Source organism: Alligator mississippiensis, chromosome 1 (assembly GCF_030867095.1).
Source record: "Alligator mississippiensis isolate rAllMis1 chromosome 1, rAllMis1, whole genome shotgun sequence".
In the NCBI taxonomy this organism is placed as follows: domain Eukaryota; kingdom Metazoa; phylum Chordata; order Crocodylia; family Alligatoridae; genus Alligator; species Alligator mississippiensis.
The window spans coordinates 469,963,818-470,035,906 of record NC_081824.1 but is presented as its reverse complement, the minus strand read 5'-3'; the positions used below and the strand labels follow the sequence as shown (position 1 = coordinate 470,035,906).

General features: G+C 45.9%; 1 long non-coding RNA gene across 1 annotated transcript; it reads right to left on the bottom strand.

Moving 5' to 3' along the window:
• Positions 1-14,916: 14,916 nt before the first annotated feature.
• LOC109281112 (uncharacterized) lies at positions 14,917-62,488 on the bottom strand. The gene is made up of 3 exons (XR_002087671.2): positions 62,439-62,488; positions 45,026-45,150; positions 14,917-19,861 (listed from the first exon to the last, which is right to left on the bottom strand). It is a non-coding gene; the product is annotated as an uncharacterized LOC109281112 (long non-coding RNA).
• Between the last annotated feature and the right edge of the window lie 9,601 nt (positions 62,489-72,089).

Sequence of the window (72,089 nt, the reverse complement as noted above, 5' to 3'; positions counted from 1 at the left end):
ATTAAACTGGAATTATGCAGAGCACACTCTGGGGACAGGTTATCATGAGACTTGGACCATAAGACTTCCTCATACTGCTCCACCCATGGGAGACGAATTGCAGCCTGAGACCCAGGAGTAACTTTGGCCGAGTCAGCAATATTACTCATTCAACCTCTCTGGCTGTAGGCAGACCAGCATATTTCTTCCTTGCTCTGGACGTAGCCACCCTGACTCAATTTAATCTCCCCTGGGCTATACTCTTCCCACCCCCTTTTAGGTGTCACAACTAGGCTAGATGGCCCGAGTGGTACTTTACAGGATCGGGCCAGCATCTGAGCAATGGTGCAAGCTCCCTACACTCTCCCATACAAAGGCACTCCTGCCTTTGTAGGTCTGGCTGGAATAAGGCTTTATATGACTAACATCAACTGCAAGGACAAACGCTGCCATTATTATGGAGAGCATGGTACAAACAAAGAGTTATCTTCATGGGTGGATCTAGAATTTAAAAAAAGGGGGTGCAAATGGTGAGATGCATCATCACATATAAAACAACACATTTTGCTCCAGTTTAAAATTAACTAGGAGCTTTACTAAGAAGCTAAGGGCCTAGGGCTGTATTGTTCAGTTTAGCACTGAAGGAAAAACAAATATAACCTCACTGGAATAAGTTAAAAATGATCTGCAAGGACTGTGAAATAGAAGCTTCATTACCAGGGGCGACTAACAGACAGCAGAATTGCAGAACAAAGGATAGCTTGACTGGTGGAACAGCAAGACCATTAAAAAGAATACAGGGTCGTTAATGCCTGTTGAATGAAGAGTTTAGAAAGGATCAAGCAGATGGACCTGATGATCTTCTGAGGTCCCTTCCTGCCTTATAATCTATGAAACTATGATAGCAAGCCATGAATATGATCCTATGAAGTCAGTTGACTCCCTCAGCATTGCCTGACTAGATATGATGCTACCACTTACCACTGCTAAGCAGTTGGTTTTAGACTTTGGGTGGAGCAGGAATCAAAGTGGGATGCAAGTGTACCCTCCTGAATCTGCCCCTGGTTGGCTTAACCAAAAAACAAAGGGAATCTTGGACAAGTTATTAATTATTTGCACTTATAACACCTTTCTTTTAACTTTCTCAAAGCACCGCATTACTGGAGAGCTCTTCATTCTAGACTCTGTAAAAGTGGGAAGCAGCCAAAAAAGGGGTCAAGTGATTATCCCAGGTTCACAGCAACTCAGAGGCAGAGTCGGCAATAGCACCTTGAAGGTGTGACTCCCAATCCTATGATCAGTGATTGTGTTACCAGATAACACTCCAATGGCCTTCATCCTTGGGTCTCTTGTATATATTTTAACAACCCTCATCTAGGAGGGGCATTGACAGCCCTTATACCCCTGCTTTACCTGTGGCCAGTTAGGACGCTATGCCTTGCAATTGTGTGACAGGGCTGACTGTAGTTTTAGAAACAGGTTAGACAAGGACTCATATGGGATGGTTTGCATGGAGATGTTCCTGCTTCAAGTAGGGGTTGGACCAGATAACCTCTGGAAGTCCCCTCCAGCTCTCCTTTTCTCTGAATCTAAGAGTGAAAGGCTGTTGACCAGGCTGAAACCCCAGACAAACAAAAGGAAACATCGAAGAAAGGGTCATGCAATCATAGATTCATAGAGAAGTAGGGTTAGAAGGGACCTCCAAAGATCATCTAGTCCAACCCCTGCCTGAAGCAGGATCATTCTGATCTAAATCATCCCATACAATCCATAACCTAAACTCTACATAAGACGACCATCAACCCTGACACAACGCAGACCTAACACCCTAACTTGCAGGGGAACCATGGCAGCCAATGTCCTGCTTCTATAAAAGGATGTCAATCTATGCTCAAGAGGTCATGTGTAGAAGGCCATACTCCCCATTGCAGAGGAATGATAGTAAACAATGCACTAAAGCACAGCTAAGGACACTTACACGTAAGTGGAGCTCTGTCATGCCAATAGCCAATAAATGAAATGTGGTGCTTGTTGCAGAAATTACATTGCAGACTAACGTCAAATGATCCCATAACAACAACAACAAAAATCCCTTCGAGGGAGTCTGGCTGTGTATCCAATCACATGCTGCACTTAGCTATACAACAGCAACATCACCACCGAGGCAGACAGGAAATCTGAGAATTCTCTAAGGAAGTTATGGGTACGCTTAGGGGAATTATAAATTAAAACCAGACAATAGTGTACAGTCAGTGCAAAAAATAGCTTGTGGTTGTACACATGCAGTATTTAAATAAAAGCCTGTTATGTCACTCAAACTGCTCCCACAGAAAAATATCTGGGAAACAGTTGAAATGGCAATGTTTAGCCCTTTCCATTGGGTTAAAAAAAAACAAAACACCTTCCAAGTCCTAAAATGATCAGCTCAAAGCACATCTACAGCAGGCGGTTCTTATTAGCTCTGATTTCCAAGGACAGTTGTAGGCACAGTTCTCAGATGACAACATCACATATGTTTTGGTCGCAAGCATGTGATCAGAAAGATACTTGCAACCTTTGCTTCTGATCAGAATCAAGTTACAAAACATCCCCAACCTACTTGGAAGGAGGTTACGGAGGAAATCAGCAAATACTAACCTTGGACTTCAGGTCTCGATGAACTAGTTCAATGTAAGGTGAAAATGGGATGCCGTAAAAACATGTGTGGCTGTCACTGCTCTAAAATCTCCACCAGTTCCAATTAATCAGATCCTGGCTCTTCAAACAGCCATTATGCCAACCAGAGCCCAGAATGCCCCTTCACTGGCCGCACTTGAACAGATCCTCTATGCTCTGAATAAAGATGGTATTAGGAGCTGAAAAAATACATTCTTTGCCCCAAAGCACAGGTCTTTGGGGCAAATATATTCTTTGCCCAAAAGTACAAGTCTAGCTGTACTTTTAGCTGTACAAGTCTAGCACTTGCCTATCTTCTGGCTGGGTGACTGGAACTCACATCTCAACCTACATAAATGCCCTGATCAAAGCTACAAGGTAGTGATCTAGTCTCTTTCCTAGAAGGGAGACAACCCATGTTCCAGTTTCCATGCCAATAAGGTCCTTATCCAAGATGGCACAGCTTCAACTGATTGGGAAATATCTTGCCCTTAGACTATCCTATGGTTTGAGGTTAGGGCATGTGCCTAGGGTATGTGGGTTTAAGTTCCCTCAAGCAGAAGTGAGATTTATTAACTTTAGACGTCCACATCCTGGGGGAGTATCCTAATCATGGGGCTATGGAGTCTAAGGCACCAAACAGAAACAGCTCTTCTGTTTTGTGAATAGTTTCCAAGTCCATTGTTTTGCTTTTGTAAAATATTCAAAATGGAAATAAAAGCGTCCTGTTCGGTCCAAAAAGAAGCAGAAAGAAGTGGGCTGTTTAGTGAGGAAAAAATTCATTTTTAGCTCATCTAAATGGAAATGTAGTTGGTTTTTGCCTGCACCAAAACAAGCCAATTGCATAAGCTGTTATAGACCTACCTGTAGCAACTCTTTCCTAGGGCAACAGAATCACCCACCGGAGGGGAAAACCGGCTTTATCAGGTGCTACGTTCCCAGGCATGGGCAGATAGGGTGCAGATGGTGAGGTGAATCATCACATACAAAACACCACACTTCTCCAGTTAAAAATAAAGTAGTAGCTTTACTAACATGCCATGGGGCTAGGGTTGTATTATTCAGTTTAAAATTAAAGCAAAAACAAATATAACTTCATTGGGATGAGTTAAAGACTCTTTGGGGCTAAGAAATAGGAGCTTTGTTACCAGGAGTACCTAGCCAACAGCAGAATTTCAGAACAAAGGATAGCTTGGTTGGTGGACAATCAAAACCATTACAAAGAAGAGAAGGTCATTAAGACCTGCAAAATGAAGAGTTTAGAAGGGATCAGGTTGACTTGGAGTTTTCAACCTTTTTTGGGGTGTGTACCCCTTCTGGTGGGTATCCCCTTCTGGATGTGGGGGGCGGGGGGAAGAATCCCCTGGCGGCCAAACGCAAAGCAGTGCAGCGGTGGCAGCATCACGCCGCATACCCCCCGGGGCCTTCCATACCCCCAGGTGACAACCCTCAAGGTAGATGAAAATGAGCCATGAAGTCAATTGACTCCCTCAGACCTACCTGACTACAAATGCTACTGCTACAGCAGGTTTTTAAAAACTTTTGAGAGGAGTAGAAATCAAAGGGTGATGCAAGTGCACCAGTGCACCCCCCCTGGATCCACCCCAGCTGCCATGTATCCATTGCACCCAAAAGTACATTTGTCGACAAAAAAGGAAAACTGCGGGAGCACTGGTAGATTTGCAAGCAGTCCCCCCCAGGAATCAGAATCAGAGGAGTTTTAGGTTTAAGGAGGAAGCATCTGTGCAGCTAACATTGATCTGCATCTCAAAGACATAGTTAGATGATGGACCTGGGTTATTGAGTTTTAGGCTAAGCTGCCAAAAAGTTCAGAGTTAGGTTTTGGCCCTTAGCTCAAAAAACTCCCCTCCTACAAAAGATGCACTGCCAGGCATTTGCTGTCTCAAACAGAAATTCCTGGAGACCCACTCATCACCCTCCATCGTCTTTCCAGAGAAATGGCTGATTTTTTTTTAATTAGAACTGTTAGGATCAAGCTTGCCTTGCTCAACCAGATATTTCCTTGGATATTTTGTTAATGGACTTCAAATTTATTATTCACTAGAAGTTGGATTCTGATTTCACTTGTACTGTCTTTAACCCAAAGTAGCTGCATCAGTTGCATTACTTGGGCTCAGACAGAGATCTGCAGATCAAGTGTGGCTAGACAATGCTTACATTCACCAGGTTGGACACTTATTCATAGATTCATAGATGTTAGGGTCGGAAGGGACCTCAATAGATCATCGAGTCCGACCCCCTGCATAGGCAGGAAAGAGTGCTGGGTCTAGATGACCCCAGCTAGATACTCGTCTAACCTCCTCTTGAAGACCCCCAGGGTAGGGGAGAGCACCACCTCCCTTGGGAGCCCGTTCCAGACCTTGGCCACTCGAACTGTGAAGAAGTTCTTCCTTATGTCCAGTCTAAATCTGCTCTCTGCTAGCTTGTGGCCATTGTTTCTTGTAACCCCCGGGGGCGCCTTGGTGAATAAATCCTCACCAATTCCCTTCTGTGCCCCCGTGATGAACTTATAGGCAGCCACAAGGTCGCCTCTCAACCTTCTCTTGCGGAGGCTGAAAAGGTCCAGTTTCTCTAGTCTCTCTTCGTAGGGCTTGGTCTGCAGGCCCTTGACCATACGAGTTGCCCTTCTCTGGACCCTCTCCAGGTTATCCGCATCCTTCTTGAAGTGTGGCGCCCAGAATTGCACGCAGTACTCCAACTGCGGTCTGACCAACGCCCTATAGAGGGGAAGTATCACCTCCCTGGACCTATTTGTCATGCATCTGCTGATGCACGATAAAGTGCCATTGGCTTTTCTGATGGCTTCGTCACACTGCCGGCTCATGTTCAACTTGGAGTCCACTAGGACTCCAAGATCCCTTTCCACCTCTGTGCCACCCAGCAGGTCATTCCCTAGGCTGTAGGTGTGCTGGACATTTTTCCTCCCTAGGTGCAGCACTTTGCATTTCTCCTTGTTGAACTGCATCCTGTTGTTTTCTGACCACTTGTCCAGCCTATCCAGGTCTGCCTGCAGCTGTTCCCTGCCCTCCGGCGTGTCCACTTCTCCCCATAGCTTTGTGCCACTTCTCCCCATAGCTTTGTGACACTTATTCACCAGGTTGGACAATCTTTTAAAAGATTGAGAGATAAAGTGTTAAAAGGAATCCAGTGTGAACTGTTGCATTGTTTGAATTGGAAAATGTATAATTTAAGTCTCAGAGTTTCCAGAAAGTCTTGGTAGTGCTCTTAAATCAAGAGAGATTACAAACATGTGTTCAGGGTTTGACTGAAAAGTGGAGAATTTTAAAAGAAAAAGTTCTTGGGAAAATTGGTTTGATTTAAATATTATACTTCCCATTGCAGGAAAATGCTGCCTCCTGTATGACATGATAAGCTGGGAAAGACATCAAAAGGAAAAAAAAACACACAGCTATTATATTAATAAGTTTAATAGAAGCCAAAGTGTTGATACTCTGAGACTGGAAGTTATACATAACACCAATCATGTATAAGTGGACTACAATCGAAGTAATTTCATATGAGTAAAGTGATATGCATATTCCAGAGTGAAGTTATTCATTATAGTCATATATGAATTGCCTAATGAGCAAACCACCATAAGATTATGAGACCCTTTCCTTAGGAGTGTTGATGGCTAATCCCCCTTTTTATGAAGAGCTACCCTTTCCCCCACTTTCCCATTATTTCTTTTCTATCTTCTTACTCACTTTACAACCTGAAATCACTGCTGAGGATACTCCATTCGGTGCTAGCATTGTTAAATGCCTCACTTTTCAGATGAAGTCTGGAGTGGAGAAATGCCTAGATCACACCATATCCTGCGGACATACAACGTAACAACTACAATCTCATATTGACATAATGAAAATGATAACCAAGGGCTCAGAGAAGGCTTCAAAAGAAAAAGCCAAGTTGGAAGCAGTGACTCAGTTGTGCTGTCTCCGCAATAATGAATGAAAACTTTAATCCGGACAGAACAAAATGCCTTTGGAGTCCTGGGAGAATTCACTAACCAATTCTTCGCCTTTGGAAAGAGGCTGACAGCCCTTAGACTCCTGGCTAATGCTGCTCAAGGAGCAAAATTCATGGTCAGGCCCTTCCAAACATGTGCTCTGTCCCCTAATTATATAAATTGTTCTGATAAACTACATTCCCTCATCTCACAAATCTTGTTTGCCTCCCAACCACCACAATTACCACTGCTCTAGGGTGTTTGGCACAAGTGGTTTCTTACTTCCAATCAGAGAGCAATGTCTGCAGAATTACGCTTTCTTGCTCTTATAGGAAGAGGAAGAATGCCTCAAATACTGATAGTAGAAGCCCCAAATCATGGCTGTTGTGCTCTGCCTTTAGGAATTAAAGTTGAGATGTCTCCTGAAAAAGCAGGTGTCTACTAAGATTAATAATGCAAGACGAAACTCCTCCTCCAACACAGAAAGAGCTGTACAAATGCTAATACCCCCATCTAATATGTAATACTAGGTGTATGAGATGACATGGTGGGATGAAAACAAAAGATAAAGCAGACGAAAGAAGCAGACATGGGGAAAGTCCAGCATCTAGCTCTCAACCCCTATTTTTCTTAAACTCCTTTGAACACAGTCTGTAGAGGAAGGTTTCTTCCATTCGGCTCTGCTATTGAAGGCTGATAGCACAGTACTTCAGAGAAGTATGAGATGGAAGGGAATCCCATATCTCCTAGTTCATGCCATTGGGTCTTAACTCCATTTTTCCACTTAAGCTGTGCATCAAAGCACTGTGCACTTGGTGCGGTCCTCACTACGAGGTAATGTGGCTAATCCCACCGCGTGTTCAATCGTCACAGTTCTTTTCCATTGAAAACCAAGTCAGAGATGAAATGTGAACCCATCCTTTTCCGTGCCTCCAGATGTCACCTCGGTGGATATTTTCTCTTCTCATTACAAACGGCAAGTGCTTTAAACTCGGCATCTCGTACACAAGGGTTATGAAAGCGTTATGATATAGTTGGGGGTGACCCTTCTAACCCTAATTTTCTATATAATTCTAAGAAAGCTCAGTTCCCAGGTTATAAATCACAAGTTGATCACCTCATATTGGATTCCCATACTGGACATAACTTGTTTTGGTGACTCCAGCTCTCTGCTTATTTCTTGTATTATTATTATTTTTTCCCGGTCAATGGTCTTTGAAGACACAACAGAAATGATCTTAATCCCACTGTTTATCCCAAGCTTCCTCTTGTCCAGTTTTAAGTCTTGGCGCAACAAGCTGCAGCCTCTATCCAAAAACTTTGAGGAACACGTGGGATCAGAGGTCACTGTCATCCCTGAAGAGGTCCCAGAGCCTTGCATGAAGTTGGCATCTCCAGCAATTCCAACCTGTTCAAATTTTAGTGAAGCCCCTCTGAGCCTCTAATCTTATTCATCGTTAACTCTCCTATTTCTCCTCTTTCTTTTGAGAGAAGGCCAACAAACCAAACACTGTATTTCAGCGCACAATATTTGTTTGGATAGGGGCATTTCTTTTTTCCATCTCATTCCTAGCCTAGCCTTAGGGCTCTACAGCTTATACTCTACTGGATAAGATAAGCGCCTGAGTGATTACAGAATCCATACTGCAAATTACATATGGGAAACAAATGTGAACTAACCAAGACACCACTAAGTCTGCGTGCCAGAGATATGTAATTACAGCTTGGTGATCTGATCTGTTGGAAGACTAAACAAATCTACAGTGGTCCATCAGTCGTTCGCATGACATTGCCAAAAGTTCTGCTGAAATAATAAAAGGATTTTCAATCTTATATTGCAAAAACCAGTGGAGCCTGTTCTAGAGACTGGGGACAGGCAAATCCTAGTTTTGAATCACTCAATCCTTGTGGGTTCAAAATTTGGACCCGGGTGAACCACTACACTAACAAAACTACATGGTTTCCAACTCAAGAGCTAGATAAAGTATTTCTGGATGGCACAGCCTTGTGCTGGGCCAACTCCGGTACACTAGCAAGCAAATATTCAGTTAGCTCCGATATTCCTGCATAGCACAGTATGGATGACCTGCAATATGTGATCCTGCCACAGTGCAGGGGAACAAGCTAGACAACTTCTTGGGGTCCTTTCCAACCCTCGATTTCTATCACTCTACCATTCTTCAGAATGGGAATCAGTCTCTGAATTAGGTGTTTAGGGTCCAAATATGAAGTACACTTGCACAGTTCCTCACAGCTATTTGCAAATGCTGGTTCTAATAGAGCAGCCTTGTATCTCCTAGCTACCAGAGTGGGAAAACCTACAAACCTACGGTACAATGCAAGATGCTTATGATAAACACAGTATCCCCATGGTATCTGCTATTGAGTGATAATCTTCAAGTTTGGAGAGCATGCTCACAGCTTATAGCTCTAAGTACTTTCTGGCTTCCCAAAGGACAGAGGTTTCACCATTTTACTGTCTGAGTCTCCAGAGTCTGAAATAGTCTCCCCCCAGAAGTGGTGCAAGCACCTACTCTGGATACCTTTAAGAAATGCTTGGGTGCTTATCTTGCTGGGGTGATCTGACCCCCACTGACTTCCTGACCCTAGGGCAGGGGGCTGGACCCTAGGGCAGAGGACTGGACCCGATGATCTTGTGAGGTCCCTTCCAGCCCTGATGTCTATGAAATGTATGAGAGTGAGGAGATGAGTGGGCAGAGGGGCTTGAGGATGAGATGAATAATGTGGAACTTAACATTACACATTCTCCAAAGTCTTGCCTGGCTATAAATCATGGCGGGATCCTTAAAGTTTCATTAGGAGCCAAATTCCACTGGGTTTTAGATTAGCTTTTAAAAGGAAAGCTAGTCATAATAATGGTGGGGTGAGCACATACACAAGACCATCCTCAGAAATAAAAGGGCTAAAGCAAATGTGATTGATCAACACAGTAGCTCCCATGTAGGTCTGCTGCTTAAGTCCTGTTGCTGTTTTGGTTACTAGTGAAATGTGGGAGCTGCTGAGTAGAACGGCTGACTAGCCCACAGGTCTGAACCAGAAACAGGAGGGGTGAAACATCAGTCCGACTGATGTTCTGGGGACTTTTGCCATTGGCTTAAAGGAGAGGTCAGTAAAGTCTAAATAATGCCACAAATTGGGAAATGTTATATCCAGATTTAATCTTAGCAGCTGGAACTTGTATCAACAGCTGGCTGAACCAAAACTACAGTTCATGTCTTCAGAGATCCATGTGTTTGTGTTTCACAGGAACTATAAACGTCTTAATGCATATTATGAGTGTGGTTGACAAGACTTTAATAAGTTGGCTTTGGACCATGGAAGTTGTTCCCTTAAGGCCAATTTAACAGGACTAAGGTCCCCGTCTTGCAAACTCTTACACATCCACTTAACTTTTGTCACAAATCAGGCATATCAACATGCCTCCCCACAAAGCCCTGAGTGTCACTGAAGCAGGGCCCAGCCACTCCCACTCAGTGCACATCAAATCCCAGGAACAAAGCAACACAGACACTTTGGAGAAGGGGTGTCAAGCTTGTCCCTGACCCCTGGCTGGATTCATGGGGTCAGTGGCTGCAACAGCAGTGTAGGGGATGATGTTAGCAGAGGGGATAGCGGTGGTCTAGCATCAAGCCATGTGGCTGCAGGACAAGCAGGGCTGTGTCCACATAGACTTTACTCATTCTCCTGCTGCCAACAGCAATGTCAACTAGAGACTGGAGGCCCCAAATTCTGCAGCAGGCCATGCTGCCTAGCCACACCCAACTTCCAGTAGAGCACTGGTAGCCCAGTGGGCTGGATGGGCTGGATCTGGCCTGTTTAATTCCCTTGCTATAGAGCATCCTTGAGCACATGCCCAGAGCTGCTCTTACATGCTCTCAGGTGCGTTTATTGGCACACGTCAGCACCACTCCAAGATGGCTATGCTGCCTTATTTCCACGACGCAGGGTATGCTGAGCAAAAGCGAGTGGATGAAGTGCGGGTGGTGCTCTCGGCAGCATTCCCAGACTTGGCGTGGAGATAGCATAGACATGCCCATTGGAACAAATATGGCTCCTTACGTGCTGACAAACCTAAGCATGAACATAAGCATAAATCTTTGTAGGACAGGATCTAAAAGCAACATTCATCTCTGACTTAAGTGTTTGATAACATCTACCCCCACAAACACATGCACATACATACACAAATTAACTCCTAAAAGTGGGGAAAGAAGCTAATGAGAGACCGTCTTGTTCTATTAGTACTCAGGAACAGACTAGATGTTACTTTGATGAAACCCTAAGAAGCACACAGAGAGAAAGATTTGCTTCCTCAGCCTGATGAAGGGTGTTTGTGCCTGAAGGCTTGCTAAGAAGAATTATTCCAACTATTTGAGTTGGACTAATAAAAGATATTGGATATACCCAAAAAACCTTGTCTGCCTGTCTCCTTTGAGCAACATGGCTACAACCTACACCCTTGCAAACTCCCTGACACTGCAATCTGCATCTGAATCTAGACTTTCTGACTGGGCCCCATATCTTGCTGTCAGTATTCTTTTCAACACCAGGCCATTTGAACAAAGCCAAAGATTTTTGCATAGTCAATTTAATCATTTACATTCTTGCAAAAATATTTATATCATTCAAAGTGAAATGTCATTGGAAAAAGAGCCCGTTAGCAACAACATAAGAATGTTCTTGTAAAACGTGTTGGTTTCAAACCAAAAGCAAATGAATGAGCAAGGTGTTGAAAAAATGACCGAAAGACCCAAACCTAGAAATGTCACATTTGAATGCAAAACATGTTACCAAAAAAGTGAGCCGGCTCGTTCAGTTCTACTTTGTTGTCTTCAAGGATGAAGTCAATTAACTTGAGAGAAATCAGAAAGGCCCCGATGGATTTTCTGAAAATCGGCTTACCACAATAAAGGTGGCAGATTCTGTCACTGATCAGGTAATACAGATGAAACTGTACAGAAGACCATGTAGGAGGGTTCCATGATACGCCGGTGGATTTTCAAGAAATGGCTTGGAAGGATATGAAACCAATGAGCTGTTCTGACAGCACTCTGAATAAACCTGAGTCACACGAGTGTATTAATACACTCATAGGAAATAGAAGGGTGCATCTGTAGACTGGAAAGGAAACTGTGTGAAGGCCTTTGGTGTCATGAGGAAATGCCGGTCAGTGAGTGATCAGACCAGAACTGAGTGAAGTACTATGGAAGTTCACGGCATGTTAGGACATTTCTTTGGAACAGTATACATGGACATGAGTCCCCATGACTTCAGTGGGATTTCATCAGCCTACAGTGTAAAAATGGCTAAGAAAAGGGGGCGGTGGTAGAGTAAATACGATATCCTGCTGCAGCTTAGGACAGTACTTCTCAACCAAGGTGCCGCCACTCCTAAGAATACCACACCGTCCTTTGCTAGGTGATGCAGGAAGTGTGAGGAGATGAGCAAGATGGGAGGACATAAGCAGATAAGGGCAGGTTCAAGCTCTAGGTTTGAGGAGAAAAGGAGATAAGAGCAGGGACAGGCTCTCCCTTCTCTACCCCCATTGCCTGGCCCCTCTGTAAGGAGATAAACCCTCTAATAAATCGATTAGTTCCTGAAATGGGGTGCTGCTTAATTCACTGAAGTTATGGAGGGGTGCCTTGAATCTAAAAAGGTTGAAAACCACTGGCTTCGAAGGCATGAGTCCAAGTCTTACTCTGGACTCTTCCCAGACATGAATGCTAGCCACGTGGCTCCTTTGCGTGCCATCACATACAGAAGCTGGTAGGCTTTTAGCCAGGCTTGCCTGATGGGCCTTCGTGGTTCAGATGAAGCATGAGGGACTATGAGATAGGCAGCAAGCCCAAGTCTACCTGCCCACCCGCCCCAGACTCAGCTCTGCAAAGTGCTGAGACTCCTCCTGGGAGGTTACAAGTGTCATCAGCCCCCAAGAGATTCAGTGAAGCAAATCCTACAACATGATGAGGGTCCTCCCTTCTCATTGCCCTTGATGCTGCGGGGTTTTGAGCAACTTCCATTGACTTAAGTGGGAGTTGGGAGTGACAGAGATCCAACCCTATAGCACTAGCCTAAAAGATCCTGAACATAAAAGTGAATACACACATTCTAACTGACCAATAGGCAATTTAAGGCAGGCATAGACAAATACTAGTAAGGAAATAAAAATCCTGATTTGAAATAACCAACAGAGTGAACAACCTCATAAGAGAGCCACTTGTTTCCAAAAAATTTGCATTGGGGTAATTCACTCATGAAGGTGGCGATACAACATGGCTTGAAGAAGAGCAGATCCGGTGACCCAGCAGGTCCCTTCTAGTCATATGGCTTATGTCCTTAAATCAGCTTAACTCACAGAAGACAAAGTCCTACACGGGCCCTCAGTCTTATTTCAGCATACGGACAAGTTTCCTAGTTTTAGCTTAAAACACTGCACAAAAGCTGAAACAAAAATAGCCCTGATACCAGGAGGCTCCTATCTTAGGCAGTTGATGGTAGCCATTACCACGGTACGAGAGTACCTCGCAATCTCGTGTGTGTTTACCTTCACAGCATTCCTGCACGATAAAGCAGCACTCTTCCCTTAATTGTGCAGTTGGGAAACAGAGAAGTTGGCTAGGTCCAATGAAGGACTTTGGCACCTGAGAGTGAGGCGTTACACCACTTAACCTTTAGGCCCCTGACCCCTGGATGGGATCTGCATAGTGTCCCAGGATCCCTAAAGGTGCCTCCAAATGGTGATTCAAAATAGCCTGCATGTTGAGCACGGAGCTGCCTGAGGTCTGAATATGCTGAAAAATGCTGAAGACTGACGCAAGTCTTGAATCCTGCCCTCACAGGCAGCCCACTGAAGGCTACAAGGAGGCATATACCACCCACACACAAACCCCTTTCCTAAAGGCAGACCCCAACATCATTTCTTTCCTGCCCAAACACGAGGGGCTGGACCCCATGATCTACAAGGTCCCTTCCAGCCCCTAACAACTATGAAACTGTGAACTGAGCAGGGCTTACTTGCTTCATTTCAAACTTGGCTGGATGACAGCACCTTCTCCCCAACATTTTTATACAGGGTCTTCATAAAGTCCTTGTGCATTTTTAAACTTCAATAACTTATGTTGTGCACAAACCTTTATGAAGACCCTGTATTCACCTCATGAATAAAGCAGTCACTCAGGATACTGGAGACCCAAGGGCTTGAGGGCACTCAAAGCCATTGCTTGGAGGCAGAGATAAAGAGAGAATGAAAAAATGGGCACAACTCTGTTGCCTAGAGGTGGGGACATGCACCTGGCAGTGAGGGATCCTGGGTCCTAGGCCCTGTTTCGGGACTATTCCTGCATTGAATGTTTTATGGTTATTGGATAAAGAAACAAGAAATAGTTCCAGGAGCAGGGTGCAAACACTCTGTGTTGCCCTGTGGGGTCAGGCCAACTCTCAGGATGTCAATATTGTGCTGTTAGACAGGAGGGTGTGACACAATTGCACATATACAAGCATGCAAATCAGTTAGGTGCAAACACACACACACTACCAACTCAGGCACATGCACATCCAAACTAGCCTAGGCACATGCATACCTATCACCAATTCAAGCACATACACTATGCACCCCAAAAGTTAGACAAAAATCAATTGTCCATACCCGCACACTCAGTACACATACACAGATCACTAATTCGTATATCATGCACACAATGACATGTGTATATATATACACACATACACACAAGTAAGTTCCTAACTTGGATGGTACAGTATGTATGTGTGTGCTTGGGGTACCTGGGATACTTGGGGGAAGGTTAAGGTGAGAGAGAGAGCTAAAGTGTAGGGAGTGAAAGTTTTCAGAACCAGGATTAGAACCAATGGACTAGAGAGAAGCTGGCTGAGGAACTGAGGATTGAGGTTACTTAAGATCAAGTGGCCCCAGGGTTACTTGAGGTCACTGGTACAAGGGAAAAAAGCCTGGTGGCAAAGAGGAGACAGCCAGGAAAGAGAGAGAGACAGAAACCTGGGAGCTCAGGGGAAAAGGCAGGGATAAGACAGTGGCAAAGAAACAGGGGATTTGGAGGCACAGAGGAGCTCAGGACAGGTGCTGGAAGTGGCAGTGAGCCAGAAGCAGGAGAGGGAGAAATGAGACAGAAGTTAGAGGAGCAAGGAGCAGAGATTGGAGCAGGGCTGGACTGTAGTAAAGCAAACCCAACTCAGGGGTCCAAATAACAGTTTTATTAAACAGACAACACACTACACAGCCCCATGAAGTTATTGGTCCCCCCCCCCCCCCCACATGCACACAAACACTCACAATGGCAGCACAAGAAAGAGACTCAGTGGAAGGGTTGGAGTCCAGGTGGGGAAGAGAAGCAGAGTCCAAGTCTTTGGTTGAAGAGGGGGTGGGGGGTGATAGCTACCTATACAGGCTGGAAAGGGGTCCTTGTCCAGTAGGTGTTGTCCAGAGGGGGGTCGCCGGCAGGGCCTCTGGGTGGATAGGTGTTGTGGCTGGTCCAGATGGAGAGGGCGTCCCAAGGAGTCAGTCTTTACTACCCCTTTTTATGGGGCAGACTACTTCTGATCTATGGGGAGGGCCTGTCCAGACAAGGTTAGTCCTGTCCCAGAGGGCTCCACGTATTCTTACCGAGCACATGCAGCCTTGGCACAATGGCAGGTTGCCTCATCTTTTGTGTCTTGAATGCTGAGGGTGGTTTCAATGGCTGGGTCATTGGTCCCGGTACTGGTGTTGATGGTACAGTCATTCAGAGGGACCTATTTTTAGACCTACTGCCATTGTCTCTCAAGCACCCTCATTCATCCCCATTCATTCAGGAACCAAGTTACATAGGAGGGGTAGGTGTGAGTCATAGGTCAGGGGACACAAGATGGAGGCTTGACATTACAAGATGGAAACTTGACATGACTTATGCTAACTTACATATATAGGCCTAAAACAATCATCACACAATATAAAAGCAGTAAAAACAAAACAAAACAATACAATCATAATAATTATCAGTTATAAAACAGTGGATATCTATATCAAAATAGCAGGTCATTTATTTGCAAAGTGGGGAGAGAAAAATAAAACTTACTACTTAAAATAAAATGTTAAAGCTTATCCTACATCTTAGCTTACTTATACTTATCTATAGGGAAGAGAGAGGGAGAGAAAAAGTCAGAAATGGTTGGGGAAGGGGAGGAAATGCATTTTAAAATTTAAAAAAAAGAACAACTGGGGGGGTTTGCTACATCTGGAGGCTTTGATGGCAGAGCTGCAACACCTCTGGGGTGCGATCGCTAGGACCGGCACAGCTGTGCTGGCAGAACGTTGTAACAGAGGCTAAGGATCACTCTTCTGGTCCAATTCAGCTGAATTCAGTTTTGAACACCACAAGACTGGCAGCCTCGTGCACATTAGAGTCCAGTGATGAGGGCAGCAGCCCTGGGAGGCCTCCGTTCAATCCCTTGTTCTGTTACCGACTTCCTGCAAGACCTTGGGCAAGTTATTGTTTCTCTCGGACCAGCTCTAATTAAAGTACCCCCTCCACCACCACCACCGAAGCATGTGTATAAATGCCCTTAGTTTCTTATTTGTAAAACCCGAACACTGCTTGCTCTACAACACTGCCATGAGGTTAAAGATGTTAAACACTAGCATGATGCTCAGATGCGGTGGTGATGTGAGCCATCAAATATTCACCATGGACAGTATGTTTGTTTGACCTTTCTGCATTCGGTACAAAATTAATGTATTACAGGGAAGTCTACCAGCATGGCTTAACTTGCACTCCCCACATATCCCATAACTTGCTGAAGTTTGCTTCTTAGTATAAGAGTTGGCATCCTGGGGATAAACATTTTCTCTCCTTAAAATTAGTTTCAAATTAGTCACATCTGGGATGTAAAAGAGCCAAAAGCAATTCCTTGCATTGACTTTAAGTGCTAATATGAGTTACTTTCATCAAAAAGTGACTCAGAAGCTGGAGCGACTCATTTGTGTCCCTGTGATTCTTCAGAGCAGGTCCATGTGTGCATCATAACCAGCATTTGTCTTCTTCACAATTGGAGTTGTACAGTTTAGACTAGTTTTAAGATGCCTAGGCCACAGGCCAGGACCCTCTCTTCTTTAGTATTTCTCTCTCTTCCCACCTCCTCCCCCACCACTTTCCATAGCATCTGAGCGCTTCACATCTATACTCAGAGGAAGAGAAGTGGTATCATCTCCATTTTACAGTTGGAGAACTGAGTTACATTAAAAAAATAAAACGACTTGGAACAAACTCCTGCACGAACCTCAGAAATTTCAAGACCTCTTGCTCCAAATCCATGAGTATTTCCTTGGCCTGCCTCCTCCAGCAAACACAGACCAAAGTTTTTTTGGGTTTTTTTTTAAATCCTACCAAATTTAAAATATTCCACTGTGCACACTTCTCTTCCTGGGGGGAGAATGAGAGATTGCACATGTGCCGTGTTAATCGGAGATTATAAGGCGAAAGCAGACTACTGCTTTCTTCTGAGTTCTAACATAGCATAGGATGTCCCTCAATAGGACTGTACCTGTGGAAAAGAACATCCTGTTATGATTTCAAAATTGCTAGCAATGAGGATTTCATCCCAATCCATGGTGGAAGTTGTTTCAATCACTGGCTGCCCTTGCTAGTAGCATAACTACAGGTGGGCAAGCAGGACAGCAGCCCTAGGTGCCAGCTCAGAGGGGATTCACAACTGGCAGCAGTGGCCACCAACTCCCACCCATCACTGCCACCATCCTGGCCACTGCCACCACCCAGGGCACAGAAACTACTTGTTACACCTCTGCCCCTCACTGTTCAAATTTTGCCCTTTACAGTGAGTCTGAATTTGTCTAGTTTCAACTAGAGATGTAAGAGATGTTTCTCTCTGGTTTAATGGGCTTAATTACCAAATTTCTGTTCCTGTTTAGATTATGAGCAAGCTGCCCTTTAACAGTGCCCTTGCAAAGGTAAATACATTGAATTCCTTAAGACTTGCCTTATAAGGCAAGGTTTCTAATCCTTCTAGTTGCTCTTCTCTGAATCCTTCCTAGTTTTGCAACATTTTCTTGAATCAAGGACACAAGATTCCTGTAATGGTTACACCATTTCCCTATGAAGGAGTGATGCAACCTTTCTACTACTCCTCAATATCCCTCTGTTTATACAGCCAAAAGACTACCTTATCCTTTTGGCCATAGCAGCAAACACAGAGCTCATGTTCAGATGATTACATATCAGGAATCCTTGAAACCTTTTTCAGAGATGCTAATTCCCAGGATAGAGTCCCCCAGCCTATAAGTATACTCTATATCTTTGTCCACAGATGCAGGTCTTCACATCTGTGTCATGATGATCGTGTTTGCTTATGCCCAGCTGACCAAGTGATCCAGATAGCCAGCATCAGCGACCTGTCTTCATCATTTACTATTCCCCAACTCTGTGTTACTGGAAAAGTTTATTAGACAGTTACTCTTATTTTCCCCTAAGTCATAGATAAACATGTTGAAAGCATGTTCTTGGCTCACAGGCAAGAATAAATGTCTGCAGAACCCATGGTGCTCATTGCATTACTGGAGGGTGCTCAGATGCTCTGGTGACGTGGATCATACCAGAACCTATGTAAAACAGAAGTGAGAGCGCTACAGGGCAGAAATGAGACTCCAGGTGTATTAAGCATATCATCAAGACACCACATCTTAAAAATTAGGGACCTGCACTAATACATACTCTGTCTGGAAGTTAATCATATTCTAGCAAATGCTAAAGAAAACCCCATGTGCTTGATTTGTGTATCACCCACATTTTATTGCAAAACATTACTGCCTTTTGACATTGAGTCCATAAGGGATAACCAAGATCTTGATTCTGTCTTGGGAAAATTGCTGCTTGACAATCCAAGTACTATACATATATAAGTATCTATTTACTTTGGTTAGTCTACAAGGTGCAAATCCACCCTGCCTTCTACAGAGTTTCAACTGTATCACTGGAGAAGGCATTCAAATCCAAAGGATCACCCAATAAACCCTAAATACACAAAGGTTTAGCATTATACTAGACCAGGGGCGGGCAATTATTTTGGGCAGAGGGCTGCTTACTGAGTCATCAAGGGCAGCATGACAGGAAGCCAGGGGCAGGTAAATATTAATTTTCTAAATTCTTTAGGGTCCCTGCAGGCTGGATAGACTGGCCTGACGGGCTGCATCCAGCCCGTGAGCTGCATTTTGCCCACCTCATACTATATCCTATTCACGGAGGAGGGTTTTCTATTGGGTTCTCCGATCGACATTGCAAAGGGTCCAAGGGGGATCAGCTGTCGCTACTTTACCCCCGCATCCTCATTTCTGAAGACAAACAGAAGGTTTGGATCTAATCTGGACAAGGGGCAGACATGGGAATTTGAATCTAGTGCAGATCTGGAGATAGTCCCCTGAAGGGATACAAGTGGAAGAGGATGTTAGACTCTTTGGATTCACGTATGCTGATGTGCGTGGGTGTTGGGGTACAAACTACAGCCCCCTTTTCAAGCCATGTTGTCAGGGGGGAGGGAGAAAACAGAAGCGGTCATGCTCAAGGAGGACAGTGGGGGCATCTCTAAAATCTTGCTGAGGCATCAAAGACATCCTGCCAATGTAGCCTCCTGGGACAATGTACTGGCCCACTGCTGCAGATGCTAGATCCTGGGTTTGCACTGGACTTTTCCCAAGGAGCTCTGGCAACTGTTTCTAAACCGTTCACAAGCAGTTGAAAAAACTGGGTAGACTTTCTATTTGGAAGACCTTAGCCAAAATTTATTACAATATGAAGCCAGAGTGAATCTAGGCCATGGGAGGACTTACTACTATATGCCAAGGGTTTTCTGATGGCTCCATATTACTCCAAATTATCCCAAAGTTAGACATTATCTGCACTATTAGCAATTAGCTGAACCCACTGAAAAGGAAAAAGTTTAATTCTGCTTCAGACTCTGACTCAGCTATTCCAGAAACAACTCAATCAGCCTGAAGTGCTTTTTAAAGGACAGCCAGGATGACTTTATCAGTTCAGCCAGCATAGTGCAAGTCATTAGCACTTACAGCACCGATTAGAAGCAAGCAAAACAAAAGAGTCAAAGAAATACGAGGGATTGTAACAGTTCCCACAAATTCAACACTGGCAAACAGCGGGTCCTGATTCACAGATCTTTCCCCATGGTATTACGGGCAACTTCATAACGTTCTTTGATCTGCAAATTAGAGAAGATGTTGATACCAACTGGCTTACCACAAAACCCACTGATCACACACAGTGCTGACCTCAAAACCAACCCACTGGTTTGGTTAGGAAGCCTGGAGCTAACTTTAGTCCCCAGGCACTAGACAATCCCAAAACAAATTACTTTTATGCTCTAAAAGTTTGGGAACCAGACTAGCAAAAATACATGAATACAATCCATCAGTCATTCTGAACAACTGTTTACTTGTGAAATTGTGTTACGGCTGTCAGAGGCTGAAGCTTGTAGGGGGCTAGGGAGAGAGAAATCAAATACAACTTGAGTTAATGACATGTTCCTACACAGTCCACAAGTCAGGTCTTCGGGTCATGTAAATTTGAGTGAATTCACTGGAGTAATCCCAATTTGCACAACTTGAAGATCTGGCCAAACATTTGTGCAATCCATGCCTCCCAGTTGAAGGTCTCTACCCAAACCTCAATCCACCCAAATGGTAGGAATAGCCAGCAGACAAACTGCACGTACAAGGTCAGCATTGCCTTTCATCAAAATCTCTGTGGTTTTCCAGGAATCACAACATAGAGCAGTAAGTGATCCCTACAATCCTAACATCTTCCTGCCCAGCTGCAACCTCCCCCACTCCAGATCCATGGGATCTGAGCCTCACATCTGGAGGCAATTTGTAGCCAAGAAACAGCATCCTCTACAGGCTCTGCTCCTCCCAATTCTGTCTTTATGGGCACTTTTCAACCAAGAGGTGCTCCTCTGCTCTCTGTAGCAGGATGTGCTCCTGCAAAATTAAACCTGGAAAAGACCTATTAAACCAGAGATCAAGTGATGCACCAAACAACAACCCCATGGACGCCACTGGTGATACCAGGGATACAAGGCTGAACAGGACTTGGCCATTAATCTACCTTTCTTTTGCCCATCTAACATGTTTCTTCTGCTTTACTTAATCTTGTTTTAAACAATTGTCCCAAGGAGTTTACTGTTGCTACTTCTCTTGGAGGAATATCCCATAATCTGATCCCACCACAGTCTAACGGTCTAGAGAAAGATTAAAAGGAAAGATTAACTTGAAGAATAGCTTCTCTCTTGATATGAGACTCTTATTCCCATTACATGACTCTCCTGGGACCAGGTTTCTCTCTCAGTTTATATTGGTTCAACTCTACTGATGTTGGCATGCGCAAGATCAAAACCTGCCCCCAAATATATGAGCTTGCTTACTAGATTACAAAACAAGGTGGCCACGCCAGACAAGAAAGCTGATATTTTTATCAGTTTCTTTGCCTCTGTTTTCCTGAACAGGGACTGGGACATCCCACCTACCAGATGTAGGGACAATCTTGGGGATAGCTCTATCAAGCCTTCAGTCAGTGCAGATGTAGTTAGGGATCTTCTGGAAGGGCTAGACATTTTTAAATCTGCAGGGCCAGATGCCCTCCACCCAAGGGTGTTGAGGGAGCTGGCAGGGGCCATCACGGAGCCCTTGGCCCGGCTGTATGAGCATTCGTGGTCATCTGGCCAGGTGCTGGGGGATTGGAAACTGGCTAATGTGGTCCCTATTTTTAGGAAGGGGAGGAAGGAGGACCCAAGTAATTATAGGCCTGTAAGCCTCACCTTGGTGCTCAGGAAGATCTTGGAGAGGATCATCAAGGAGCACATCTGTGGGGGCCTGCAGGGGAGATCATGCTCAGGGGCAATCAGCACGGGTTCAGCAAAGACAGGTCCTGCCAGACCAACCTGATTGCCTTTTATGACCAAGTAACTAAATCCTTGGATGATGGTGTCACTGTGGACGTAGTCTTTCTAGACTTTAAGAAGGCTTTTGACACTGTCTCTCACCCCATCCTCATCAATAAATTAAGTGACTGCTGCATTGATGCCTGTACAGCTGGATGGGTAAAAAATTGGCTGATGGGGCGCACCCAGAGAGTAGTGGTGGATGGGTTGTACTCAACCTGGCGAGATCTGAGCAGTGGAGTACCCCAGGGCTCGGTTCTTGGGCCTGCACTGTTTAACATCTTCATCAGCGACTTGGACAAGGGGGTGGAAAGCACGCTGTCGAAGTTTGCTGATGACACTAAGATGTGGGGCGAGGTGGACACTCTTGAAGGGAGAGAGAGGCTGCAACTAGATTTAGACAGACGACAGAAGTGGGCAGATGAGAATAGGATGGGGTTCAACATAGACAAATGCAGGGTGCTGCACCTTGGGAGAAGGAGTCCACAGCACACATACAGGCCGGGGAGTTCCCTTCTTGAAAGCACAGAGGCAGAAAGGGATCTCAGAGTCATTATTGCCTTGCCTCCAAGATGAACATGAGCTGCCAATGCCAGACCGCAGCCAGCAAGGCCAGCCAGACCTTGTCATGCATCCAAAGGTGCTTCTCAAGCCGGTCCAGAGAGGTAATCCTCCCCCTCTATGCAACTTGGGTCAGGCCACAGTTGGAGTACTGCGTCCAGTACTGGGTGCTGCACTTCAAGAGGGATGTAGCCAGCCTGGAGAGGGTTCAGAGGAGGGCCACCCGCTTGGTGAGAGGGCAGCAGGACAGGCCCTACGAGGAGAGACTGAGGGACCTGAACCTGTTCAGCCTCAGCAAGAGGAGGCTGAGGGAGGACCTAGTGGCTGCCTACAAGCTCATCAGTGGGGGATCAACAGCAAATAGGCAGAGCCTGTTTCTCCCCAGCACCACCTGGGGTGACGAGGAACAATGGTCATAAGCTGATGGAGAATAGGTTTAGGTTAGAGATCAGAAGGCAATATTTTACAGCTAAGGTGGCCAAAATCTGGAACCAGCTTCCCAGGGAAGTGGTCCTTGCCCCTACCTTGGGTAAATTCAAGAGAAGGTTGGTGGATCACCTGTCTGGGGTCTTGTGAACCCAGCATCCATTCCTGCCTGTGGCAGGGGGGGTCAGGCTAGACGATCTGTTCAGGTCCCTCCTGACCCTAGCTACTATGATACTATAAGAAAGGACTGTTGTGATGGTCTCCAGTATACAAGCCACTGGGCTTCCTTGAACTGGTTCATGTTTGAATCACAGAGTATCTTTCAGAAAAAAAATCCAATCTTGATTTAAGATGCCAGTGACAAGTGATGGAGAATTCACGATTATTCTTGGCAACTGATTTTCTTTAGTGTCTGCGTGTTTCCAGTAAATTTAGCAATTAGGGTCCAAATTTTTGCTATTATTGGTGAAAAGTTTGTTTAGATTCAGGATTACAACTTGTATTTCTTGTTCCTTGGGACTTTACCAGCAGGCAGAAACAAATAAAATCATAGAAAGTTAGGGGTGGAAGGGACCTCAGGAGGTCATCTAGTTCAACCCCGTGCTCAAAGCAGGACAAGTCCCAACTAGATCATCCCAGCCAAAGCTTTGTCAAGCTGGGTTTTGAAAACCCCCAAGGATGGAGACTCCACAACCTCTCTGAGTAACTTATTTCAGTGTTTTACTTCCCTCCTAGTGAGAAAATTCTTCCTAATATCTAACCTCACCTTCCCTTGCTGCAACTTGAGGCCGTTGCTCCTACACTATTGAGTTGGTCAAAACTTTCACTCTTTTGAAAACAGTTTACAGATCTCACCATGGGATCACAACCCCCCTTCTCTTCTTTATAGGCTGCTGAAACACTGTTCTATTTTTATATAGAGCCAATGTCTTCAAAGCCTGAGAACTATTTAAAGTGTCCTCTAAAGGGTTCATGTGCTTCCTGGCAGTTGTACAAAGGAAAACTGTGCGTCCCCAAACACTCATCTATTCCAGCTTTAATTTCAATAGGCCTAGTTCTGCAGTCAAGACAGTCTGAGATACTGGGAAAGGAAGAACTGGGGTCTTGCGTATTTGTAATAAGTTCATGCAGCCTGTGTCGGGGGTGTTGGTTGTAGCCATGTTGGTCTAAAGACGCAGGCAGATAAGGTTCTTTGGGTAAATGTAATATCTTTTATTAGACCAACTAAATAGTTGGAAAAATTGTTCTTTGCAAGCTTTTGGCACAAAAGTTTGCAAAGAACAATCTTTCCAACAATGTAGCATGTTGGCATTTCAAACTGTTTCACTAGGAGGGGAATAGGCTGTACATTTAATCGTAGTATTAGAAGGATGTTGTAGCCATGATGGTCCAAAAATGATGCAGGAGGCAAGGAGTTTTTGGAGGTGATATCTTTATTTCAGCCATGCAGTCGGTCCATTAAAAGTTAGACAAGCCTTCAAATGTGAGGCATTCTTCATCAGGTCTCTGATGAAGAATGGCTTGCATTTGAAAGCTCATCTAACTTTATTCCAACCATGCAGTTGGTCCAAGAAAATATATCACCCCACAAAATCCTTTCCTCTAGTACATTTAATCCTAATTATCGAAAAATGTTAATAAACCTGAAACTCCATGAACAAAAAGGTGGATTCAGAAAACAGGAGGGGAGTATGTCCTACACACTTACTTAGACTCACTGAGGCAGGAGGAGACAAAGGATTCCCTTGTGTGCCTGAGGGATTGATCTCACCTCCCACGAGAGTATTCTGGCTCTCAGGATGTGGGGCAGTCTGGGGAAAACCTCCCTCACTCTCTTCTTTCCAGACTACTATATATGTAATAGTCTTGTTGAAGCTGTTCTTCTCCCTTCCAGTACTTGAATAATTTTCAGTATAGCAATTGAAAACCCAGAAGTTCTGGCTACTAGGTGATGGCCCTAACCACCTGCTATAGATTAATTCTCTTTTTCTTCCTCTCTGGTGTGCTTTTGTGATATATAGCCTCAGCAGAGTGGAAGAAAAAGAGAATTAGTCTATAGCAGATGGTTAGGGCCTTCACCTGGCAGCTAGAAATTCTGGGTTTCCAGTTAATGTACCAATAATTATTGAAGTATTGGACAGAGAGAAAAACAGCTTCAACAGGAGGGACCGAGAATGTTCTCACACCAGAACGCCCAAATGCCTGGCAACTAGGGAGCTCTCCTAGGTAGTATGAGATGTGGGTCAAACCTCCAGGACTGAGGAAGGTTTTAAACGAAAGCCAAAAAAATCATGAGCGAGTCCCTTCACCACTGGGCTGTTGGATTCAAGGGGGGAATCTATGCTCTGTGTTTGAGGCTCTAGATTCCCTGCTCCCCCCAACCTCCTAATATTTGAATCCACCTGTAACTATTTGGCAAATTCATTGAATCATAGAAAAGGAGGGTTGGAAGGAACCTCAAGAGGTCAAGTAGTCTAACCCCCTGCTCAAAGCAGGAGCAATAAATGCAATGCACATTTATGAATCGTTTTGGGATGCAGAACCATATTTAGGAGAAGACAGCATTTGGTGAAATATGAAGCCAGTTGTACCCACACAGCTACTGCACAGTGCTGTAGTAAGGTGGGGCAAGCAGGACGACCACCCCAGGTGCTGAAGCGAAGGGGTGCTAACAGGTGTTGCCCAGCTGGGATGGGGCACAGGACGGAGCTGCAAGTGGTTCATTTGGAAGGGTGTGGGGACAGGGAGAAGGTGTCTCCCACTGCTGTGTGCAATCCTGGGCACGTATGGGGGGGCACGTGCCCCTGGATCCACGCGTGAGCTGCCGCTGTGGGCTTTGTCCCGGGTGCCAAACTTCCTCGCCATGGCACTGCTACTGCACATATCCCAACAGTGCCTCAATCTTCTAGCCAGCTCAGTATGAGCCCTTCCATCACCCACAGCCCAGCCTGCTAACACTTGAACTAAGGAAGAACTGGAGGAAAATCAAAAGTCAGCTTGAGTCTTTGACAGTGATGCAATATATTCCATTATGTTCATCTTCCCTCCCCCTCCTCAGCCTACTTGTTTGTCTCATCTACCTGTAATGGCTCATCTTTAATACTGTCAAGTCATGGGCAGAGGGATTATCACTAACCACACATTTCTACAGCACCTTGTACAATGGAGTTCAAATTAGACTGCAGTCTTTAAGCATTAATCTAATATAAATAGTTAAATACAATTTTAACTCTGACACTGTGTTTCACACACAACAGGAATAAGGCAGCCATGCCCCACTTGCTATAGAGAAAGGCAAAACTCCCTACTGTCCATGTTAATCCCACTGTGGGGGTTAAATTCCTTCCTGATCCCAAATGGGATCAGCCTGACCCTAAGCAGAGAGGCAAGACCCTCTCACTAGGAACCTCTGAATTTTAGTCCTGGCAGCATTGGCACATCCTAGTCAGAGTCCCCAGGCCTGGCTGCAGCCAACACCCAGTGCTTCTAAGGAAGACAGAAAGGAAACCCGGATGATCTCTTGGCCTTTATACCATTTAAAGAACTGCAAGAAATAATTAAAAAAAGGAAAATATGGGGAAGAAAAATTGCAAGAAAAGAGGGTACAAGCCAAGGATTTCTTTTCGACCCCCACCTCCCTTTAAAAAAAAAACCCAAAAAACATTATCAGGCTTCAGAGAGCTTTTATCATTGGTTTGAATAGGAGAGCCAACAAGATTTCCCCCTAGCATGCTACATGTTTGCAGGATTATTGGGGCTTTCTGCCAGACTTAAAACTGTCTCCAGTTCTTTTTCAAAGAGCAAATTCTTTACATGATTTAGCGTACCACAACACTGCTTGTCTGGAAGCTTCCTTTGAAAAAAAAAAAAAAAAAGAGAGATAGGTGTCTGTTAAGCAAACAGACTTCTTATCTGCTCACGTTCCATTAGCTTGTAGATTCTTTACCTGCAAGATCGGTGCCAGACAGCTCTCTGGAAATGGCAAACATTTCAAAGAGAACATTCACCTCTTCTTTAATAGCAGAGAGAGAGTTGCCAGGGGACACTCAAAAGTAAATTTTGCATGTGTTACTAGTATCACACCCTGCACCAATTTTGCTCTTCCTCTTTTTCTAAGTGTCCCATTTGCTAAGAAATCTCACAAAACGTTCTATAAGGTTTTCATAGATTCATAGATGTTAGGGTCGGAAGGGACCTCAATAGATCATCGAGTCCGACCCCCTGCATAAGCAGGAAAGAGTGCTGGGTCTAGATGACCCCAGCTAGATACTCGTCTAACCTCCTCTTGAAGACCCCCAGGGTAGGGGAGAGCACCACCTCCCTTGGGAGCCCGTTCCAGACCTTGGCCACTCGAACTGTGAAGAAGTATTTCCTAATGTCCAATCTAAATCTGCTCTCTGCTAGCTTATGGCCATTATTTCTTGTAACCCCCGGGGATGCCTTGGTGAATAAATACTCACCAACTCCCTTCTGTGCCCCCGTGATGAACTTAAAGGCAGCCACAAGGTCGCCTCTCAACCTTCTCTTGCGGAGGCTGAAAAGGTCCAGTTTCTCTAGTCTCTCCTCGTAGGGCTTGGTCTGCAGGCCCTTGACCATACGAGTTGCCCTTCTTTGGACCCTCTCCAGGTTATCCGCATCCTTCTTGAAGTGTGGTGCCCAGAATTGCACGCAGTACTCCAACTGCGGTCTGACCAGCGCCCTATAGAGGGGAAGTATCACCTCTTTGGACCTATTCGTCATGCATCCGCTGATGCACGATAAAGTGCCATTGGCTTTTCTGATGGCTTCGTCACACTGCCGGCTCATGTTCATCTTGGAGTCCTAATGGACTCCAAGATCCCTTTCCACCTCTGTGCATTAAAGGTCTTTAATTCCATCAGGGTTCATGAGGTTGAGGAAACAAGTTAGAAATGCTTCAGGGTGTAGGGGAACAGATCCAGTTTTGTCCTCGAGGTGATTATATTTGTGTATCCCAATGCCCAGAATCTAGACGCTCAGCTGGGAGAGTGATTGAGTTCAACAGGGTGTGGGCACTCTATACAAAGGATGGAGGGAGGAAGGTATCTTGAACGGGTTACCCAGAAAGCCCAGATTCACCCAAGAGGCAGCTAACAGGAAACACTGAGCAAAGGGTATATGTGAACTCCCAACCCTTTAGAAGATTAGCTCTGTGATTCAGAAAACTTGCTCCCATTTTGGGGGGTAGATACCTACCTGACTGATGGTAGTGGCAGGTCAGAATATCTAGTAAAGGGGCAGGCAAAATACATCCCGTGGGCTGGATCCGACCCACCAAGCAATTCCATCTGGCCCATGGGGCCCCTCTGTAAACCCTGGTCCTGGGCTGCCCCTCTGTGAGTCCGCATTTCCATGAAGGAGGAGCAGCTTTGATTGCTAAGCAACCTTATCTCCACCCCAGCCTGGCCTGACCCACCCCAGCCCTGAGCCCAAGGGCACTGGGGACAAGGAACCTCTGCCTGCCAGAGCTTGTGCCTGCCCCCGGGGCTGTTCCCAGCCTCCCTGCCTGCAAGCTTGGGAATGCAGCTGAGGGCTCCACCGGCCCAGGGCCAGGAACTCCTGCTGGGGCAAAGGGGGTGGGAGTGCAGGGAGCCACATGCTATGGGGCTGGGCTGGTCTGATCCCACTCACTGCAGGAGTACAGGAGCCATGTGCTATGGGGTTGGGTGGGGCCGGCTCCACATGCTACCACTATGTGCAGCTGGGGACTTGGGCGGGAGCCACAGGTTACAGGGCTGAGTGGGGATGGCTCTACACCTGGGACTGGGGTGGGAGCATGGGAAGCTGCAGGTTATGGGGCCAGGTGGGGCTGGCCCCACTTGCTGCCACCATGTGCAGATCCAGGGATTGGCACACTCCAGGGACTGGAGCAGAGTAGCATAGGGCCCCTGCAATCAGTTGGTGGTTGACGCAGAGAAAAAGGCAGAGCTCTTCAATGAGTTCTTCACTTCAGTATTCCTTAATACTGATCAAGACAATTCCCCCACCTTGAGCATAGACAGATGTCCAAAAGGCACCAGACTGCCAAAGGTTAGTGCTGACTTAGTTAAGGAGCACTTGGAAGGGTTGGATGGGTACAAGTCAGCCGGCCCTGATGACCTCCATCCACAGGTGCTAAAGGAATTGGCCAGCGTAATTGCTGAGCCACTGACATGGCTGTTTGAGCTCTCATGGTGCTCCAGCCAGGTCCCTGAGGACTGGAAAAAGGCCAACATGGTGCCCATTTTTAAGAAGGGAGACGGGATGAGCCAGGTAACTTTAGGCCAGTCAGTCTCACCTCAATCCCTGGGAAAATACTAGAAGAAAGAGCGCGTTTGTGCAGGCCCAGCAGGGGAAACGATGCTGAAAGGAAACCAGCGTGGGTTCACCACAGGTAGATCCTGCCTGACAAACGTTATAGCCTTTTATGACCAGGTCACACACTGCCTTGACACAGGAGCTGAGGCCGATGTCATCTACCTGGATTTTAGGAAGGCCTTCGACACAGTTTCGCATCCTATTCTCATAGGGAAGCTAACGGGCTGTGCAGTGGATGCCTACACAGTCAGGTGGGTGGCTAACTGGCTTAGGGACCGCATCCAGAGTGTGGTGGTGGACAGGTTGTTCTCAGCCTGGAAGGAGGTGGGCAGTGGGGTCCCGCACAGTTCGGTCCTTGGACTGGTGTTATTTAATATCTTCATCAGCGATTTGGACGAGGACATGGAGAGCACCGTCTCCAAGTTCGCAGGTGATACCAAGTTATGGGGCAAAGTTAGTACACCGGAGGGCAGGGAGCAGATTCAGGCTGACCTGGACAGGTTGGATCAATGGGCAGAGAGAAATAGGATGCAATTTAATAAAGATAAAATGTAAGGTACTCCATCTAGGAAGGAGGAATCCCCAGCACACCTACAGGTTGGGGGATGACCTCCTCAGCAGGTCAGAGGCTAAGCGAGATCTTGGAGTCATAGTTGACACCAAGATGAATATGAGCCGGCAGTGTAACGAGGCCATCTACAAAGCCAATCTCACCTTGTCATGTATTAGCAGATGTATGACCAACAGATCGAGGGAGGTGATGCTCCCTCTCTATGCGGCATTAGTCAGGCTGCAGTTGGATTATTGGGTCCAGTTTTGGGTGCCACACTTCAAGAGGGACACGGAGGATCTGGAAAGGGTTCAGAGGAGGGCCACTCACATGATTAGTGGTCTCCATGAACGACCCTACAAGGAGAGGTTGAGGGATCTGGATCCCTTCAGCCTTTACAAAAGACGACTGAGGGGTGACCTTGTAGCCGCCTACAAGTTTATCAGGGGAGGACAGCAGGGAATTGGTGATGCACTGTTTACCAGAGCACCCCAGGGAGTAACTAGAAATAATGGGTGCAAACTAGTGGACAGTAGATTCAGGTTAGACATTAGGAAGACATTTTTTACAGTAAGGATGGCCAGAACCTGGAACGGGCTGCCAAGAGAGGTGGTGCTATCACCTAACTTGGAGGTCTTCAAGAGGAGGCTTGACAATCACCTGGCTGGGGTCGTCTGACCTCGGTCCTCTTTCCTGCCAGGGGCAGGGGGTCGGATACATTGATCCATTGGGTCCCTTCCAACTCTATAGCCTATGAATCTATGACTCTGAGGACCCCCCCCCACAAACACACACACACAACCCCACCATACTCCCACACACACCCACACACTCTCATAATCCCCCCCACATTTCCACTGCCAACTATAACACCCCCAAACCCCACCTCCACCTCCCACCATACCGACACACCTTCACACCCCCCACCCCAACCACATACCCCACACCCACCCTCCCAACTTTCTCCACCCATCATACCCACCCCCACAACCTCCCCCACACTTCACCACACACCCACTCCCCAACCCCCCCCACATACACCCCCTTACTCCCCCAATGCAATATACAAGAGTAAGACTATTTTGAGCTACAATGCAATCACCTCTATATACACAATGCAAACACACAAAAATCAGGACAAAACTATTTAAAAAAAAATTAAAATAAGTTATAGAAGATGTTTGGCTTTCTTAGTGTATGATTTGGTTTTTTTTTTTCTGGTTTCAAGATGGCAAACCCCTGTCCCAAAAGAAGTACTTCCAGGGCAAGCGGAGGCACTTCCAGTGGCAAAGGTCAGGAGTTAGGAGCAGGATTTCCAGTCCCAAGATGGTAACCAGGGGGCGGGACACCTGTCAAGGGGTGGAGCTACATTTGTAGCCCTCAACAGCTCACCAAAACTAATTAAGTGGCCCTCCACCCAAAATATTTGCCCACTCTCAGTCTAGCCTTAGGCACATGATGATGGTGGGAACACCTACCTTTTGCTCACTAATCTAGTGGTTGAAGCACTTGACTAGGAAGAGGAAAAAAGTAGGTTTTTGGTCCTTCTCACCCTGAGGCAATTTAAACACACATTTTCCACTTCCCCCAATAGTGTCTGAGCCACCACACTAAAGGCTAGTCTGGGTGCAGGACTTCTTCACTCCTTTCCTTCTGTTGACACACTGAGATCTTCATAATGTTCAGTCATTTACTGTATAACCCTGTAGGCACCTAACGTCCCTAAGCTCCTTCTTTTCCACAATAAAGCTCCCTACACAGCTAAAAGTCTAAGTCTTGACAGCACCTTATTTCCTTATGCACTGCTCATCTAGGTCTTTGCACAGAACACCAAATGCATCTTAAAATACATTCAAGCAAGGAAAAGGGATGGCTCTGAAAGTTGCTGGTAAAACACGATGCTTTTCACAGCCTTTCCTATTGTGTTTTATACCGTACACAAAGAGTAAGACGTGATGATGATGAAGCGAGAGTCCCCACACTCATATGTGAGAAGCATGAGGGTCAGAAAGACACCAACAGGTAGAATGGGCAATGTCAATAAGACCTCGAGCACCCGAAGGAGGGCCATAAGGGTATTCATAGATGACGTGGTCAGCCATTTGAGCTTGAGCACCACAAATGCAGCCAGTGTTGTTGGAGAGGCCTCAAAAATGCATGCTTACCTTAAACCATCCAATGCCCATTTTGAGACAGTTAAGAGCAGTCCAGGCCTTTCAGAGCAGCAGCTATCCCAATGGGTGGAGACTGGTGTTAGGGATGAAGTCCTTTAGCTGCAGTTCTTGTGCAACATACAGTATTGCCTGCTGCATTGATGGGAGGTGCATGCTGTAGGTAACATGCCATTCACCTGATGCCATTCATGATAAGCTCATTCACCTGAGTGGAGAACGGGTACTGAGACTTCAGGCAATAATTGGCTTTTTGGCTTTTGGCTACTAGGCTGGAGTGTAAAGAATGGTCTGGATCTTGGGTGGTCAGGGTCACAGCTTGCCTCCAGATGTTGGGGTGGGGAATGGGGAAGAGGGGGAGGGGGAATGCCTGACAGGACTAGTAAGCAGTCAACTGGAGTTGGCATAAGGCAAAGAAGGTAAGTAAAATAACACGAGTGAAAAGCAAGTGACAAAGTAATATTGTCATCACTATGATGACATTTCCAGAACAACCCTTGATTAATTGCTATTTAATGCCACCGCCATTTAATATCTAATTGACAGTTTTTGCCCATTTCCTATGGGATAGATGCTTACATCATAAAAACCACCTCCATCGTATTGACGTTCCTGCTAAAAATGACATGGAGGTTCCAAAGTGAAAGTCTGAGATAATCCCTGGTTAGCAAGGCCCTGCTTCAGGAAGGTACTTAATACATTGTGGTGGCACTATTCAGATGTCTAAAGTTAACCATGCAAATAAATACCTTCCCAATTCAGGGCAACAGCATATCTACCCTACAGAAGAAGTGACTTTGCTCAGTAATGCTCTCAATCTCAAGATCAACCTCTGAGGATACTTAGTGATACATGCAGATATAAGCTAGCCATTAAGTCACCTGAAATGGCTCACAAAGGATCAAATGACTGTAAGGGTGACCTTCCAACAGCAGAGCATGACCAAAGGGGTACTGTCATGGGAGAAGGATGAAATCATAGGAAAGGAGGTATGGAAGGGATCTCACAAGGTCACTTAGACCAACCCCCTGTTCAAGGAAGGATCATCCCAGATTAAAACATCCTAGCCAGGTGTCTGTTTAACCTGCTTTTGAAAATGTCCGAGGATGGAGATGCCACAACTTCTCTAGGCAGCCTGTTCCAGTGCTTGACCACCCCCATAGTAAGCAAGTTCTTCCTAATCTCCAACCTCAATTTCTTCTGCTGCAGCTTGAGACCATTGCTACTAGTCCTAATCTTTTAAAGTAACGTAATCCTTTTAAATAGTGTAATTTTTTTTAAGAATAGTGTACACTATTCTTCAAACAGTGTAAATGGCCACAGGGAAAAGACCACCTCCACCCCAACTATAATCTCCCCTCAGGTATTTGAAGACTGTTATCAAATCTCCTTCCTCAGTCTTCTTTTCTCCAAATTAAATAATGGCCTCTGTGCTTAGCCAAGCCAAGCGGAGGATCAGGAGTGTGCCACCCCTCCCCCAGGTCTCCGTGACTGAATCCCTGGATTAATGTGTTCAAATGTTACACTCCTCATAGGACTCTAAACTCATGGAAGAGGTGATATTTTTTATTAGACTGACTAGATATTTGCAAACAGATTATTGTATTTATTTGCAAGCTTTTGGGCACACACGCCCTTCATCAGGCATAAGAGAGAACAGAGATTGTAAAAGTTCTCCTAGCAGAAATGAAAATTCATATTTCACAGGAGAGCTGAAGGTGTGGTAAAAAGTTTCCTGTTTGGAATAGTTCATTCTGTCCAGGTTAGGAAATGAACTATTCGAAACGAGACTTTACCACACCTTCAGATCTCCTGCGAAATATGAACTTTCATTTCTACCTAGGAGAACTTTTACAATCTCTGCTCTCTCCTATGCCCGATGAAGGACGAGTGTGCCCAAAAGCTTGCAAATAAATAAAATAACATTTGCAAATATCTAGCTGGTCTAATAAAAGATATCACCTCTTCCATGAGTTTTGATTCCTTTTGCCTCTAGACCAATACAGCTACAACCTGGATCCCTGACACTCTTCTTACATATTTTTATTAAAGCGACGAACATCTCTTGAAGAGCAGCTTCAAATGGTCAGCAAGAAAGAAACCAGCAGAGCGTGGGGAATAGCTATAAAGCTATGTTAGCAGTAGAACAACATTAAGCTATAAATATTTTTATAAATAAGTGCCTGAGTTTGGTTCACTCTGAGTCAGGTAAGTACTCAGAAGGTTGTCAAGAGTGTAGGTAAAACCCCACCGCCATGCAAAAGAAATGATTGCATTAGGAAACATTCTGGACATTAGGAAACATAATCTGGATGTATCACTCTCCTGCTTAAAGGTGCCTATAGATGTGCTCATCCGGGCTCTAATTAGAAGGCATCAGACTCGCTTAATTGAGTCTGCTCTGCATTCTAATGAGAAATTCCAGCATCACCTCACCGTTGCATGTTTTAAGCCCCCACACATTTCAAAATGGCCGCAGGGGTGCTTTATGTAAACCTCATCAAATTTGCTTTAGATAAAGTGTCCCACAGTCATTTTGAAATGTGTGGGGGCTTAATACACATGATGGTAAGTTGTTTTAATTAGAGAGGCTGTCTGGGAACTGCTCTAACTAAAACGGTCCCCCCGCCTCCACCCTAAGCATGTGTATAGGCAGCTTAAAAGAGCATCACTCATCCGCTCGGAGCTGACAACTTGTGATGTGGGCGACACAAAAACAATAAACGCAGCCTTGGTGACTGCACATCCTGAGAGCAATCCAAACACCATCCACTGAAACCATTTGACCAATTCTTTGCAAACAGCAATAGAGCCTCGGAAAACTAGGGAATGGTTCACGAACAACTTTCTAAACAGGCAGAAGGTAGGCAGAGTTGCACCTAACAGACTAACCAGAACAAAAGAACTGCCAGTAACTGGGTGAGAACATAGGTTCATCGAGGTCCATCTCGTCCAGTATCCTGTGTCACACAGTGGCAAAGAGGAGATGCTGAAAGGGAGAATCACCAGGGTATTGCCCGGGGTTTTTTCCACACTGTCCTTCTCTCACCTGCAGCCTCCAGCATTTAAGGTCCAGGAAATTCTGGTTCAGAGGCCGTGCCCCTAACTCCCTCGCTCAACACCTGCTGATGCCCCTTTCCACCAAGCATGCGTCCAACCCTGTTTTGAACCTGTCTAAACTGTCAGCCTCCACAACATCGTGTGGCAATGAGTTCCACACTTTAAAAGAACGTCCTTGTGTTGGTTTTAAACTTACTACCTACTACTTTCATTTTATGATCCCTGACGTTTTGTATTGTGAGAGAGAATGAATAATGCATCCCCGTTTGCTTTCTCTTCACCATTAGCATTCTGTAAACCCTTACGTCCCCTCTCAAGCATCTCGTCTTTAAACCGAATAGACCTGGCCTCTTTAGTCTCTCCTCCTATGGAAGCCCCTCCATACCTCTAATGATCTTTGCCCCCGGTTCTGCATCTTCGAATTCAGATTCATAACGTTTTTGTAACCAAAAGAAGCTAGATTTGCAACAAATAGCATTTGAAATACAGTCTAGAAGCAGCTAAACTCTCTTTTGGAAATGTTTTGATAGAAACCTCCTTATATTATACAACTGAGGATGAGTTAAATTGCCGTCTACTGGGGTCAGACAGAGAACATCTGGTTCACATCACTAGGATCATGTCTCCTTCTGTGCATGTGTGTGAATTAGCTTTATCAGGCACCCCTTTCAGACCACTGTAGTATGTAAAAAAAAATTAAACATCACATGGCCTCTGATCTCGACACATCTCTGAGAACAGGAAGGGAGTTCTCACAGGTTCCCGCCTGAACGCTTCTGAAAAACATTTTAATAAAATTAGTAAGGAGGAAAAAAAATGGGAAATTCATGGCATTAGTCATGTCTCTTATGTTTTTACACCCTAAAAAAGAAGGGGAGGGGGGAACAACTTTGAAGTTCATTTTCCATACCAGAACAAAATCTGAAAACTTGTTTTAGTGGGTTAAGAAAATAAATCTTATCTAAACTAAGCTTGCTCCTCTGTTTGAGGCTCCCCAGCCAAAGTCACTGACAGAAAGGTCTCAGAGGTCCGGAGCTGCGTCAGCGGTTTGCTACCAGACTCCTCTTAATAAAAGAGAGAGTCATCTGAACCAAGAGGAGAATCTATAAATGTGGAGCTCGAAAGAAAGCTCTCCCGTCTCCTGGGAGCTTTGTCAAAAAGTGCACGGGCACGTACATGATAGAGTGAGGACTGGGAACCAGGAGTCAGGAAATGACTCTTACAACACAAACAGTAGGCCAAATGCATCCCTCGTTCATCCTTGATGTAGCTCCAATGATGAATCTGGCCCAATTGCTTTATCACCATATACTTGATAATGCCAATGACTCTTAATTTATCTCATGCATAAATTATAACTTTCTGGTCCAGAACTAGCAGTGTGTGAATCACTGCACAGATGACAATTAGCGGTGGCTTAACCCTTTCTGATATCCTGGCTCAGGACTAAAAAAGGCTGATATCCCAGCCCAGCAAGTAAAAGAAAGGGAGACACCTTTCAAGGTACAGTTGCCTTTGGTTAGCTTCAGCTATACTGCTGCTCTCAAGCATCTCCTACCATTTTGCAAGTGCTGTTCCCCAGCACGAGGCAGCGATAACTCTTGCTGTATCCATGCCACTCCCAAGATCTGCTTCTGGCGTGGCTGAAGTAGTAGTGAGAAATGCTCTCAGGCCAGTTTTGTGGCCTGGTTTCAAGACTTGGTGGGTGCAGTCAGCATGGGTGGATGGGTGGGGTGAGGGCCACCCTCTTGGGAGCACCACGGAAGTGGTACAGAGGTACACAAAGCTTCGTTAGACGCTGTATTCACATGCTTCAAGAGACCCTGCTGAGCTGTTGGGACTCTCCTGCCCTCAGCAAAAGGAGAAGACCTGCATTTCCCTTTTCCCTCTCTCACTTCCGGCTGCACCTTTGCACCCTGACTCGCACCCTGGCCCATAGGTTAATATGTCAATGGCACAAAAACTAGATACTGAGGGGACAAGCTGATGACATTGCATGTGCACCAAAAGGCAGCGCTGGCCACATTTAATCCATCACCAAATGCTGTTTCCTGAAGTGCCCCATACATCCCTGGAACAATTTTTTCAAAGGGAAATAGGAATTTGCAAGCCTTAGGGTTGCCAACCCTCCTGGATTGGCTGGGAGTGTACCAGAATCAGCATCAATCTCCCAGTGACTATCAAAAGCAATCCAGGAGATGAACGGGTCGAACAGTACAATTAATGACATTATGACAGGTTGGGAGGAAAAAATCTCCTGGAATAGCTTCAGTCAGAGTTGGCAACCCTAGGGAGATACTACTTTGGGATATCCAATGGCAAGTGCTGAGCTCCTCTAAAATGCCCCCTTTAAAGCATGTTGTAGTGGGTGCTTGATAATCGAGGCACCCAAAGTTTCAAGTCACTTCGGTAAATCTGGACCCTAGAGCATCGGCATCTCCTGCACTGGAGTGTGGCGCCCCAAGTCAGGCCCTTACAGCCAGCGGCCCAAATAGAGCAGATCCAACTGCTCCCTGCCTGGTGGCTGGTGACACTGTGCCGCTGGATAATTCAGGACTTCTTTGGGGCAACAAACACAGATCTCCAAGTGAACACCAAAGCAGCGCCTCCGTTTTAGATCAACAAAGAAAACCATGCTGAATATTTGCTATTCAAACATGCCTGATACATAGTTGTGTTTATTTTGGCTTTCGGCTATATGGAAAAGCACATTTCCAATGTATTCGTCTAGAATATTAGAATATTTTTCAGACCCTGTCCCCAGATGTACACACCCACTGGTCTTAGTTCTTCCACATCTGTCATGGTGACACATGAGCCTCAGTTTCCTAAGGAGCAGGGAACAGCAGAAGAGGGAATGGGAGAAGGATATGTGGGATAGGAAAGGGTGACTCAAGTGACCAGATCTGGCGCCCTTGCCAGTCAGACCATTGGGACAGTGTCTCGTTCACATGTTTGTACCGTGTATAGCAGAATCACGGAGCACTAGTCTAATAAAATAATGATGACGATGATCATGACAACATCTGTGAGTCACAGCTAGTGGCCTATCCATGTGCAAGCAAGATGCGTTCTTAAAAGTGTTTGTTTCAGTCGTTCCCAAAACGACGGTCTGTGAAGTCAAGTTGCTCTGCTCTTTACAACAAGGCCAATCCCCTTTTCAATCAGACGCTTCATGATAAGGTTCCATAGTCATGAATTGCATTTTAAGGGTTGGCAACAGTCAGTTTGTCTTAAAAGTGTAGTTGTCACCCTCTATTTGAAGTTGCATAAAAACAAGGAATTTCATTCATAGGGTACACTTATACTAGACTGGAGGGGAGGGGAAGAGAGGGGAAGAGAATGAACTGAGGGATGGACAACGAGCAGAGGAAAAGCTGACAAACAGAAAACATGAAATGCTTACTAAAAAGGACAGTGATCTGTTTGCAGCAACATCTGGAAAGAGCAACAAGCTGCAGCATTTCCCCCGGAAACTTTTTCCATACCACATATGTAGATGATACTTCCCGCACTGGCAATAGCACCAATATGTTGCTACAGAGCACCAAAAGCATGACACGTGCACATTTACTATGCAGTAACTAAAATTACTGTGCAGTATGGGTGTGCATCTACACGTGCATGCCCATACTGCACAATAAATATGGTGATTTATGCCAGCTTGAGCGTAAATTTGATACCCGAGTCATGCAGGTATCAAATTTACCCCTGATTAGTTACTGCACAGTAACACACATGTAGATGCCTTACTGCGCAGTAATGCTGTGTGTGTGAACTGATTTGGGACTAACTTTAGGACTAATGCATATTGGACTGCATTGGTAGGAGCATTGCCAGCGGATTGAAAGAATTATTCCCCTCTATTCAGCACTAGTGAGGCCACATCTGGAGTCCTGTGATGAGTTTTGGGGCCCCCACTACAGGAAGGATGTGAACAAGTTGGAGAGAGTCTGATGGAGGGCAACAAAAATGGTGAGGGGCCTGGGGGACATGACTTGCAAGCAGAGGCTCAGGGAAGTGGGATGATTTAATTTGCAGAAGAGAGTGGGGATTGAATAGCAGCCTTCCAATCCCTGCAGGGGGGTTCAAAAGAGGATGGAGCTGGACTGTTCTCAGTGGTGGCAGATGACAGAACAAGGAGCAGCACATTGGAGCAAGGGAGGTTTAGGTTGGATATTAGGAAAAACTCTCATGAGGAAGGTAGTAAAACACTGGAACAGGTCACCTAGGGAGGTGGTGCAATCTCCATCCTTGGAGGTTTTTAAGGCCCAGCTAGACAAAGCCTTGGCTGGGATGCTGTAGCTGAGGCTGGTCCTGCTTGGAGCAGGGGGTTGGACTAAATGTGACCTCCTGAGGTCCCTTCCCGCCCTCATTTGCTATGATTTTATTTCCACTCAGCAAGAAATTTCTCCCCATGAGGTACATGGGGTTCAAGTCTCTCATGCATCGTTTCAAGACACCCACTTCTCTACAGATCTAGAGATCCTTCTGACTAGCCAAGCAGTAGCTGCTGCAGGACTGGAAGCCAGGTGGGGGAACAAAGACCAAGTATTGTCCCCTTTGTCTCTTTCCAGTCCTGGGCTTAGCTAAAACTCAGAGAGTTTGCTCCCTTCTGGGTTTCACCATGGGAGTCAAAGTGAATGCTGCAGCATCACTGAATAACTGCACACAGCAGACTTAAGAGTGGGAGGACTCCAATTAGACATTACAGGGCTCTGTTCCTGACTGTTTTGTTATCACCATAGCTATTTTGTTTTTAAAATGAAATACATGCCGATCTTAGGATAAATGGCAGCAGGCAGCACACATCTGCGGGTGTTTACATTGTTTCCTGGAATCAGCGGCATGCCCGAGATCCCTCTTTAATACAAGAATGCAGTAGGGGGTCTTCATTCACTGCTTTAAAGAGACGTTTTAGACTGACCAGACCAACCTTTCTGGCTCAGTTAACTGAGCAATATTCATCTCATCTAACTCAGTCAGAATGCTAGGAATTTCTAAAAGCTTGAGACATGCTTTGGAAGTATGCATCCAAGAATTATTGTCATCCCCCCGCCCCTTCCTCCCATATCACTGGATTAAGTCAGCTTTGCTTAAGGGAAAGCAGGCAACGAGTACAACTATTCAAGGGGTATTTTTTTTATGTTTGATGTTTGATAAGTAATCCGTTGTAATCAAATTCATTGCACTTTGAGAGGTTTCAGGCATTTTCACAACTCCCAGAAGCTGTATTCAGACACTAGCCACTAATCTAAAAACAGCAATCAAAATGTGACAGTCAGAAAAATATCGGCATGTAGAATTAACTGGTTCTGCTGTTGGGGCACAGCACACACCCTGTCCTCAGGGAGGAAAAGGCTGAGCCAAGGGCAAACCCTTACTCTCCTAAAAAGATACAGGTCTTTTAGGGGTGCAATTTTTAACCTTTGGGGGTTTTTTTTAATGCAAATGTCTGGTGTGTAAGCTGTTATAGCAGTGTAACAGTGCCTCAAGCTTAGTCTCACGTCACTCATTTGTCTTCTTCCTTCAAAGAAAAGCGACACGGGTACAAGAGGCACAATTTTGCTACCCTGTACAGCCAGAGAGATTGCTCTCGCTGGCTCAGAACGGTGTTCTTAATTTGATCCCAGTACTCAGCCTCCCCAGAGCACAGTTTAGGATACCAGCAGGGATGCCTTAGCCTTCTTCTATGAAGTCCTTTCATCTGAGAGATGATACATGTCTAAACACAGATGCTATAACTGTTTGAGGTGGATGGGAGACCCTGGACAGATCATGGGCTTAGGTTCTACGGCCCCTGTGAAGATGTTGGCTTGTGAACCAACCAAGCCTCACAGCTAAGAGGCCCATTGAGGTAGTCCAAATGTTTGCTGTGACTTTTATTTCAAAGGGTACTGTTTTCAGGGGCAGTCTAGGGGGTACACTATTGTACCTGCACCCTTTTGATTCCTGCTCCATCCAAAGTTTAAAACCAACCGTCTGGCAGTAGCAGTAGCATTTCTAGTCAGGCAGTGCTGAAGGACTCATCTGGCTCATTATCATCTTCCTGATCCCTTCTAAACACTTCAAACCCCAGGTGTGGACAGTCTTTTAATGGTCTTGATTGTCCTTATTTCTGCAATTCTGCTTTCTGTTAGCTGCTTCTGGTCATGGGGCTCCTATTACACAGTTCAGAAGATTGTTTTTAACTCATTCCAATACAGTTATATGTTTTTGCTTCAATCTTAAACTGAATAATACCGCTCTAGGCTCTTAGCATATTAGTAAAGTTTATTTTTAACAGGAAAAAAGCATGTTATATTATATGTCACGATGCACCTCACCATCTGTACCCCCCTTTTCAATATTCTAGATCCACCCATGATTGTTTCTCTAGTCACCTGCACAGGACCGCTGACAAGTTGCAGGTGATCGGAGAAGTGGTGCCCTTTGGAGTAAAAGCCACAGCAACCAGCTGTACGGCAGCCCATTCGTGACTTGGCAACCCACTGGGAATTCAGCAGGTTACAAACCACCCACGTGATTCGGGTTCTATGGTAGAATTAAAAGCAGTAAAACATTTAGATTTAGACAAGGCCTTAAATTTCACAGAAAATAGCCTGGAGCCCACTTGATCTCCTGAAAGACACCGGGTCAAGTCACCTCTGCTACCATGTAGATCTGTGTCTAAGAAGTCTGGGTACTGGGATCACTAATTAAGAACAGTGAAATCAAGGATGTTTGGCATCTCCAGGAGGTGCTGACCACATTGTAGGATTAAGCCCCTGACGCTTAGAAAACTATGCAAGAGGAAAGAAATATGGCACACAAGGGGCAACAGGCAACATTCTTGCTCAATAAGCGTCTCCCCAAAGGAATGATTTGGCCTCCAGGAAACCAACACCAAGAAACCAGACAGACCGCATCATATTTTACTCATTTCTCCCAAGAAGTCACTCCCCTAAGATGTGTACAAGCTGCAAGGCACCTTTCACTTTTCGCTAGCAGCTGAAAGGGCAAGCAGAAGTTTCTCCATTACAAACTCACTTCCCATTGATACACATCTGGATCCAATCATGAAGATCACACATGCAACATAGCTTGTGAATCAGCAAGCTGCTGGGGGGGAGAAAGTCATTGCCAAAACATCCAGGTTTGGGACAGAATCTCCTAGCCAACGTCTTGTTGCTTATTTATTTGATTCCAATGACTCTTAATTTCCATTATCTTAGGGCTTTGTCTCTATGGATGTGGGCCTGAAACAAGTTACATTTTCTACAAAGGATGATGTTTCATCTGTTGCCTCTTATTGGGAACAGCACAATAGACTATGCTAGAAACATACAGATCAATTTATCCAAGGCCTCGTGCAAGTATGTACTAGTAGATCACAGACTTGAATGAGATTTTGGGATACTTCAACAGGAGTATTAGGTGCAAGACCTGGGAGGTGCCAGTACATCTCTACTCAGCACTACTTAGGCCCCATCTTGAGTATTATGTACAGTTTTAGGCTCCATGTTTTAAAAAAGGATGTGGCAAAATTAGAGAGGATCCAAAGGAAGGCAACAACAATGATAAAGGGCTTGGAAGGCAAGTTATAAAAAAGAGGTTGAAGGAAATAGGCATGTTCAAGCTCACAGAAAAGGAGCTTAAAAGGGCAAATGGTACAGTCTAAAGGGCTGGCATAAAGATGAGGGGGAGGGAATGCCCTCACTGTTAGTACAGTGATGCAGTAGAACAGACGCCTAGGGAAGTTGTGGGCTCTCCATCATTGGAGGTGTTCAAGAAGAGGTTGGACAGTCACTGGTCAGGAGTGATCTAGGAATAGTTATGCTCATACTATAGGTATTTCCCATATTCCTGGGCTTTGCTGGTTGCCACATGCAGCCACGAAAGCACTCCCCCCACCTCTTCTTACTACATTTTGGGGGGTTGCCTTCCTCAGCAGCATTGGGAATTGGCTGCAGCTGACTGGAGATTGTGACTGAAGTGCACCACTGCTCCTGCTGGGACTGAAATCCAGAGGTTCCTGGCTAAAGGGTCTTCCCCTCTGCTCAGGGTCATACTGATCACCACTTTTAGGGTCAGGAAGGAGTTTGACCCCATGGTCAGACTGTTATGGACTTGGGGTGGAGGGGGTTGCCTTCCTCTGTAGTGGGGGAGGCAGGGTCCTCTTCCTTGGATCTCTCACACTATCTTAATGTTACTTCCATCAGCAGGGCATTGGCCACCATCATGCCACAGGTAAAGCAGGGGCAAGTTAGAGCACTGTTTTATGGTTGTGTGATGGTCACCTGGGTAGTTTTAACAATAGGTTAGGCAAGGATTTTGTTTGGGATGGTTTGGATTGGGATGGTCCTGCCTCAGGCAGGGGGTTGGGCTAGGTGACTTCTGGAGGATCCTTCCAGCCCTACGATCCAAAGAAAACATGTAAGAATTATGTCGAGGTAGAGACTTCACATCTAGACACATGAAGGAGAGCTTTGCTGTTCTGGTATGGACCGAGCTCTCAGGAGATACAGGTTCACCTCCCACTCCATCCCTCTTTGAGCTTGGGTAAGATATTCTGTCTATGCTACAGCTTCCTATATATGAAATGGTGCTTCCTTATCTGATGGTGGCATTGGGAGGACAATACATCCATCATTATAAAGAGGTCAGTTACTATGGAGGAGAACATACACGCATCTACAAAGAGGACCGTTCACCTCATGTGTATGCTTTATGCTGCCACTTTTGCTTGTGTGAAGAGCTTATGAGCAGTTTCCCAATCACATTATTTTTCAAAGTGTTTGCACCGCTTTTTTGTGGTAGTTTGAAGCAGAAGGTAATGTTCATTCATGTCCCAGATGGGAATATTTAAGGGGAAGCCAGGTTATAAAGAGCCCTGTTGTTCACTGGCTTTGGCTGTTTGTCCATATTCTCCTTGAGAAGGAACAGGAAGTCTTTAGTGACTGGGTTTCCTCCTTCTGTTATTTCCTAGAAACTGAAATTCTTTGATCTTCTCTGGTCTTGCAAAACCATGGCACGGCCCCACTCCCACTGATATCAATGGCAAAACTCCCAGGCTAGAAATGGACACTACACAAACCAATTTAAGTGATCAGAAACTGATTTAAGCCTGCAACAGAACAGACATTCGGGGCACATAAACCAGTTGAAACTGGTTTGAGATATGTCTGATACTACATTCAACCAGGTTTAACTGATTTGGGTCAAACCGGCTTATGCAATGTCTGTCCCAGACCCTTTCCTGGTTTAACTTAAACCAGGGTCCCCCAGCATCCAAGATGCTTTGCAGCCTTGGGTGGGGCTCCCTGCTCCACTGCAGGGCTGGCCCCGCCCCCCTGCTCCCTGGTTGGAGCTCCGACAGAGACTGCAGGCAGAGCAGTGTCTGCCTGGCTTCCTCCACACCCCCTGGCCACTCAAGCAGGGATCCCCCACTCCCTTCTCCCATATGGACCATAGCTGGCATGTAGTATGCTAGCTAATGCTGAGAGGTGTCTACACAAGGCAGACAGGACAAAGGCAGACACGTCAGTGTCTGCTTAGGGCTTTTTGGAGCTAATCAGTAGGTAGCTGGTAATTTCCCTCCATTCTTTCTTTGGAAAAAGTTGTTTAAGAAGAGCTTAAACTAATAGGAGAAGCTTTTGTTTTCTTGATGGGGTACCAAACGCTACGTTATCAACTCCCTGCTGGCTCCCTTGCTGGCCAGGAGTGGGGGGGGGGGGGGTGCTTCTGAATCAGAGCATCTTGCTGGGGTCTGGCCACGTCCCTCTCAGCTCAGCACTGTCTAAGGGAAGGGAGGGCTGCTCCCCAGCTTCTAGGACCCCCTGGGGTCCCCATACCCCACTTCAAGCATATGCCAGCATTTCTTCAGTCCAGACGGAATATCTGTGCACTTGAAAACTGTTTCAGCCTAGCCAGGTTAGACTAACCTGCAAAGATTGAATCAATTCAGATTCAGCCTTTTTGAATGTCTGTCCCTAGCCCTAGGGTCAGATTCTCAGCCGATGCAAATTTATTGAAGCCAATAGGGCCATCCTAACTAGACTGATATATAGCAACTGAAGTCAGGACCCCAGTTGCATTAAAAAAGAGAAAGGTACCTTGGTGCTATGATACTCAAACCTGTTCAGAGATAAAATAGATTTAGAAACAGTTTTCTATTATGTAACCTTTCCTGCAACATTTATTTCTCCAGGCTGACTTGCTGATTGTGATTGCCAATGTCATCAGACCCAGAACACAGGCCACATACCATCCATCCCTTCTATTTGTTTCATTTCGGCTGCACTGCTCCAATATGGAGGAGTCTGCTTGCTCACTTTAAAGGACCCACCATAATCAAATACTTACAGTTGGAGGAAGAGTGTCAAAAACTGTGCAAACATAGGAGGTGGCATCTCGGGAGTGTGTGAAAACATCCTTCAGTTTGATTTTGGATCATGCCTCCCTCCTAAGCACCAAGTTTTGCCTTGAGCCTAGGATTCAAAACATTAAGGGAAAAAAAGAAGAAAATCAGAACTAAACATGCTACATTTCCCATTCAAGCCCAAAGAGAAGGATATATTTCCCCATGGTTTCAATGGGAAGCCACAAAAACCAGCCAGGTCAACTTGTAAACGGGCACCAACCCATTGAATGCTCCATGGCTGTTAGCAATATTTTCCAGTGAACGTGGTCTGAATTTTGATGGCGTCAGTTTGTCACTCGGCCCCACTCCAGATCTCTCTCCTCTCAGTGACTCAGTATAGACTTGATCTTATGGCAAAGCTTTCATTGAGCATACGGGGGCAGGATCAGGGTTCACATGATTGGAGCAAACAGTTTAGAGCTCAATTCTAAATCTCGGCTGCTTTGCGATCGACTTTAAATGAGATGAGATCAATTCCTTTCTCTTTCTGAACCTCCTTTTCTCTATTTGGTGAGGATGATAATTAAGTACCTCCACAGGGTGACTGTACCTTCTAGTGTGACTGAGTTTTAACACTTATAAAATGCTGGGATCCTGGTATAGAAGCACTTCATAAGTGCAATCTCTCAGAAATCAGCATGTGCATTTCCAAAGGTATTTGCAGATGATATCTTCTCAGCACACACTACATTTATTGCCCCTACATTCCTTCCCCCACCCACACAGCCAGCCTCCCAACCCCTTTACTACATACTAAAAGACAAAGGTTTTGTTCATTCCACCAGGTGTAGGAATGCCTAGCCAATTTGTAAAGCGATCAAAGAGCAGTAACAATATACACACAAGAAATGTTACTATTTAAAATCATTGCTTTCGTGTAGAAGACGATTTTAGCAATGATGGCAGGAATACTTTAAATAAAACGTGAAAGGCTATTCTTTCTGGAAGTTCATGCTATCAAAAGAAACATCTAACAGAAGCAGAAACAATAGCCTGGAAAATCCGAACTTCCTGGTATATATTTTGAGAAGTACTTTGAAGATGTGGAGACCTATACAACTACAAAGGCGTATTTATTCCTGTTATTAATACTATCAATTTGGTGGGCTTTTTAAAATGTGTTTATAAAAAGCTTTCAACATGCAGCATGCTGGAGGCATCAGGACAGACAAGAAAAGCGGGCTGGCAGTTTTGGCGTCAGGAGACGTAAGACGTAAGACAAACATTCATCTCTGTGGTACAAGTGCCTCACAGGGACAGACAAGGGTCTCTGGGTAAAGTCACAAACTGTGATGAATTAATCCTTGCAACAATCCCAAGCAACAGTGAAGTCTTACTACACAGACTTTGCCAGCAAGGTATAGCATGTTTAAGTGCATGTCCACGGTTGCATACAAGGTCTGCGTCAGAGCCAGGTATTGAACATCCCGTCTACAAGGCCCTCCTACTTCCGTAGCCAAAAATGGTTATAAACTTGCTACAGATTTTATTTGGCTTGTGATATGAGAGTCAGTTTAGAGGTTCACAATAGTTCCTTAGGGGCCTTATGAATCTAAAGCAGGGGTAGGCAACCCCCGGCACCAGTGCCAGAGTGTGGCACGTAAAGGCATTTTGCTTGGCACATGCACCTCGGGGCAGACAGCGGGGAAAAGGCCAGGGCTGCACTGTCACAACAAGGATTGGGCCCCTTCCAGCTCCCTTGCCATCTGCTGCTGGCACGCCGACATCTTACAAGCTGAGCTTGCAGGTGTTTTTGGCAGGCTTTCCAAAAATGTTGCCGATCCCTGATCTGGAGTCTTTAAAACTTCCTATGGCTGCTTTATGTCCTCTACCTCCAGTATCTCCGCCAGGTCCTGCGGGACAGTGGTACAACTTGTCCCAGCTTTACTACATCCCTATAAAGCTGCTGAACACATCTGTCACTCTTAGCTTCACCTGCTCTCTGTCCCCTTTGAAGCAACTTGCATTCTGGGACATTGGCAGCGCAGCCCTTTTCCCCACCATGTGCAGGGCATTTGAATTGGTTCAGCCTTTGTTTACGGCTAAACATAATGGTCCTTTCAGTGACAATGATGCAGTCAATTACCACCAAGTGTAGGAATGCCTTTCATTTTATGATTGCCAGTAGGGCTGTATGAAACGGGTGTGTTTCGATTCGGATTCAGCCGTTTCAGAGGACAACGATTTGTTTCGGTGTTTCGGATCACTGTCCCATTTCGTTTCGGCCAAATGTATTTTGGCTGAATCTGTTTCAAACGGGCTGCAAGGGAAGCTTTGCACAGTCATACCCGGCCGGGGGCTGCAGGACCCCAGTAGGGAGCAGGATGGGGCCGTGGGTGGCTCATCCAGGAGAAGGGGAGGGCCGCTGCCCTTGGTGTAGGCGAGGAGACCCCTGCTGGATCTCTAATCCTTATCATGCCAAGTCATGGGGCAGGGAAGCATCAAAGAGCGGCAAGCAAGCCTCCTGGTCCCTGCCACATGACTCATCTCCGCAGGGAGCAGAGATCTGCACTGATGGTCTCCTCGCTGCTGCTGCCTGCCCCATGCAGCCCCAGATCTCTGCTCCTTGCAGAGCCAGGTCACACGGGAAGGACCAGCACTGCCCCGCTGCGTGACCTGGCTCTACAGGGAGCAGAGATCCATGTCGGGGTCTCCTCCCTGCCACTGCTCACCCCACGCAGGCTTGGATCTGCGTTCCCTGTGGAGCCAGGTCGGCACTGCCCTGCCACGCAACCTGGCTCTGCAGGGAGCAGAGATCTGCACCGGGGTCTCCTCACTGTCACTGCCTGCCCTGTGCAGCCCCGTGTCACCAGGGCAGTGTGGGGCGGGCAGCAGCAGCGAGGAGACCCCTGGCGCAGATCTCTGCTCCCTGCGAGGCGGAGTCGGGAAACTCAGAAACTCCAAAATTTTCCAAAACGTTTCTGAAACGTTTCACATGTCTCGTTTAGTTTCAGAGACGTTTCTAAGCTTTCCGTTTCAATTTGGATTCGGTGTTTCAGGCAGCAAAATGGCCCGAAACACCTCCAAAACAAAACAGCTGCTGAAATTTTGCACAGCCCTAATTACCAGATCCAACCTGCTCCTCCTCTTAAGCTCTTACTAGTCAGGGTTTATAGCCAGTATTGTTCTCCTGATTGCCCCTGAAAATTCACCTGTTTGGGGAAACGTTAGACACAACATATTTATCTTAGTAGAGAAGGAAGGAGAAAGGAGCCAAGAAACTGTGGACAGTGACTCCTGGTTCAGTCCAGGCTCAAGGAAGACACCACTGTATGGAGCCTTTCAATAAGAAAGCAACAATGACATTGGGCACTTGTACACATTATATATTGTTCGCATACATGCACGAAACGGGGTTTCATTAACTTCTCAGAGACAAGCTTTCAGTATCCCCACTGTGGGTAAGAAGAGCTCCAGTGGGAGGAGAGAGAAAGAAAAGCAGCGGTGTTGCACAGTGACCCCTTGGTTATTTACCCATCCAGGGCCTCGTGCATAACCCCATTCATAAAGCCACCCCATGCCCCCCACTGCCCAAGCACTTCCAATTTTCTCTCGTTTTTATTGAACGCTGACCCATTTATTCCCCTTTGTTAGCTAGGAAGACAGAAGAAAGGATTAGCTGAACAAAAGCAGGCACGCCAACCACCCTCTCTTTACCAGCTGTGCCCAGCTGTTCCCCGTCAGTAAACAACATGGCATTGAGCTGTGATTTGAAGTGGGTGGCATTTTCAGTTGTCTGAGATTTTTAGAAGACTTTAACATCTATGAGGGCTAATTGCATGTCCTAAAATTTCAAAAAAAAGGTCTAGCTAGCAGGAATGCAATTGTTCCCATCTCCATTTAAATCAGTAGACAGTAGGAGGTTCCCAACCACGGAGAACAGCCCACACAATGCGTTTATTTCTACACTTTAGGAAATGGTTTATAATTGACCTCTTCCCAGAGATGCAATTCAAAAAGGACTGGACTCCCCTCTCTATTGGGCAAGATATTTCTTTGTGATTCACCCTGCAGGGTCTTATTTCATAGCTGAAGTCATAAAGGGTAAGAGGTTTCCTCTGATGCATCTGAGAAAAAGAAACATCTTCAGCTGGGTAAACAGAAAGGAGTTATTTCCTAGTAAAACTGGGCATGGGTAGAGAGTCCCCAATTTTCCATGCTCTCTCTCACCACTGAGTTTCTGCTTCAGTTTCTCCCTCGTACTTACTCACCGAGTCATCACCACTATGGTACCTACTCGCGGGCTCAGTGGTGACACAGACTGGTGTTTCTACTGCGGGAGTCAGATTTAATTTCATTCAGATGCTTCAGAGGAGCCGAGATGGTAGAGGTTGCTGGGGAGAGCGTGGGAGATGATCCCAGTTAGCTCATTCTCTGTCCATGCCACTACGCCTCTTCCCAAACCAGGACACCATCCTGAGCACCTCTGGGCCCCAAAGCAGCTGCCAGCATTTGGCATCCCCCTAGGTTGAGCATCTCCCCATAAGGGCACCTGCATGGGACCAGGAGAACCCAGAGTGACCCTGGCCTGAATCTACCTTATTATCTCCCAATTTCACCTCCTTCTCCTCGTCATCCATATAGATAGGCACAGCTTGCAAATGCTGTAGACTGTCAAAGGCGTTACCACATACAAGCTCTTAATCCCAGGTCCCACAAGCCTTCTTGTCCCCCAAATCCCTGTATAGAGCTATGTTCTTCTTTCCAATCCAACTTAGTCTTTAAGAGGAGTTTAGACGAACACTTCACTGGGGTCGTTTGACCCCAGTACTTTTTCCTGCCATGGCAGGGGGTCGGACTTGATGATCTGCTCAGGTCCCTTCCGACCCTACCAACCAACTATAAAACTATGGGTTTCTTGAGATCCCCACCCCCCAACACACACACACACACACACACACACACACACACACACACTGGGCTCATACTTTGAAGGATGTTGATTCTTTAAAATTATATAAATTATAGCCTGCAGGCTTTGTCTTTGAACCAAATGCTTCAATATATCCCAAATTTCCCTTCACGTGTTTGATGTTACCTCAAAAACCAATGCACCTTGAAGTTTTATGAGTCACTCTACAGCATGAAGTATCCAAATAGACGTTGGATTTTATATTACATAGGAAGCACTTTAGAGAGGCTCTCTGTAGTCTGCAGGAGCTGGTGATCAGTAAAGAGGATATCAACTGCAGAGAGGAAAAGAGCCAGGAGGGTGCAATGTGTTTCTGATTAAGCCCGCATGCAGCACATGGAAAAGATAAGGTTTTTGAATGTGTTTTTTTTTTTTTTTTTTTTTTTTTCCCTGAGCAAGAGGAGTAAAACTGCCTTGAAATAGCCAGGTCGAGTTCACAATCCCATTGAAATCAAACAGGTTAGATTTGTCTATCACTCATGGTAAAGTAAAGCCCAATACAATGTTGTAGTCATTGGAAGACTTCAGTGGCAGGTGGATTAATACCTCAGTGAGGAGTTACTCATAAATCAGTGGATGAACCCAGCCTAAGTGAGAAGTTTGCCACTGACTGCAGTAGGAGCAGACACAGACCTCAGTGCAGCGCTACTTCTATACATAATAGTTGGCATAATATCTACCAAAGGAAGAACTCAAGGAAACAAAGTGAGAGAGGGAAGTTTTCAGACATACCTGCTGATGTAATATGAAGAAGATATATACTGTTAACTCTCATTCTGTTCTGAAGTGAAGACCCTGAAAGAGCCTGAAAACGCTGGGCCAAATACTGCTCTTGTTGGTGTAAATCTCAAATAATCCTGACATCAATGGAAATGCTCACTTAATTTTCACTGCGGTAAGTGGGAGCAGAATTTGGCTTGTATGTAAAGTGGGTCCCAAAGTGAAGCTGCTTTAGATCAACGAGGCAAACGATGCTCAAGATCCAAGTTAGAATTAGAGACAGGACCTGGGAACTACCCCCCTGAATCAGACCCTTTCAGCCCAGCGCCTGAACCCCGGCAGTGGCCAATTCCCAATGAAATACAAAAAAAGCCAACCCCTTCTAGTAGACATTCTGACTTGGAGGTCAAGGTACATTGGATGCTCATCCAAACATTATCCCAATTATGCATAACTCTTAGAACAGCTAAACTGGAATCTCACAAGATATTTTTCTTCCAAATGGAGGAGAAATTCAAATCGGGATTGAGTTTTTAGGGACGGGTCGGTGGAAGAACCTATTTCGTTAGGTCATTTTGAATTTAATCCTAGTTGGGGGTCAACTTCTTATTTGATCCAGAATGGAAAGCTGAGCTCATATGGGAGCTTCATACTGCATGGGTCAACGTTTTATATTTTCAGGAGTATCCTTTATCTTTTGAAGGCTACCAGCAATATTTTTTCCCCCTTCAGACTGTAGGAAAATCTCTATAGAGTGTGTCCATGTAAGGGTGTAGCGGGGAAGGAAAGAATGCAAATATAATCCCTTAAGAAGGCTATGTAAGGCCTAAAGGTTAAATGCTTTGCTCAATGTTTTATCTTCCCTCCTCAGACAAAATCCTTACTGGTTTCAGCAAGAGTGTTTCCTCAGAAAGGACTGTGTAGGGAATTAACCTAGACATGATGCATAGGCAGCTCCCCAGCCACTTGGGCTTGCCTAAGGATTACATCTTTGAATAGACAGGACAGCCAAGGGAATGACCATCATCTGCATTTCACAGATGGGAAACTGAGGCACAGAGGAAGACACTAGCTGAAAGGCCAACAAGGAGGCTGTGGCACTCTCAGAAACTTAACTGTAGCCTCCCGAGTCAATCCACTGCTTTAACCCATGCAACCCCCTTAGCTTTGTATAGTTGGGCGACTGAAGTGCTCGGCACATTTACGGCACTGTAACAAACAATAGTGATAAATATAAAAATAAAAATAAATAAAATAACTAACTAACTAAAATAACTAAATAAAAAAATTGGAGAAAACGGGGAGAAAAGCTTCAGCCAAGAAGTGCTGATGTTATGTCTCCGGCACACTCACATAAAACCCATATCCGAATATGAAACCAATTCCATTTCAATCTCTTCCCTTTGCCTCAGCATCAGGCACCCCCTTTCTAAGTCGAGGTAATCATCATCTTTGCAACCCAGGAGGTTTCTGACTGGTAACATCTCAGAAACATTTTTCCTTTCATCCCCCATGACGGCTGAGTGTCTCATTGCCTTTCTTGGCCTCTCTGTCCTTCTGATTCAAAACTTTCACCATATGGAGCCACTCAAACACGAACCAGCTCCGAGCAGGCTGGCTGCTAGCCTGTCAGCTTTTGATTTAACTGAGCTGATTACTAATACTTCAGGTTATGATTTCGATGAGTTTTCATATTCCACTCATTTGATTGAGTCTCTGGCATGCGATTTGTGGTTTGCAAAGCTCCTGACATATTGCTTCAGTTAGAGCTGAAAACAAGCCCGGCACCAGCTGTGATGTCCCCATTCTCCTCTCCTTCCAGTTTAAACCGGGGAACTAAACTCCACTGGCCTCCATTTGGGAACTCCCAATAGCCGTGGTTGTAAGCCATGACCAAAATCAGGCCCCTTAAGAGGGAAGCTCCTTTGAAGGGATGGGACAAGCCTTTTTTCTGTGATCTCCCCTACCCCAATGCTTCTTTTTTTTGGTTACTGTCCCCACTCATCTTCAGAGCCCCCATTGTCAGCTCTTTCCCTGGTCATGCAAAGCTAGATAAGATTCCCCGGAAAGCCTGGAAATGCAATGCTGATCCAACCAGGTCTTTCACCCAGGACCAAGGAGAGTTGTTTTCTCCTGCATGGTTTGATCAAGCACCCTACAGCTCTCCAGATGGCAGCGCCCCCACAACCGAGGGGGAAGACGACTTAGAACCGAAATTCAGATCATGCACATGCCAAGACACGGACGTGGGAGGTAGGGATGAAAAAGGCATGTTTGATCAACCAGTCCATCTCCTCAATGATCAGGTATCGTTTGCTGTGCCAATAAGGCATGAGGTTGATAGCACTGATGCTCACGCTACTCTGAAGAGCAGGTGGCACACTGTTTTGTAATATTATCATCAGCGCTTCAATAGCCTTGGGTCTTGGCTAAAATTGGGGTACGAAAGCTCCCCCCCGGAAAGCTAATTCAAATACATGAAGCAAAAAGAAAGCCTCTTATCTTTGTAATTGTGCAGTTAGGTCATGCCCCCTGACTCTCTCAAGGGCCTAAACTCCTCTCAGGGAATTAAACAGATTCTCTTATGCACCCAAACTCCACTAAAACCAAAGGAAATTGGGCACACACATACCTTGGTGGGGGGGGAGGTCGGAGTAAACCATCAAGTTTAAAGGCCAGATTTTAAGGGTTTGGCATTGCAGTAATGAACATTACTAGGTCTAAGTGGAATCCTTAACACCAAGTCAAACGCACAGCTTCCCCGTGCATGGGGGAAGGGGAGGAGAAGGATTAGTGCCTTAGCATAGGAGTTTCCAAAATCAGCTGAGCAGGAAGGTGCCTCAGTTAGCAAGGGAGGAAAGGAAAGAGGGGTTTGAAGCCTACCGCAGCCTAGCAGGCATCTCTGTCCAGAGCCATGAAGTTAGATGATGAAGCCCAAGCCCTCTTTCACATAGAAAGACTCCCACCCCAGACAGTCAATAGTTCCCTGCGATGTGTGGGGGGTGGGAGCTCAATTTTAAAATCCCTTCTGCTGATTCAGGACCGGACTTGAACTCACCTTCCAGCAAACGGTTCCTTTGGGGAGAGGAGAGGCGAGGAAGCATCTCTATCTTGTTGAAGCTGTTCTGCTTTGTATAGACAATTCAATAAGCATCCAACTAGAAAGCCTACAGCCTAATGGTTAGTGCATTCACCCAGCACATGAGAGCCTGAGGTGCAGGTCACTGTGGTCCATCTCAGGTACAGCATGGATGTGTTCCTGCATCCCCCACATCCCAGTGATCAGATCACTCATCTACATGGGTCATCAAGGGTGGGGAATGTAACACATGCGTCTCATCCTTGGTCGTCTTCTGTGCAAACTGCGTGTGCCATAAGTGTGCTGGAAGCATGCCTACATGAACAGGCAGGGAAGTACCCAGTTTAATCATCTTGGTCAGGGGCCATAGCTGGTGGAGCCCTAACTAGGGGCTGTAGCAAGGGCTCCGACCAACATGTTAGCTACAGCGTGGAGTTAACACTTTGATTGCTACAAGGCTTGGCTGCAGCTGAGCAATGGTCCTGAGGATGTCACTGCTGTCTAGACAGCAGACCTAGGTGCCTCAGCCCCAGACTCTGAAAAGTACTAAGTGATTTGCCCAAGGTCACATAGTAAGTTGTGGCAGAACTGGAGACTGAACCTGATCTGAGTTCCAGTCCCAGGGTCTTAACCACAAAGCAATGCCTTGCATATAGCTCCTTTTTCAGAGAAAAGGTTATACAGTAAAAGCTTTGTTATCCAGCATGAGTGGGGTAAAGGGGTGCTGGTTATCTGAGAGTTATGTGGAAGACAGTGCCATACTTGTAGTGCAAATACTCGATGTGCATGTGCATGCTGGAGAGACTCTGCAAAGATTCTGGTTGCTAAAGTGAGGATTTGTATTGTGAGATGTTGGCAATTCTGGTTAATGGAGTATTCCAGTTAGTAAAATGCTGGTTAAACACAGTTTTACTATAGATCCATTTAATTTTTTTTTTTTTTTAACCGAGTTTGTTCCTGAAACACAAGAGGGGAAAAAATGCCTCTTTTAAATGAATGCAGCATTATACAAAAACCAGATTCAGACCTTGAAATCTTTAAATCCTACCCTGTACAAAGTCTGTATAAAGTACATTCCTTGTGCTTCCATTATTTATACAGATTGTGAGACGGGAATTTTAAGTAGAGTAATAAATCCATTACAGTAAACTGTCTTGCTGGAGAGGATAGAGGCCAGCAGTCACTTCATTTGTGCGACGTTTTATGCTGATGGAAGGGTCTGAAATCTAAGGAATAGGTCACCATCTTCAAGATTTCCCTGCTAGCCATGTGCAATGTGTTTTCACTGTCCATGCAAGTAGTGCTGACTGTTCGATGAAGCAGAAGGAGGCTGATCCGTCGGAGCCAAGAGGAACCGCAAGCTGTCTGCAGGGGTGCCGCACCAGGCTGTTAGCAACAGAGCCTATACATCAGGGCTGTGCGAAACAGCACCAGTTCATTTCAACGTCTGATTCAAGGGACAGCGTTTCATTTCATCGTTTCGTTTAGTTTCGAAGCACTGTCCCGTTTCATTTAGTCGAAACTGTTCTGCTGTTTCGACATTTTCGCCCATAGGCTATAATGGGGAATCATGAAAATGCCAATACCCTTTGTCATTCCTTGCCTGATTTGGATGCAAATTGCAGGGATGGTAGCCCCTTCTCAGAGCATGATGTCTGCCAAGTTTCAAGGAGATAGGTGTACGGGTTTTTGGAAAACTGCAACTGGGAGCACAGCCTTGGCTCTCCCTGCCAGCCCCATGGAGCTCAGCCCGGTGGCGGGACAGCCAGTGGCAGAGCCGCTTGAAGCGCAGCCCTGGTGAGCACAGCCTGGCAGCGGGAGGCTCTGCAACCCCACAGAGCTGAACCCGGTGGTGAGAAGCAGCGGGAGAGCCACTGGCCAGGGCTGTGCTCCAAGCGGCTCCGCCACTGGCTCTCCTGCCACCTCCCACCACCACCATGCTGAGCTCCTCGGGGCTAGTGGAGCCGCTCAGAGCACAGCCCTGGCTCTCCACTGCCTCCCACCACCAGGCTGCTTTGAAACATTTTGAGTGCCCTCATTTCGTTTCAAAGCTGTTTCGAAGCCTTTTGTTTCATTTCGATTTCACCATTTCAAGCTTGAAACATGTTGAAACAAAACACTCGTCGATATTTCGCACAGCACTACCAGAAACTAATCAGGACTGACCCTAACAAGTAGTTAGAGATGGGGAAAACTTGAAGCGAGTGAAGGGTGCAGGCAGTTGAAGAGAGTCTCTATTTAGTGGGGATATAAGACTTAAAGGCCTAACTTCTCATGGTAGTTAAACACCTCGTTGAATTTTTTGTACAGCTTCAAGTGCTTTATCCTGGCTGAGCTCCAAACTGGCTCACTGCACAGTATCCCAGCTGAATTCCCTCCATCATGTCAAGGGATAAGTATGTAATTACTTTCCATCCCTGAATGGCTGGGTGGTGTCACCATCGCCTTCTGCCCCAGACATAGCTGCATTTCAGCGCGGGGTTAGATTTTCTCTTGTGTTCATAAGCATTTCGGTGTCTGTCAAGGCTAAGGCACTGTTTAGAGGTACCATGATGGTGGGTCCATTAGAAACACATGTAATAATAAAAGCAACTTCATATTATCCTTATTGCTGTCTCTTTCAGGGACATCCTCCCAGGAAAAAACCCGGTCCTTCTCCTTCCTCAGACCCACTGACACTTCAGGAACACTCAACTGATCATGACTAGACAGAGAGATAGACAGACAGACAGCAAGAATTGCTGATGCCATTAATCTCTATTGGTTATTTATCTATATTCAGGAATAAAGATGTGAAACCACAAACTGTGCGTCTACCCGTTTTGCATTAGCACATTCTCCTACCTCAATGTGTTGTACTTTCCCCAACCTTCTTCTCCCAGTAACACCATTCATTTGCTTATCTTAATGGTAATATCTTAATTTGGACTCTAAGTACTTTTTCTCATGCACAGGTACAATGGACCCCTGAGCCCCAGTACAGCTTCTGGGTCCTATGATGATACAACTAATTAATATTAAGGAAAGTGCCACAGCTCCATTTTGATACCTACAGGGTGAGAAAGATGAGAGCTGAAAAATAGGTGTCCTGCTCCATCGACAGCTCCCATCTCTTCCCTTGCAGCAGATCTCTTGCTAGCTGTCCCCAAGGGGATGGCCACACCATGGGATGGACAGAAGCACACCCTGTTATCTCACCCAGCTTGGCGCGCAGCCTCAGGCCACGCACACCTCATTACAACCATTCCCCTCATTCCAGCAGCTCCTAGGGAAGCCTGCAACTCGCTGCAAAGGACTCCCGCAATGCCCTCTTGAGGCATGATCTTCACAGTTGCACACATTCGGGGCAAGATCTGACCTTGCCCCGAGAAGCTGCTATTCAGAAAAGTCCATTTCAACTTAAAGAAATAAACGGGGCCTTGTATAGCACTAAGCAGGTTAGTGTGGCTACTACCTCACCGGCTGGCTTTGCTCCTTCGGCACTCCTCAGCCCATCCTCTGAACGCAAGCACAGTCCTTGTTTGCTCCTTTGTTTGTACAAAACCTATAGCCCTTCTCCAGGCAATAGGAAAGGCCCTTTAGCTCTGGTCCCTTTCTGCTAGTGAGCTTATCTGGGTTCCCCTCTAACTCCTGGCTGCAAACCAATCCTTCTCCCAAGCTTGCCCGCTCTGCTCTCTCCTCTGGGGTTAACCGCTGCTGGAAGACCCCCTCCTTAGCCAACTGCTGGCACCTGGGCTTCTACAACGGGGCTGTCTGCTTCCCCTTAAAGGGGACTGCCCTGTTATAAGTTGAACAGGCAAAGAAGTGCACTGTGCACACAGATGTCCATTAACACATCACTGTGAAACTGGACTCAAATGCAGAAGTCATGTAAGCCTCATTGGGTCCACCTTGGACTTGTTAAAGCCAATGGAAAAGACCTATACAACCCCCCTCCCCCAACCACCACCAGTTGTATAATGCAATTCAATTATCCCACACTTTCAGACTTGATACAATATAAATGTATAAAATTAAGTAGGTTCCTGTACAGTCTGGGGTATAATTAATAGCCCAGCTTGGAGCTAAAAAGGCACATAGGAAAACTTATTAAAAGGGCCCCAGTTTTAAAACAGAGGCACACAAATCAATGTTAAGAGCGTTTTAAAATGCTGAATACTTGTTTCAAAATGACATTTACTTGGCCTGAATAGCAATTGTCAGGCCATGAAGTCTCTTGCCATCACAGAGAAACAGGTTCAGAAACACCAAGACACTGTGGGGCACATTTTTAAACACATTTAAATCCCTAATGGGATTTTCAGAAGCAATTAGGTGCTTAATTTCCACTGAAATGAATTAAGTGGATTAAGGACTGGAAAAGGGCCAATGTGGTCCCCATTTTCAAAAAGGGGAGGAAGGAGGACCCAGGCAACTATAGGCCAGTCAGTCTCACCTCCATCCTTGGCAAAGTCTTTGAAAAAATTATCAAGGATCACATTTGCAAGAGCCCGGCCGGACAAATGATGCTGAGAGGAAACCAGAACTGGTTCATAGCAGGCAGATCGTGCCTGACTAATCTAGTCTCTTTTGATGACCAGGTTACAAAACGCCTGGACGCAGGAGTAGGGGTTGACGTCATTTACTTAGACTTCAGGAAGGCCTTTGATACGGTATCCCACCCCATACTGATGAACAAGTTAAGAGGCTGTGACTTGGATGACTCCACACTCCGGTGGGTGGCAAATTGGCTAGACGGTCATACCCAGAGAGTCGTAGTGGATGGGTCGGTTTCGACCTGGAAGGGTGTGGACAGTGGGGTCCCTCAGGGTTCGGTCCTTGGACCGATACTCTTCAATGTCTTCATCAGCGACTTCGACGAGGGAGTGAAGTGTACTCTGTCCAAGTTTGTGGATGACACAAAACTGTGGGGAGAAGTGGACACACCGGAGGGCACAGAACAACTACAAGCAGACCTGGACAGGTTGGACAAGTGGGCAGAAAACAACAGAATGCAGTTCAACAAGGAGAAATGCAAAGTGCTGCACCTACGGAGGAAAAATGTCCAGCACACCTACAGCCTAGGAAATGACCTGCTGGGAGGCACGGAAGTGGAAAGGGATCTTGGAGTCCTAGTGGACTCGAAGATGAACATAAGTCGGCAGCGTGACGAAGCCATCAGAAAAGCCAATGGCACTTTATCGTGCATCAGCAGATGCATGACGAATAGGTCCAGGGAGGTGATACTTCCCCTCTATCGGGCACTGGTCAGACCTCAGTTGGAGTACTGCGTGCAATTCTGGGCACCGCACTTCAAGAAGGATGCGGATAACCTGGAGAGGGTCCAGAGAAGGGCAACTCGTATGGTTAAGGGCCTGCAGACCATGCCCTATGAGGAGAGACTAGGGCACCTGGACCTCTTCAGCCTCCGCAAGAGAAGGTTGAGAAGCGACCTTGTGGCTGCCTATAAGTTCATCATGGGGGCACAAAAGGGAAGAGGTTTTACTCACCAAGGCGCCCCCGGGGATTACAAGAAATAACGGCCATAAGCTAGCAGAGAGCAGATTTAGACTGAACATTAGGAAGAACTTCACAGTTGGAGTGGCCAAGGTCTGGAATGGTCTCCCAAGGGAGCCCAAGGAGAGGGCCTTTCCTTCAACAAGAAATTGGTTTTTTGTTTTTTTGTTAGATATATAGGGAGTAAAAGGAAGGCCCAGGGAGGAATAGGACCCCTGCTAAATGGGCAGAAACAATTGGTGACAGACAGGGGGGACAAGGCTGAACTCCTCAACAAGTTCTTTGCCTCAGTGTTCCTAAGTAAGGGGCATGACAAGTCTCTCACTGGGGTTGTAGAGAGGCAGCATCAGGGCGCCAGACTGCCACGCGTAGACCCTGAGAGGGTGCAGAGTCACTTGGAAGAACTGGTTGCCTTTAAGTCGGCAGGCCCGGATGAGCTCCATCCGAGGGTGCTGAAGGCACTGGCTGACATCATTGCAGAGCCACTGGTGGGAATATTTGAACGCTCGTGGTGCACGGGCCAAGTCCCGGAGGACTGGAAAAGGGCCAACGTGGCCCCCATTTTCAAAAAGGGGAGGAAGGAGGACCCGGGCAATTATAGGCCAGTCAGTCTCACCTCCATCCTTGGCAAAGTCTTTGAAAAAATTATCAAGGCTCACATATGCGAGAGCCCAGCAGGACAAATTATGCCGAGGGGAAATCAGCACGGGTTCATGGCAGGCAGATCGTGCCTGACCAATCTAGTTTCTTTTTATGACCAGGTTACAAAATGCCTGGACACAGGAGGAGGGGTGGATGTCGTATACTTAGACTTCAGGAAGGCCTTCGATACGGTATCCCACCCCATACTGGTGAACAAGTTAAGAGGCTGTGACTTGGATGACTCCACACTCCGGTGGGTGGCAAATTGGCTAGAGGGTCGCACCCAAAGAGTCGTGGTGGATGGGTCGGTTTCAACCTGGAAGGGTGTGGGCAGTGGGGTCCCGCAGGGCTCGGTCCTTGGACCGATACTCTTTAATGTCTTCATCAGCAACTTGGACGAGGCAGTGAGGTGTACTCTGTCCAAGTTTGCAGATGACACAAAACTGTGGGGAGAAGTGGACACGCCGGAGGGCAGGGAACAGCTGCAGGCAGACCTGGACAGGTTGGACAAGTGGGCAGAAAACAACAGGATGCAGTTCAACAAGGAGAAATGCAAAGTGCTGCACCTAGGGAGGAAAAATGTCCAGCACACCTACAGCCTAGGGAATGACCTGCTGGGTGGCACAGAAGTGGAAAGGGATCTTGGAGTCCTAGTGGACTCCAAGATGAACATGAGTCGGCAGTGTGACGAAGCCATCAAAAAAGCCAATGGCACCTTATCGTGCATCAGCAGATGCATGACAAATAGGTCCAGGGAGGTGATACTTCCCCTCTATCGGGCGCTGGTCAGACCGCAGTTGGAGCACTGCGTGCAATTCTGGGCGCCGCAATTCAAGAGGGATGCGGATAACCTGGAGAGGGTCCAGAGAAGGGCCACTTGTATGGTTAAGGGCCTGCAGACCAAGCCCTACGAGGAGAGACTAGAGAAACTGGACCTTTTCAGCCTCCGCAAGAGAAGGTTGAGAGGCGACCTTGTGGCCGCCTATAAGTTCATCACAGGGGCACAGAAGGGAATTGGTGAGGTTTTATTCACCAAGGCGCCCCCGGGGGTTACAAGAAATAATGGCCACAAGCTAGCAGAGAGCAGATTTAGACTGGACATTAGGAAGAACTTCTTCACAGTTCGAGTGGCCAAGGTCTGGAACGGGCTCCCGAGGGAGGTGGTGCTCTCCCCTACCTTGGGGGTCTTCAAGAGGAGGTTAGATGAGTATCTAGCTGGGGTCATCTAGACCCAGCACTCTTTCCTGCTTATGCAGGGGGTCGGACTCGATGATCTATTGAGGTCCCTTCCGACCCTAACATCTATGAATAAGTATCTAATGTCTAGGCCTGTGCCTCCTCATTCAGAAAGTTAACACAAAAAAATCAGAATAATCTAGTATCAGAGAACATCTTGAGTTAATTCTGCAGGGTTGAAAATCCAGCAGACTACAACAAATTGAAGACTGAAATTCAGCCACTGCAGGATTGTTCACATCTTAAAATAGCCAACGGTACTGGTAGCTGCTGATCTAAAAGAGACAAAGTGGCTCTGGCATATGAATAAGACATATAATAAAGTATAAAAAAAGAAGACAGAAAAAGGAGCAAGCATTTTCTACTCATTTGCTTCAAAGGTACCACAGTATATCACCTGGAAAAATCCATTTTGGTAGTCACACATCCTATTTAGGACCCAGAAAAGGAAATCTGAGAGGTATACACACTCAATTCATCCAGTTTTGTAAGACATAATGAGAGTCAACATCAAAAGGCATACATGACAATTAAAACCGCAAGAACAAGCCTATAGAAATGAGCAGCCAACCTGCCTCACCTTACTATTATTATGCAGTCTTCTGAGCACAGCCAAAGCTCTTTTTCCTCATGAAAACCCCAGTCAACAAAGTAGTGTGTAAAAGCTTCGGTTTACCCTTTTCAGGAAAGCGCTTAAACCCATGCTTGAATACCAGCGACTTCAAGGGATCTTCCTTGTGTACATAGGTGTTTGCTGAATGGGATGGACAGATAAATCAGAGCCTTCATTGGCAAGCCTTGAAGCCATTTACAGTATCAGTTAACCCTTAGCACGCTTCCTCACTGCTCCTTGCAACCCTGGTTCAAAATGCCAGATGTCCTATTGTCATCACCACAGCACAGCTTCTCAATCCTGTACTTCAGGATCTGCAGTCAACATTTCAAATTACACTAAGAATAGCCCACCACCATCCACTTTAAAATACCTAGCGTGTCCAAGAAGCAATTGAAAGGCTGCTCCAAAAAAAAAAAAAAATTATTCCTGGCTTGCAAAACCTTGTGAAAACATGCCTTGCCTTCTCCCCCTAACCAAGCATTCATATTTTTGTGACCGCTCCGCCACTTTCTGAATGTTGTTGGTGGGACAAGTTAAATATTTATCCAACGACAGCAGTCACATTTGCAATACAGACTCATAAAGGCACCGCATTTTTCTGGTGTTTTTCATTTCCTAAAGAAACGAGTTTCAGAGACCACAGAGATGACTTACCTTCCAGCCTGTAGATCAGCTGCTGAAACTCTCTATAGCACGCTCAACCTGCCATTTGAAGCAAGAAACATTACTAGGAGCCAGGCGCTCTTCAACAGAAAACATTTTATTATTAATTGAAATATTCTATGACAGAGAGGGCCAAATTGTCAGAAGAGTTTATTGTCCACAAGTGGGGCCAAATCTGGAGAGGAGGCGATTCATATGGGCATCTAGGCAAGTGATGAGATTGTGAAGGACTCATCACACTGGGTCCTGTTGAGAGTCTGGTTTGGTTTGGTGGGAATTGGCCCATGATCCTCAAAAGTGGCAAATTGGCCTGTTGAGAATCTGTCCATGAGATGTCTCAACAGGAGCCGCTCAGTGTTATAGAAATCATATCATAGAAATGAAGGGCTGGAAGGGACTTCAAAAGATTGCCAAGTCCAACACCCCTGCTCTGGGCAGGAATACAGCTCAGATCAAATGATCCCAGTAAGTTGTCCAGTCTCCTCTTGAAGACTTCCACGAATCTGACAGGGTTCAAAATCCGGCTAGACAAAGCTTTGGCTGGGATGATCTAGCTGGGGTTGGTCCTGGTTTGAGCAGGGGGTTGGACTAGATGCGACCTCATGAGATCCCTTCTAACCCTAATTTTCTATGATTTTATGAGTGCATAGTCCATGCCTTACCTCAGTAAGGAGTTGTAAACACGGTACTTGTCCACCTGTATTGGGGGGTTGACCCTATAGGCACTCAGGGCACACTTGCTAGACTGGGCAGTGCAAGAAGGGCAGCAATAGCCACCACCATCTGCCTTCTCCACTATCACTCAGTGGTACGAACTCTCATTCAGGGTGCAGAAGAGCCAGGTTCAACCCTCTTCTTTGCATGAGGGATTCACACACACATAGTTCAAGTCACCAAGTGTGGAGGGAGTGCAGGCATATAAAGGAGACCTCCAGAGGGTCGGGGTCCTAAGAGTTAGGACTACAACCCTGAGTCTTGTGGCACTTTTAAACCCCTTGTAGATTTGGCCCTGCCTAGGGATGCTTGAGCACTGGAAAACATTGACCGCAAGCTACTTTAAAAAACTTTGGCCCTTTGTCAGCCAGGTATGGGAACCAACATGTGCACTAACATAATATGCAAGGCAGTTTTTTTAATGCAGGAACTCCACAGTGATGTGGAGAAGCTTGAGAGGGTGCAGAGGAGAGACACACGCATGATCAGAGGTCAGGAAAACAGAGCTTATGATGAGAGGTTGAGAGCTATGGGACTCTTCAGCCTGGAAAAGCACAGGCTCAGAGGCAATCTGGTGGCCACCTATAAGTTTAAGGGGTGTTCACCAGGATCTGGGGGAACATCTGTTCACCAGAGCGCCCCAAGGGATGACAAGGTCAAACATTTATAAACTCCTGCAAGACCATTTCAGGTTGGACATAAGGAAGAACTTCCTTACTGTCCGAGCCCCCAAGGTCTGGAATAGCCTGCCATCGGAGGTGGTTCAAGCACCTACTTTGAATGCCTTCAAGAGAAACCTGGATGTTTTTCTTGCTGGGATCCTATGACCCCAGCTGACTTCCTGCCCCTGGGGGAGAGGGCTGGACTCGATGATCTTCCGAGGTCCCTTCCAGTCCAAATGTCTATGAATCTATGAACTGGTTCTTCAATTTCTTCTATGCTTACATGCTTCTGCTTTTCTCCCAGAGAAGGTACTTAAAAACCCACCATTATTTTTCATATGTGGACCTCTGGAGGCAATGTTTCCACAAAGGTTGAATGTTGGACTGGGACTTGGGTTTTATTCCAAGCTCTGTTATTGGTCTACTATTTCAGCCCTCCTCCCTCCATTCCTCAGTTTCCCCACCTATGAAAGGGGCACTTTGGGACAGAGCTAACAAGTGATTTAGGGAGCCAAAGCAGGATTTAGACACATCAGTTCCACCAAGGTCCAAAATTATGATCCTCAAAATCCCCTTTCAGCTCCTGCCTAATCCCGGAGGTGCCTAAACCCACTAGGCCCATAGAGTTCTGCTGCTGTACGTGCTCAGACCTTCCCCAGGCTGAGCTGCTCTTCCCTTATTTCCTGCCCAAGCCTTATCTGAATCCAGGAACTAGGTATATCTCCACCTAAGTCCCCCACCCTTAGGGGCTAAACTCAATAGGCAAGTCTCGGAGCGTGCCTCACACACACCCAAACAAGAGCTAACTCCTCATAAAACGCAGCTGCAGCAGCTGATGGTGGCTCTGTGCACCTTTAATATCAAAACCTAATGCTTAGAGGAGCCAGAGGGACAGGAGGAAACATGGGCTTTAATCCTCTGCTTCAGCCCGAAGGATTTGCACCAAGACCTCCCACTTCCAAGCACTTAAGTTTGTTATTCAACCTGGCCCACATCTAGAGGGCTATAGAGGAGCTGGGAACTGTTCACACCCAGGTTTCAGCCTGCATTTACAAGCTTTCAAAGAATTTTCTACGGCAGCCCATAAATAAGAAATCTGGTTTCAAAACTGAAAGTACCTCACGGTCAGAAGAGGCTCCTGTGGTTCATGATTGTGCTTCATCAACCCAGGAAGTCTGATTCACAGCTTGCCGACAACTTAAACCTATGAGAGCCTATTTGCGGCAGCTGCTGCCTCCTCAGACATGGTCTCACCATCTCTACCCATTGACCTGAGGCCCTAAATGCAGCAGCTGATGTATGCAGGCATCTTAGCACTCATGTGAAGGCCCTGGGTGTTAATGAACTCACCGACTCCCTGCATCTGAAGACAACGCGGTTCCAGGCAGCACTGAGGTCTGCTAGATCATATTGCAGCTTGCAGGAGGGGGCCTTAAGTTCAGAGACGCAATTTTTCTGGTGTGTATTTCAGGAGCATCATGCAATTAGGAAGCACACATATGGGATTCCTCCAAGAGACAGCAGCCTTCAGCTTAATGGTTTCCATTTGTCTTTACCAGTTCTGTTTCTCCCCATTTGTCATTTGCAATCAGAAGAACGAGCATGTTGAAATGGGTTAAATAAAGGCAACGCAACCCAGCTGTGTAAAGACTCTCCTAATTCTTACCCTCCCATCACTGGATTAGAGGCTGCCTAAACTCTCCCTATGGTACAATCACTCTCCATACCGCAGTGGTGGGGGGCGGTGAGTAAACTTTTTGGCAGGCATGCCACAAATTAACCTTGCCCGGGTGCCAGGTACCACTCGTCTCATTCCCCTGTCTGATCTGCTGTTCTGATTTCTGCTCCCAGCCCTGTACCCCCTATCTGATCAGCTGCTCTGCTTTCCACCTGATTTGCTGCTTTGCTTTCTCCTTCCTGCCTCATTTCCCACATACCACACACACAGGCTGCCCATGGTACTTATGCTGCAGGTTGGCCAACCCTACGGTAGAACATGGTGGGACGACATGCATATGCTTTAATGAGTACCTCATTAGCAGTGTACATGAGCAGCTGCTATGTCCCATGACATATCATACCTAGGTAATCATGGCTTCATCAAGAGATATAGGGAGATGGAAAAAGGTTAGTTATGTTGTTGCTTTTGATTTGAATGGCATTTTCTGTTGTAAATCAGTCTTACCAGCCAATGAGCCTCCTACAAGTATACGTTGGCGTGCTGCTAATGAAATAGCTCCAGTCATTGTGTGGGGTAGGTTAGACTCCATATCAGAAGGCGTTACTTTAAACTTTCTCTTTTTGACTACAGCTTGTAACCACTGCAGATTTACATGGTATTTAGGTAGATGAATCAGAATAGCTCACAAGGAATAAACAGAGAAATATGTGTCTGCTGAGTAAGCCTAGGCCTCAGTGACATGCTGAGAAGGCTCAAGTTAGGACATAGATGTTGTTATGTCTTCATATAATTTATTCTAATTGCAATGGGCCACACACTGTGCTATCTGATACCCTCTTGGCTATATGGCTCTAACTAAATAGCAACAAGAACTGAACAAGGAAATAGGTGGATAGTGATCAAGTGATGGGTTTGCAGATCTCAAAGAATCTTTTTTTTTCCCCCTTTTGCACCTTCAGTTGGGGAGGGGGTTGAGGCTAGGCACCATAATACCAAGCATTTATATACGACTTTTTTCATCAGTGTCTTGAGTGCTTCACAAGGGAGACTGGTGGTTGGATCCACCCCTTCCCTGTGCCTCCCCTGCCCTCCCCCCCCCCCCCCCAAAAAAAAAAATGGTTGTGGGCATCTAAAATCCAAATCATCGTTCAAAAGATCCCCAGCTCAGCTGTTCCTCCATCTTGGCAGCACTTTAATCTGAGATGACTTCCCCTCTGACCTGAAAAATCTCTGGATGCTGATAGCTCTTCTTCTGCACGTAGGTAGAAGAGGGTGGCCATCAGAGAGGACAGTCCAGTTGTCCTCTATTGATACAAAACCCGACAGCTTTATGTCCTCTATTTTTCTCTTCAAGAGAAAAGTTTGGTTTTGCCTTCAAGAGAAAAATAGAGGACATAAAGGTGTCAGGTTTCGTATCGATAGAGGACAACCAGACTGTCCTCTCTGATGGCCACCCTAAGGCAGAATAGTGGCAGTCTGAACAGCTCAGAGCCTATTTTTTTCCCAAAACCAATTGGGATCCAGAAGCCAGGCACTGCTCTGCCTAAGGTAATGGTTCCTGATCATTCGGGGCCTGTAGCAAAACCCCCAGTTGTTCTTTTTTTTATTATTATTTAAAAATACATTCCCCCCTCTCCTTCCCCTAACCCTTTCTGCCTTTTTCACTCCCTCTCTATTCCCTATAAATAAATATAAGTGAGCTAAAACATAGGATAAGCTTCAGCATTTTATTTTGGTAGCAAGTTTTTTTTTTGTGTTTTTTTTCTCCTTCTTTTTAAATAAGTCCCCTGTTATGGATATTCACTGTTTTATATTGTATAATTAGTATGTTTATCTTGATTTTTTTACTGTTGTATATTACTGTTTTACTGATACTAGATGATTTAGGCCTACATATGTAAGTTAGCATAAGTCATGTCAAGTTTCCATTTTGTTTGTCAAGTCTCCATCTTGTGTCCCCTGCCCAGGTATACCCTATCTGTGTGACTCATACCTACCCCTCCTCTGTAAAATTGGTTCCTGAATGAATGGGGATGAATGAGGGTGCTTGAAAGACAAAGGCAGCAGGTCTAAAAATAGCTCCTTCTGATGACCGAACCATCAACTCGACGACCCAGACATCACCCTGCATTGAACGTCCCTTGCTCAAGATTTGAAAGACAAAGACTACTGGAGCTGACTCTTGGCTGGGCATCCCCCTGCCACTAGGGTCAAAGAGGGTCTGCCCCTATAAAAGCAGGCAGTGAAGACAGACCCAGTGGGATGCCCTCTCCATCTGGACCAGTACCATGCTACACCACTTATCCACCCAAAGGCCCTGCCGACAACCCCCTCTGGACAACACCTTGCTGGACAAGACCCTGACTGGCCATTGAGGATCAACTCACAGCCCAGGATAGGTAGCTATCACCCACCTTCCTTCCCCAAGCAAAGGACTTGGACTCTGTTTTCTCTTCCCTACCTGGACTCCAACCCTTCCACTCTCTTTCTCCTGCTACCATTGTGAGTGCCTGTGTCTGCAGGGATGGAGATGGTTTTCACATCTACCCCAGCTACTTGGCAGGAAGAGCTAGTAATTCTGAACGTGGGCAGATGTGGGTTCATACATATTTATACAGAACTTTTCTTTCTTTTTGTTCTGTTATATTCTGCTCATTTTCACATGCTTGACACACACACAAAAAAAAAGGTGGAAAAACGGTGCAAAATGTTTTTGGCCACTACAGCGTCGGGCTTGTTTTCATTTACTCCATTACAGCATGGAAGATTTGGAAGAAAATTCTTAGTCATGCATCAAGCACTGCATGAAGGGAAATTCCTGGGGAGTGAACCAAAGCTGTAATATCTGATTGTTGTTATTTCTCGGCACTGTTTGACAAAAGTTTTCTGATGTGTGTTTACCATTTGCTGCAGTAAGTCAGAAGCGGAGCAGTCAGTACATTAAAAGAGGACTACATGCTTTAACAGAGAGCCGGATGCTCCCTACCTATAAGAAGGAAGGATTTTGTGTTTAAAGTGAAGCTCAGTAAACCATCACAGAAAATAAAAGGCATGAAATGAATGATTTCTAACACTAAGTTTCAGTAAACCTTGTTTCCAAAGGCAGACGCCCAAGTTCACATTTGAATGCTCAGACTAGCACACAGCTCCCAAACTATCCACTTCCAGCTTCTCAACCACCCATTTGAGCAAGTTGAACTGGACACATTCATTTGGGCACCTAATTTTGGATGCCCTACATTTCTTTTGAAACTTATTTGGGATTTCCTCATTTAAACTTTCATAAGTTTGTATTAATGCAAAGGAGAAGGTAAGTGAACTTAACGTATCTTCCTGTTCATCTGTACTGAACCTGGCATGAATGGCCCCTGATTTGGGTAATTTTGGTGGACATTACCACTGCACAAACAAGGACTAAATCATATGCATCTGAGTAGGTATGTCATCTGATCACGTCAAAACACTAATAGTTGTAATTTATGGAGTGTTCTCATTCAAAGAGCTTGCACACCAACTAGCAGATCTTCAGCATGCTCCAAGAGATATTATTCTCATTTTAATGAAAATGAAGCACAGAAGATAAGTGACTTGCCTAAGACCAAGCAGCAAGTCAGAGTCGGACTATATCAGTAGTGACTAGAGTTAATTCCAGGATAGCAGCAAACTCTGCAGCAAAACTAGCAGGAAAAAATAAAATAAAACTTATTTCTCATTTAAAATCTGTTCTGGTTGTATGGACTGACTCGATCCTGCTACGTGTCCTTGCCTGTGAAATGATGAAGTTACTCAGTAGTGCCCACAGGACATAAGCAATAGGGCTGTGCTAAATTTCACCCCCAGTTTTGTTTCGACCCATTTCAAGGTCGAAACAGCAAAATTGAAACAGAACAGATATAGTTGAAACAGCCTCAAAACAAAATGAGGCAAGTCAAAATGTTTTGCTATTTCAACACTGTTTCGACATTTCACTCACAGGCTTTAATGGGGAAGCTTGAAACAGACTATAACTATGTCATTACTGGCCAAATTTGGATGAATCTTGCAGGAATGGTAGCCCCTTCTGAGGGCATGATGTGTGCCAAGTTTCAAGAAGATAGGTGTAGGGGTAATGGTCACAGTCTGGACACCCTAGCTGTGAAGTAGTTTTTCCTAACGTTGAGCCTGAAACGATCTTCCAGGAGTTTGTGACCATTACTCCTAGTTTTCCCCAAGGGTGCCCTGGTGAACAGTTGGTCACTGAGCCCTAGATGCACACTTCTGGTGTAGCAGTCAGCTGCTACCAAGTCCCCTCTCAGCCTTCTCTTTTTCAGGCTGAAGAGTCTCAGGTCCCTTAGCCTTTCCTCATATGGCTTGCCATGCAAGTCTCTGATCATATAGTTAGCCCTTCTCTGGACTCTCTCAAGTTTTACCACCTCCTTGTGAAGGTGCAGAGCCCAGAACTGGATGCAGTCCTCCGCTGTGGTCTCACCAGTGCTGAGAAGAGCCAAGTAGAGCAGGAAAATCACTTCTTCGCAATGGTTTTGTTGGAGATGCATCAACAGATGCATGCCAGCGTATTGTTGGCCCTACTGGCTACAGCATTGCACTGCCGGCTCATGTTCATACTGTGGCCAATTATTACCCCCAGGTCTTGGTGAGAAGTGATGGGGGATCTTCAGTCCTGCTGCCTGATGAGAGGCAGCAGTTGCACAAGCACCCATGGCATGAGTTTTGCCTGTCAACAGCTAGGGATGCAGGGCCCCAGAACCCCCTTGCACCGACCTCCTTAACAGCTGGTAGGCTTTGTGGCTGCAGCAGGGTCTAGCAGCCAGGTCTGCAGTGGTTTCTGCCCCTCTCTGCCCCAAGACAGTCAGTCCCATGAGCACGCATGTCACGAGTTTTGCCTGTCAGCAGCCAGAGGTGCAGGCCCCAGAAACCCTGCACCGATCTCCTCCACAGCTGGCAGGCTTCATGGCCACAGCAGGGATCACCATCCCTGCAGCTTTCACCCTGCTGCACCTTAACACACACGGTATCGCCTATGGCATGAGTTTTGCTTGTCCGCAGCTTAAGATGCAGTTTCCCCAAACCCCTGCACTTATCTCCTTGAAACTTGGCAGGCTTTGTGGCCTCAGCAGGGGCGAGCATGCCTGCAGTTTTGACCCTGCTGTGGCTTAACACATACATGTGAAATGAGTTTTGCTCTCATGATTTTGGGGTGCAGTTTCCCCAACCCCCCTGCACCTATCTCCTTGAAACTTAGAAGGCTTTGTGGCTTCTGCAGGGGCTAGTACGCCTGCAGTTTTAACCCCACTGTGTATTAACACATGCATGTGACACAAGTTTTACTTTCAGGATTTTGGGGTGCAGTTTCTCTGAACCCCCCACACCTAACTCCTTGAAACTTGGCAGGCTTTGTTGCCTCAGCAGGGGCTACTATCACTGCAGCTTTGACCCCACAGTGGCTTAACACACACATGACATGAGTTTTTCTCTCAAGACTTTGGGGTGCAGTTTCTCCAAACCCCCTGCACCTATGTTCTTGGAGCTTGGCATGCATTATACCCTCAGAAGGGGCTATCATTCCTGCAAGTGTCATCCAAATCTTGCCAGAAATTATGAAGTTATATCCTGTTTTGACCTTCCCCATTATAGCCTATGGGCGAAACGTCGAAACAGCAAAAGGTTTCGACGAAACGGGACGGTACAACCGTTTCACCTCAGAACAAAAGTCAAAACGTTGAAAGAGAACACTTCTGTTTTGCACAGCCCTAATAAGCAACTCTCTTCATAACTGTAACATTTTACTGGATAAGTGTTGATCAAACTGATTACCCAGGATTATCTGATTCCTAGTCTTGTGTTATGTCCAGCAGATCCTACTGCCTATAAGGGATAATCTGGAGCAGAGAAGACTGAGAGGGGACTTAATAGCAGCCTTCAGCTCCCTGCAGGGGGGTTCAAAAGAGGATGGAGCTGGACTGTCCTCAGTGGTGGGAGATGACAGGACAAGGAGCAATGGGCTCAAGTTGCGGCAAGGGAAGTTTAGGTTGGATATTAGGGAAAACTCTCTCACTAGGAGGGTACTAAAACACTAGAACAGTTTACCTGGAGAGGTTGTGGAGTCTCCATCCTTGGAGGTTTTTTAAGACCTGGCTTGATAAAGCCTTGTAGATGATGTAGTTGGGCTGGTCCTGCTTTGAGCAGGGGGCTGCACTAGATGTGACCTCCTGAGGTCCCTTCAACCCTAATTTTCTGTTATTCTATAATACATGTCCATGCACTTTCACTTCATGGTCTATGTTGAACAAAGTGAGGATGAAGCAAACAAAGCCTGATCTTGAAAGACCTAAAATACTGAGTAAGGGCTGAACTAGTGTTGGGCTGCTCGCTGATGGAAGCAGGAAGTGGGGGGGATGCCATGAACAAACCTGCTGTTGTGAAATTTGGGGGCGTACTGCACACACTCAAAGGATCACATTCATTGTGCGCCCTGTGAAGTCAGTGAGGTCTTCACAGATTTCATAGACATTAGGACTGGAAGGGATCTTGGAAGATCATTGAGTCCAGCCCCCTGCCCAAGGGGCAGGAAGTCTTGTCCAGTGA